Source organism: Notolepis coatsorum (assembly GCF_963971535.1).
Source record: "Notolepis coatsorum genome assembly, chromosome: 13".
In the NCBI taxonomy this organism is placed as follows: domain Eukaryota; kingdom Metazoa; phylum Chordata; class Actinopteri; order Aulopiformes; family Paralepididae; genus Notolepis; species Notolepis coatsorum.
In genome coordinates, this window is record NC_140177.1 from 32,154,760 (window position 1) to 32,215,707 (window position 60,948).

Consider the following 60,948-nt stretch of genomic DNA (forward strand, 5'->3'; position numbering starts at 1 on the left):
TACTATTATTGATTAGCAATACAGTGTGCGTTCAATCAGCCATTTTCACTGATCGATCACGTTGCGTTTTAAAACAATGTCCAATCCAGCTGTAATTTTTGGGGAATAGTATCCTACCGTCAGCCCATGTGATCGCCGGCAGCATTTCGTCAGTAGTCATCGGAATCTGGTAGATCGATATGTCCATTGGTTGATCATAAATCCCATTATTCCAGGCTGAAATCTGCGTTCGGTAACGGGATCAAAGATGGAGGGTGTTTGTTTGGGACAGAGGCTCATATGAAACGCCCACAGACAGTAAAAAAAATTTAAAAAATTCAATCGCCCTCAATGATACTGCAGTGGAGCGATGGCGCCCCTAAGCGGATCTGGCCGGTATTGCATGTTTTGAAAATCAAATATGCGGGTAGGTCCTGCAAGTCGATCGCGGACGTTAATAGCGTTATTAATATGGAATAAAACAATAACAACTTGCCACAAGTTAACTCGTGGCTCTGGTCCACAACGCATGGCACCGAAACACGAGTTAACTCGTGGCTGGTCCCTATAGTGTTAAAGGGCTGACATAAAACATATATATATATAAAATAGGACATACAGTAGGTAAATAAAAAGGTAATAGAAGCAGTTAGTGTACAATGATGAATCTGAGTTGTTGTTGTTGTTGTTGTTGTTGTTGTTGTTGTTGTGTGTGCCTCTGTATCCCTATATCTTCATGTGTTGTAATGTGCACCCCCGTCAGCTCTGGCAACTACAACAGATGCTGGGAGATGATTGACGACAACCCGTGGTGGATTATCAAAACGCCAATAGTGATAGCAATACTTGTGAGTCGCACTGACACTTTGGTGATTTGCATTGTGTTTACGACGCTGGACGGCAATGTGATTACATTTAGCGCTCCTTTTTATTTCCTCCCCCAGGTCAACTTCTTCCTCTTCATCTGTATAATGCGCATCCTGCGTCAGAAGATAAATTGCCCGGACATCGGGAGGAAGGAATCCAATCAGTACTCGTGAGTTTGTCCCGAATGTCAACTCATCTCTATTGTTGACTTGTGTTATGTGATTGGCCACAAGGTCACATCTAATCCGGTCACACACATACAAACTAATTATCTTCCTGTCGTTATGTTAATGCTTCATCTTGCACAGTGTAACACGTCGCTTCTCAGTTGTTGTCTAGTTGTGGGCTGAAACTGGACTAAATATGAACCCGCCCTTCACTTCCTCTTTTTCTTGTTTTATACACAGGAGATTGGCCAAATCCACGTTGCTGTTGATACCACTTTTCGGGATAAACTACATCATGTTTGCATTCATCCCTGAGCATATTCACCCTCAGTTGAGATTGGTCGTTGACCTTATTCTGGGGTCATTTCAGGTAAAGTTGCCATAAGTTGGATAACATGCATGGTCAAAGGTCAAAGGCAGCCTAATAAAATACAGTTACAATGCGCAGATTCTCTAAATGTCCCCTTACACACGGACAATTGATTGATTGATTGAAAAGTTTATTAACAGATTGCAGAATGGGTACAGTACAGTACAGCTCAATACATACAATTGTTAAGGGGATGCAGACCAGAGAAAGACTTTCGTCTTGTTTACATCAGGGTCCCCCATTTTCAATTCATCATAACATATATGACATACATGACATACAGATAGACAGTACTGCTACATCTATACATTTATGACATATCAGATTTGCAAATACAGTACTGTTTGTGATACAAAAGTGTCCAGAAAAGGAGTGTATATACATTTGGCGTAGAAACTGTACATTGGAGGAGGTTGGTTGGGTGGGGTGGGGTTGGGTGGGTTGGGTGAGGGCTGTACATTGGAGGTTGGGGGGGGGGGGGGTTGGGTAGGGGACACACACATTTTACACTGTACATTGGAATATTGACAAAGCCTTACTTGGTAATTTACTGTACAACTAGGTTAGGACATTTGTAGGGGCCAGTTTCGAATTGCAGTTTCACGTAGGTGTTTTTTGAGAGTGTTTTTGAAAGTGGGTAGTGATTCACATTCCTTTACAGCTTTAGGTAGGGCGTTCCACATTGATGTGGCATAATTGCGAAACGTGTTTAGTCCCTTGTTTGAGCCGAATCTGGGTTTTACATGATTTGTGGAGCTCCCTCTGGTGTTGTGATCGTGGTATTCATTGACCTTTGGGAAGTATTTTGACATGTACATGGGTACAAACACACTGACCGACAGACACACTGACCGCTCTCCAGTTATTAACATTAGCTTGCTAACGCTAGACGGTAATAGGAAGCATAGGAAGTGTGATAGGAAGCATATTGCATATTATGAAGGATTATAGGAAGCATAGGAAGGATGTTAGGAAACATAGGAAACATGTTAGTAAGCATAGGAAGGGTTATAGGAAACATGGGAAGCATGTTAGGAAGCATAGGAAGGGTGATAGGAAGCATAGGAGGGATGTTAGGAAGCATATGAAGGATGTTAGGAAGCATAGGAAGTATGTTAGCAAGCTTAGGATGGCTGATAGGAAGCATAGGAAGGATGATATGAAGCATGTTAGGAAACATACTCAACTCCTCGTCCAATCAACAGTCATCTCCCGCCTCGACTACTGCAACGCACTGCTTGCTGGCCTCCCGGCCACTGCCACCAAGCCTCTTCAACTCATTCAGAATGCAGCGGCCCGCCTGATCTCAAACCTACCGAAGTCGGCCCATGTCACCCCACTTCTTAGGGACCTGCACTGGCTCCCCATTGCTGCACGAATCCGCTTCAAGGCCCTCGACCTGGCATACCGTGTGGCAAAGGGAACCTCTCAATGGTCTCTAACTACACACCCTCAAGACCCCTATGCTCTGCATCTTCTGGCCGTCTCAGACCCACTCCTATCCGAGCTCCGGGAGGGTCATCAAGGAGAACCTGCCTTTTCTCAGTCCTTGCCCCACAATGGTGGAATGAACTACCCACCCCAGTTAGGACAGCCGAAACCCGTCCAATCATTCGCCGTCAACTAAAGACGCACTTCTTCAACCATTATCTAAAAAATTATAATAATAAATAAATACAAATAAAAAATCTAACCCTAACTAACCTTACTGTCATGCACTTAATGTGCACATGCACATGTCCTAATAAACTAACCTACACTGTAGCACTCAACACTTTGATGAACATTGTTACTGATAGAGTTGTGCCCTTCCTGATGACTTGTCGTACAGAACTTGTAAGTCGCTTTGGATAAAAGCGTCAGCTAAATGACTAAATGTAAATGTAAATGTACATAGGAAGGATGTTAGGAATCGTAGGAAGGATGTTAGGAAGCATAGGAATTTCAATTCACAATGATGGGAATTAATTAATGCATAAATGATTTTAATGCGTAGGTATATCAACAACAATAGGATCACTATGGCATTTCCATGTTGTAAACAGGGGCCAGAGCTGATTTCCTGAGGCTCTGAGCAGCGAACCTCTGTACTATTGCCCCCTTGTGTTCAAAAGGTGTAACTTTATACTGAATATGTATTTGAATGAATTAACTAAAATAAAATACTTGTTGTTGACCGATTAGAAAAATATTCCAGGATTCACATCCCTGTCCTAATGTCAGCCTGTGTGCCCGGTCATTCACCACTGCATTGTAGTTGGAGAGATTAGCTCCGGATAGACAGACATAGACAGACAGACAGACAGACAGACAGACAGACAGACAGACAGACAGACAGACAGACAGACAGACAGACAGACAGACAGACAGACAGACAGACAGACAGACAGACAGACAGACAGACACGCACACACACGCACGCACACACACACACACACACACACACACACACACACACACAAGCAACCAAACGCATATCACATCACTCTCAGGGCTCTACAGTGTGACTGATGACTTAAAGGACCATACCAGTCTAAATTTAGACTTTTGCCCCTATCTTTAAACAAATGTTTTAGCTGATATCAGCTAACCTTACTAAACGCCATTCAAACATTCATTCATTTTGCCATTGATGTGGAAAAGGGGTGTAAAATACTCCATGAGACTTGAAAGTTGTTCGAAGGTTGCTAGGCAGATGTACATGTAACTCAGCCTTCTAAAAATCACTATATGGTTTTTATTTCTGCTACACTCTTGTTATTAACTCCCGGGTGCTCCCGGTTTCTGTGCATATTCGAATAGCGTGTAGTAAAGTAATACAGTAACATTCTATTTTCACAATGAAAATTGACATATGCCTATATAACGACTTTCATGTTTCAGGGAGCATCGTTTTCAACCCTTTTCAACATCAATGGTGGTATGAAAGGTATAGGCTGAGACCTACCAGATTCAGATTCAAATTCAGATTCAGAGTTTTATTTGCCACATGGAAGCAATACAATCATAGAGTTTTCATACAAAATCATAAATACCATACCATGGGCAAAAGGAGCAGGAAGAAGAATAATTCTTATAGTTACCTGGGCCCTATTCCTAAACTAAACAAGTATTACTTGATGGTCGGTGTACAACCTAATTTACACAAAATAATCATTTATACCATATACAAAGAAACAAACAATCCACAGATTAAACAAGAACATTTTTTATAATAATAATAATAATAATAATAATAATAATAATAATAATAATAATAATAATAATAATAATAATAATAATAATAATAATAATAATAATAATAAAGAAGAAAAGAAAAAAAAGAAAAGATCTCACTATTCAGATCACATTTGACTTTCATACTGACTAAATATATTTTTTTATAATTATTTTTGAATTGACAAACACTATTACATCCCTTAAGCTCGCTATGTAGAGAATCCCACAACTTTACACCAATACACAGACGGGGACATTCTCTGGTACTGGAGAGAAGTCAACATTAGACCTGCATGGTCCCTTTACTGTCAGCAGCCCATTAAACCCTCTTGAACTCAACAGGTTGTCAATTTAAACAGAGAACGTGTCTTCCACCGCTGCCACGGCTTTCAAGTGTAGACGGGCGAGAGACAAGATTCTCCTCGTTTCAGTGTTTCTCCGCCTCTTCTAATCCTCCCTCCCGCTGCGCTGCGTTCTCATGCCTCCGCTTAATGTTTCATAACGTATTTCTGAGCAAAGATCAGAGGAAGTTGTCCTTCGTTGACGTGGAATAGATGTGACTAGATATTATTCACAGAGGCAGACAGCAGAGTCTTTGACTATAAGGATAGAGTTTACTGACAGAGTGACATGTTGCATGGAGAGATCTTGGTTACAGGCCGTATAGCCTAGATTTCTAAAGAATGGCGCGGCAGCAAAGTATCTATACAGAGAGAGTGGACAAAACAAGTGGAGCATTGTCATACATAATATCAATTATAGATATGATGTACAGAGATATCTGGATAATGACGTATACTTATGAGAAGGCTGTGTGCGTCCATATGTTTACGATGAATTGAAAATGGGGGACCCTGATGTAAACAAGACGAAAGTCTTTCTCTGGTCTGCATCCCCTTAACAATTGTATGTATTGAGCTGTACTGTACTGTACCCATTCTGCAATCTGTTAATAAAGTTTTCAATCAATCAATCAATGTGTTTACAAGTTGAAGGCTATGTGTAGAGAGAGAGAGTGAGAGAGGTGGGGGGCAGTGTGTGTAGATAGATATGTCTGAGAGTGATTGTATGTGCCTATATAGCGATTGTGTGTGTGTGTGTGTGTGTGTGTGTGTGTGTGTGTGTGTGTGTGTGTGTGTGTGTGTGTGTGTGTGTGTGTGTGTGTGTGTGTGAGTGATAGTAAGCAAGACAGAGTGAGAGTGTGTTAGAAAGAGAGTGAGAGAGAGAGAGCGAGAGAGAGAAAGAGAGTGACGTACGTTGGTAAATTCCCCTGGCCTTTGCGTTCTCGTACAGTTAACTAATTGAGACGCCTGGAGCGCCTGAATGAGAACCTTTTATGTCTCATTGTGGACTCAGCTTGCATCACTGACTGCAGGCAGGCATGTTTAACGGAGAGATGGAGATCTACTGTCCTAGTTTGTAACTGTTTTTAACTTGGCAACCCCCCCCCCCCCCCTTTCCCAGAGAAGTCTGTCTGCACACACATTTCAGCCTCTAGCCTGAAATTGATTGATTGCATTTGGTCACAAACATGATAATTTTTCAGACAGGAAAGTAGTTTTAACTATTCCCCAGTTGTTTGGTCCTGCTCTTTTTAAAGACATGAATGCCGTTGGGTATTAATCAAGATCTGTGTTCGTCACACACACATGCCAATGTGAGTAGGCGTAGTAGCTGCATGTTCCTTCCACTAGCCAGACTGTCTGTCAATAACAGATAAAGAGATAGTAAACTTTACATTATTTCATTCTCTCTCTATCTCTCTCTATCTCTCTCTCTCTCTCTCTCTCTCTCTCTCTCTCTTCAGGGTTTTCTTGTTGCGGTCTTGTACTGCTTTATGAACGGAGAGGTAAGGATACGCAGATACAAACACACATTCCTTTTAGACAGTCTGTGAACAGAATGTATCCCCTTTTCTACCCACCACAATCTTGCCTCCCATTCCTCTCATTCCCTTCCCTCATTCTTCCCATTTGTTTGTTCTCCCTGTCTCTCTCTCTCCTCCTCCTCCTCCTCCTCCTCATCGCTCCGTCGTATCGTTTGTTTGTTCTCCCTGTCTCTCTCTCTCCTCCTCCTCCTCCTCATCGCTCCGTCGTATCGTTTGTTTGTTCTCCTCGTCTCTCTCCTCCTCTTCCTAATCACTCTGTCGTCTTGTTTGTTTTCTCTCCTCATCTCTCTCCTCCTCCTCCTCGCCACCTTGTCGTCTCTTTTGTTTATCTCCTCATCTCTCTCCTCGTCGCTCTGTCGTCCTGTTTGTTTGTTCTCCTCCTCCACCTCCTCCTCCTCCTCCTCCTCACCTCTCTGTGGTCTCCGCTCCAGGTGCAGGTGGAGATTAAGCGCAAGTGGCGCAGGTGGATGCTGCAGCGGTTCCTGGGCGCGGACACCAAGTGCCAGCAGCCCTCCTCGAGTAGCCATGGCAACAACTTCAGCACCCAGATCACCCTGTTGACCAAGTGTAGCCCCACGACGCCCCGGCCGTCCGTCTGACCGGAGCACCTCCTCCACCTGACAGGAGCACCTCCTCATCCACCTGACAGGAGCACCTCCTTATCCACCTGACAGGAGCACCTCCTCCACCTGACCTCCACCTGACAGGAGCACCTCCTCCACCTGACCTCCACCTGACAGGAGCACCTCCTCCACCTGACCTCCACCTGACAGGAGCACCTCCTCCACTTGACCTCCTCCACCTGACCTCCTCCACCTGACAGGAGCACCTCCTCCACCTGACCTCCACCTGACAGGAGCACCTCCTCCTCCACCTGACAGGAGCACCTCCTCATCCACCTGACAGGAGCACCTCCTCCACCTGACCTCCACCTGACAGGAGCACCTCCTCCACCTGACCTCCACCTGACAGGAGCACCTCCTCCACTTGACCTCCTCCACCTGACAGGAGCACCTCCTCCACCTGACCTCCACCCGACAGGAGCACCTCCTCCACCTGACCTCCACCTGACAGGAGCACCTCCTCATCCACCTGACAGGAGCACCTCCTCATCCACCTGACAGGAGCACCTCCTCCACCTGACCTCCACCTGACAGGAGCACCTCCTCCACCTGACCTCCACCTGACAGGAGCACCTCCTCCACTTGACCTCCTCCACCTGACAGGAGCACCTCCTCCACCTGACCTCCACCCGACAGGAGCACCTCCTCCACCTGACCTCCACCTGACAGGAGCACCTCCTCATCCACCTGACAGGAGCACCTCCTCATCCACCTGACAGGAGCACCTCCTCCACCTGACAGGAGCACCTCCTCATCCACCTGACAGGAGCACCTCCTCATCCACCTGACAGGAGCACCTCCTCCTCCACCTGACAGGAGCACCTCCTCATCCACCTGACAGGAGCACCTCCTCCACCTGACCTCCACCCGACAAGAGCACCTCCTCCACCTGACCTCCACCCGACAGGAGCACCTCCTCCACCTGACAGGAGCACCTCCTCCTCCACCTGACAGGAGCACCTCCTCCACCTGACCTCCTCCACCTGACAGGAGCACCTCCTCCACCTGACAGGAGCACCTCCTCCACCTGACCTCCACCCGACAGGAGCACCTCCTCATCCACCTGACAGGAGCACCTCCTCATCCACCTGACAGGAGCACCTCCTCATCCACCTGACAGGAGCACCTCCTGCTCCACCTGACAGGAGCACCTCCTCATCCACCTGACAGGAGCACCTCCTCCTCCACCTGACAGGAGCACCTCCTCCACCTGACCTCCACCTGACAGGAGCACCTCCTCCACCTGACCTCCTCCACCTGACAGGAGCACCTCCTCCACCTGACAGGAGCACCTCCTCCACCTGACCTCCACCCGACAGGAGCACCTCCTCATCCACCTGACAGGAGCACCTCCTCATCCACCTGACAGGAGCACCTCCTGCTCCACCTGACAGGAGCACCTCCTCATCCACCTGACAGGAGCACCTCCTCATCCACCTGACAGGAGCACCTCCTCCACCTGACCTCCACCTGACAGGAGCACCTCCTCCACCTGACCTCCTCCACCTGACAGGAGCACCTCCTCATCCACCTGACAGGAGCACCTCCTCATCCACCTGACAGGAGCACCTCCTCATCCACCTGACAGGAGCACCTCCTCATCCACCTGACAGGAGCACCTCCTGCTCCACCTGACAGGAGCACCTCCTCCTCCACCTGACAGGAGCACCTCCTCATCCACCTGACAGGAGCATGTCCTCCTCCTCCTGACAGGAGCACCTCCTGCTCCACCTGAGACTTTGAACTGTAGAAAACCGCCCGAGCTGCGTTCATCTTCAAGGACGACCGTCAAGAGATAGAAAAGATAACACTTCCTGGTTCCACCTGGTTCTGGTTACGCCTCGGTTTCCGATAACCATTTCTGTTTGACTCACACTTTTCTGTTTTGTACCACTAGTAGTGTGGCTGGGCCTGTGATGTGAGTATGTGGCTCTCTTCAGACCAGCTCTCCCTCTCTGGGTTCAGACCAGCTCTCCCTCTCTTGGTTCAGACCAGCTCTCCCTCTCTTGGTTCAGACCAGCTCTTCCTGTCTTGGTTCAGACCAGCTCTTCCTGTCTTGGTTCAGACCAGCTCTTCCTGTCTTGGTTCAGACCAGCTCTTTCTCTCTTGGTTCAGACCAGCTCTTTCTCTCTTGGTTCAGACCAGCTCTTCCTGTCTTGGTTCAGACCAGCTCTCCCTCTCTGGGTTCAGACCAGCTCTCTCTCTCTTGGTTCAGACCAGCTCTTCCTCTCTGGGTTCAGACCAGCTCTTCCTCTCTTGGTTCAGACCAGCTCTTCCTGTATTGGTTCAGACCAGGTCTTCCTCTCTGGGTTCAGACCAGCTCTTCCTGTCTTGGTTCAGACCAGCTCTTCCTCTCTGGGTTCAGACCAGTTCTCTCTCTCTTGGTTCAGACCAGCTCTCTCTCTCTCTTGGTTCAGACCAGCTCTCTCTCTCTGGGTTCAGACCAGCTCTCCCTCTCTTGGTTCAGACCAGCTCTTCCTCTCTTGGTTCAGACCAGCTCTCTCTCTCTGGGTTCAGACCAGCTCTCCCTCTCTTGGTTCAGACCAGCTCTCCCTCTCTTGGTTCAGACCAGCTCTTCCTCTCTTGGTTCAGACCAGCTCTCTCCCTCTCTTGGTTCAGACCAGCTCTTTCTCTCTTGCTTCAGACCAGCTCTTTCTCTCTTGCTTCAGACCAGCTCTCTCTCTCTCTTGGTTCAGACCAGCTCTTTCTCTCTTGCTTCAGACCAGCTCTTTCTCTCTTGCTTCAGACCAGCTCTTTCTCTCTTGCTTCAGACCAGCTCTCCCTCTCTTGCTTCAGACCAGCTCTCCCTCTCTTGCTTCAGACCAGCTCTCTCCCTCTCTTGGTTCAGACCAGCTCTTCCTGTATTGGTTCAGACCAGCTCTTCCTCTCTGGGTTCAGACCAGCTCTTCCTGTCTTGGTTCAGACCAGCTCTTCCTGTCTTGGTTCAGACCACGCCAGCTCTCCCTCTGCTCCACACGTAGAGTAAGCAGGCGAGGTGAGCAAAACAAGAGCGCTGACGAAAGACGATGAAAATCAAACCCACATGTGTCGAATGCACTGGGTTGTTTATTGCCCATGTATCACACCGTGGGGAGAGGAGACGTCTTCACCAGCGGCACCATTTCATTTAGGTGACTCAGGAGGACATGTAACTCTTGGTCAACATTTTCCGTGTGATTCCAGGAAATGGACAGAGAGAGAGAGAGAGAGAGAGAGAGAGAGAGAGAGAGAGAGAGAGAGAGAGAGAGAGAGAGAGAGAGAGAGAGAGAGAGAGAGAGAGAGAGAGAGAGCTCAGGGGGAGAGAGATAGAGAGCTCAGGGGGAGAGAGCTCAGGGGAAGAGGGAGAGAGCTCAGGGGAAGAGAGATATAGAGCTCAGGGGAAGAGAGCTCAGGGGGAGAGAGAGAGAGAGCTCAGGGGTAGAGGGAGAGAGAGCTCAGGGGGAGAGAGAGAGAGAGAGCTCAGGGGTAGAGGGAGAGAGAGCTCAGGGGGAGAGAGAGAGCTCAGGGAGAGAAAGAGCTCAGGGGGAGAGAGAGAGAGCTCAGGGGTAGAGGGAGAGAGAGCTCGGGGGGAGAGAGAGAGCTCAGGGAGAGAAAGAGCTCAGGGGGAGAGAGATAGAGAGCTCAGGGGGAGAGAGAGAGCGCGCTCAGGGGGAGAGAGATAGAGAGCTCAGGGGGAGAGAGCTCAGGGGGAGAGAGAGAGAGAGCTCAGGGGAAAAACAAGACAGCAAAACAAGAGCGCTGACGAAAGACGATGAAAATCAAACCCACATGTGTCGAATGCACTGGGTTGTTTATTGCCCATGTATCACACCGTGGGGAGAGGAGACGTCTTCACCAGCGGCACCATTTCATTTAGGTGACTCAGGAGGACATGTAACTCTTGGTAAACATTTTCCGTGTGATTCCAGGAAATGGACAGAGAGAGAGAGAGAGAGAGAGAGAGAGAGAGAGAGAGAGAGAGAGAGAGAGAGAGAGAGAGAGCTCAGGGGGAGAGAGATAGAGAGCTCAGGGGGAGAGAGAGAGCGCGCTCAGGGGGAGAGAGATAGAGAGCTCAGGGGGAGAGAGCTCAGGGGGAGAGAGAGAGAGAGCTCAGGGGTAGAGGGAGAGAGAGCTCAGGGGAAGAGGGAGAGAGAGCTCAGGGGAAGAGAGATATAGAGCTCAGGGGAAGAGAGCTCAGGGGGAGAGAGAGAGAGAGCTCAGGGGTAGAGGGAGAGAGAGCTCGGGGGGAGAGAGAGAGCTCAGGGGGAGAGATAGAGAGAGCTCAGGGGGAGAGAGAGAGCGCGCTCAGGGGGAGAGAGATATAGAGCTCAGGGGGAGAGAGCTCAGGGGGAGAGAGAGAGAGCTCAGGGGTAGAGGGAGAGAGAGCTCAGGGGAAGAGGGAGAGAGAGCTCAGGGGAAGAGAGATATAGAGCTCAGGGGGAGAGAGCTCAGGGGGAGAGAGAGAGAGCTCAGGGGTAGAGGGAGAGAGCTCAGGGGGAGAGAGAGAGAGAGCTCAGGGGTAGAGGGAGAGAGAGCTCAGGGGGAGAGAGAGAGCTCAGGGAGAGAAAGAGCTCAGGGGGAGAGAGAGAGAGAGCTCAGGGGTAGAGGGAAAGAGAGCTCAGGGGGAGAGACAGAGCTCAGGGAGAGAAAGAGCTCAGGGGGAGAGAGATAGAGAGCTCAGGGGGAGAGAGAGCTCAGGGGGAGAAAGAGCTCAGGGGGAGAGAGATAGAGAGCTCAGGGGGAGAGAGAGCTCAGGGGGAGAGAGATAGAGAGCTCAGAGAGAGAGAGAGCTCAGAGAGAGAGAGCAGCATCCTATAAGAAACAATATGGTTATTAAAACGCTGTGTTTACCTGGCAGGGCTCACACCACTTAACCTAATGGAACTACCTTGCGCACAGCTAGGGGGCCGATGGCATTACCGGCTGGGCTGTGTGCTCATGTCTCCATCAGCAGCCACCGGAAAGGAGGAATCGCTCGTGAAACGAAACCATCTGGGTCCCTCAATACACTCAATACGTCAATATGATAGGAACATACATTTAGTGGAATTACCACTGGGACAGCATTCCAAAGGGGTGATAAAGCCTCCTGCTCATGAAATGTATCTCTCAAACTGCAGACGTGTCTATAGTTATGTCGCTCAGCGATCGCAACATTTTTTATATCTTCTAATAATTCAGAGGTATTCCATATTAGTCATCCAACTTTTCTTGAATTGAAAACCGGTGCGTGCGGTCACGCTCTGTTCATGTGATGGCATAGACGTCATTATTTGGGGTAGATGTAGTTACTGTAACCCTACTGTGTCTGATGTAATATGAATTCATCAAAGCTCAAAGAAGGAAGAAAGGAAATGCATGACGAATGTCACAGTGAGTCTGTCTCTGTTCAATGTTGTTTTCAAGACTTGCCATAGCTAAAGCCACCTTCTCTTCAGAATAAAAACAAAATGTATATATTTTTTATTGTTTACCAACAGTGATAGTGTCAGGTTTCACGTGGGAGTAATGTTTACCTCATGTTCCTTTCCCTGTGTACGTGTGCGTTTGAGTATTTGAAAGTACCTCTGCCTAAACATCACATAGTCATATAGACTATAAGATGAAGCTGTATATACTGTATATTTGATGGAGGAAAGGTTTGTTTAGTTTTTGTATATATTGTAATGGCCCACATCCACCGTTCTCAGGTGTCAAATGAATGTTTACAGTCTGCTCTGATACCTTCCTCCCTGGTGGCATTTGAATCATGCTCAGTGAAGTCCATTTGCATTACATGTATTTGATAAAGGAGAGTATATATTTCGATATAATGTCTTGTTTGTTGCTATGTAAATCCTATGTGTAAATATTGTGCCTGTTGTAAGGATTTTATCGGACAGAATGTCACATTAATACAAGCATTTGCATTGTGGACTGGCCTCTGTGGTATCTGCTTTGGTGAAAAACGAAAGTCAAATTATTATTCCAGTGAAAGAAATGTATTTGCACATAAGATCACACATCCAAACAGCTTTGCACATATTCATTTAGTTTGACAGTTATTGAGAGTAAATGAGTTTGAATACAGCCACTAGTGATATCATCAGGGACATTGAATCCTAATTACAGCGACATGAAATTATGTAATGAAAAAATAGCAATACCATGTCTGATAGGGACTGCTACCTTATCATTTAATTGAGCTAGACTTATGTTAATTAGATGATGTGTCAAATTAACTCATTGGCTGCCACGCTGTTTCCGGGATATGGCTATGTGCTGCCACGCATTAAACCAATGTAGTCGGTCACCTTGTTTGCAGGGCTATAACTATATTCTATATTATAGCTATGGATGCAATACTATGGCCCATTTGACATTGAGTATCGTTCAAGATGTGAAAAAGAAATAATTGTCCATACATTCCCGTTTTATACCGTGGTGAATATAAGTATGGTTTTAGATCGGTTTAGGGTAATTCCTGGGAGGCTAGTAATAGCCCGCGACGTGTATTATACTAAATCCATTGGCATTTCGTCCCAACACACGCTACAATAAAAAATTCAAATGCATATGATCTGTATTATGTTCCATCATGAATGCATGAAAGGGGGGGGGGTCGTTTCTGATTAATTGATTGTCACTAACGGCAGTTAGTACAACAACATACGCTGATCAGGGCGATGGCTATGAAAACAAGGCACAATCAAGCTGAAATTCACGTTAAATTGCACTTACCTGTGGCCGGTGGGATTCCAAAAAGAATATTCCAATTATTTGATTGCCATCTGGTAGATTATATGTCCATTTGGCCCACGACATAACCGACCACAGCATAATGAATCGGGGGTCCCGAAAACGATTCAATGCGATCGGGTGAAGCCCTAGGTTCAGGTTACTAGAAAAGTCTGCCCGGACCAATATAATCGACGCACAGCCCAATACACAGAGTTTCAAAGGATGTGCAATACTGGCCGCATCCGACCAGGCGGCGGTATTGGACTTTTGCGATCTCAGACTCACTCCCTCTGGTAACGCCAAGGTACCCAGATGAATAATGAATACAAATATTAAAAAAAAAATAATAAGGGGCGGTCAGGTGGCGTAGCGGAGATTGCGCTCGTCACCAATGCAACAGGCTGCGGTCTCGACTCCCGGAGTCAGCATTGCCTTGGCTTGGGCTGATCGCTATACTAACCCGTTTGGCTGGGTTAGGGGGAGGGAAGCCGTGGGTGGGAATCTGGCGTTGTGGACAGCGACGCCTACAGGTCAGGTCTGGGCGCTTGCTCAGCGGAGGCAGGACTTGATGAAAGCAGCGTGACCTCCCACGCGTTACACTTCACCAATGAGAGTCCTCGCTGCCAGGTGGAAAAAGAGTCACTGGCTGTCGCCGCGCGTATCGGAGGAAGCGTGCGGATGACTTCAGGGTTCCCTTGTGCCGACCAGTGGGAGAACATGCGCACAACAACCAGGTAGGGGAGGGGGGAATTGGCACAACGACTAAATTGGGACGGGGAGAAAACAGAGAAAAATCGGAGAAAGAGAGGATTAAAAAAAATTATAATAATAAATAAACGATCTAAACACGTATATATACGTGGTTGGTGTTCAACGGTTGTCTAGCAAACACGTATATATACGTGGACGGCGCTGAATGAGTTAAAATGTAACCCATTCATAAATGATGGGGCAGAAATGATTGACATGACAATGACATTTTAATAATCAACAATAATCAATCAATAGAACAGAATAACGCAGAATAATCTATAACGAGTCATCAGCACAAATAAATACATTTCAGAGCTACTGCAGATCGTCGACAACATGTATACACTTGCAATATGCACCCAGAGCCATATGAGGGGCCTGTCGCAGCCCCGCCTCCCTGCCATAACCAGCCACGACCAGGTTCCCTTTCTCAGAGCGACGGCTGGACACAGAGGCAGAGCAGACGGTGCTGAAGAGGTCACAGCTGTGCCACATTGGCACGACGTGGTTTCAATGTGTGATGTTGTTTTATCTGCTCAGGAAACCTGACACTTCCAGAAACCATTAGGGTAAAGTAAACACAAACAGGAAGCCTTACAAATTTCACTTCATCTACACTTAGAGGTGACACTTTTCTCATGCCTAAATTAAAAGCTATACTTACCGTAACAAGCAAGTTAGCCAGTAGCCTATTCGTTTTTTAACCACTGCCCAACGAGGGGAGAGATAAGATATTCATTCATTTATTGATCACCTTGGGGGAAATTCAGGCATCATAGCAGCTGGGGGGAGGGGAGGTACAGGTAGCCTACTGTATGACCATGGTAATAGTAGATGACATAATACAGGCAATAAAGTTATAGTACAGTAGAAAAGTAAAGAATAAGCAGTATAAACAATATAATTAACTCTAAATATATGCATCTGAGCAAGTAGGCAGTGTAATCAAAGGTGCAGATGAGGGTCTGTAGGCTATGCCCTATCAGTTATATTATACATTACAATAAATATATGGTTACAATAAACGCCTAAATATATATTATGAGTAAGTAAATTATATACAGTATACACAGGTGCAGTATACCTGCCGTGATATATGCGTTGCAGGCAGTCCGTGCAGGAGTTACGAAGCACATTTGCTTCACATTCAGATCGATTAGAAAACAATCAACGAGTTACTCGTCATTAATGTCCATTGAGTCATTAGGTGAGAGGGTTTAAGGTGCGTATTCGTCTCACTTCAGCGTGTCAGCAGTCGGCCGTATCAATTCTATTGATCTGTTCTGTGGCCTCGATTCGGTGGAAAGGAAGTTGTGTGAGAGAGAGGTGTTCTGGTTCCCATGGTGTCGCTTCACTTTTATTACATCAAGTCGTTGTCCCCTGCAGGACCTCTCCTCTGTCTCAGCGTCTCCGTGGCTACTGCTGCGATGGACGTGTGATGGAGTTACATCTTGTGCTGCAGTAGCACCAGATACCCTGAGAGAAAGGCCACACCAGGGTCCGTGGTATGAGGTTGTTTTGGAAGAGGGCCTAGTCCTGCCTTTGATCAGTGTATGAGGAAACAGTACATGGGGATTTCCTGTAGATGTTGATTAGAGAAGACTTTTGCAACCCTAGCCCAATTTTTTATTTAACCAATGATGTTGTCGATCGGTATAGAGTCCTTTCTAAATGGTAAATGCTAAATGGTGCATTTATATAGCGATTTTATCCAATGCGCTTTACAATTTGTTCCTCAAATTTGACCCAATCACTCACACACTCACACACCGGTGGTGGAGGTGACCATGCAAGGTGCCAACCTGTTCATCGGGAGCCATTAGCCTAGGGATTAAGTGTCTTGCTCAAGACACCGTTCCTCATACTGGCTCCGGATAGTTAGACACAAACCAGTAATAATAATAATAATAATAATAATAATAATAATAATAATAATAATAATAATAATAATAATAATAATAATAATAATAATAATAATAATAATAATAATAATAATAATAATAATAATAATAATACATCTATTTTATATAGTACTTTTCCAGATGCTCAAAGACTGGAATAGTCTTCCATAGAGAATAGACTAGTAGAATAGTCAGTGGGGTCGAGCTCCGAATCGATTTTGTGCGCCATGAAGTACATTTCAGTGAGCCTCACACAGGTTGTATCAATGAACTCAATGGTACACTGGTTGACGAAACATGGCTTGGTTTCAAAACCAAATTCTCAGCAATACTAAACGACATGGCCCCCCTAAGAACCACCAGGGTAAAAAATCGCGCTGAGCCGTGGATGCACTCCGAAATACTGGCCGCTATGAAAACCAGAGACAAAAAATGCTCTGAGTTTCGTAAAAGTCAGTCAAAGCTTACTAAAAGCACGAGCAGTGAACTCCAAGCCCACGTGACTGAACTCAAACTAGAAAGAAACAGACTAAGAAACGACGTAAACTCCATGATCAAAACTGCAAAAAAGAATTTCATCAATGACAAAACCGAGGAAAACAAAAACAAACCACGTGAACTTTGGAAATTACTCAATAATCAACTAGGATGCAGTAAAAAACTTAAAACCAGATTCTCAAACATAAACATAAAAACTGACAACACGCTCATCACAGACAAGCTGGATGTAGCCAATTACTTAAACATTTTCTTCACAAACATAGCCACAACACTGGTAAACAAACTACCCTCCCACTCAGGGCTTTATGGGGTAGAACACATAGTAGCTTTCTACAAAAACCTAGGGGTCCGCAAGGACGACTTCAAGCTGGAAATGGTAACAACAGATGAGGTACTCAATAAACTGAGCGCCCTCCAACCTAACAAGGCCACTGGCCATGACAACATCCCCTCCAAATTCCTCAGAGACTCAGCAGCCGCCATCACACCAATCATCACACACATAATAAACCTCTCCATAAAACAGGGACACGTCCCCAAGGACTTCAAAATTGCGAGGGTGACCCCTCTGCACAAAAAGGGCAGCAAATTAGACCCAGGCAACTACCGCCCTGTTTCTATTCTCACCTCCATCTCGAAAGTCATGGAAAAAATTGTCTACGAACAGGTCGAAAAGTACCTAGCGGAAAAAAATCTAATCTACGAATTCCAATCTGGCTTCAGAACATCCCACTCCACTGACACATGCCTTCTCTATTTGAATGACCACATCAAACAAGAGGTGGACGCAGGCAAATACTGCGGCATGGTCATGCTGGACCTACAAAAGGCCTTTGACACGGTCAATCACTCCATTCTGATTGACAAGCTAAAAGCAATTGGTTTTGATAGTCTATCAGTGAGCTGGATGCAATCCTACCTTGAGGGGAGGGAACAGATGGTGGAGGTAAACGGTACCCTATCCCCCCCCCTCACAGTGAGCTGTGGTGTTCCACAAGGAAGCATACTAGGACCGCTACTGTTCCTAATTTATGCAAATGACATGTCGTCAGCTTGTGACTGCAACTTGTTCCTGTTTGCGGACGACTCAGCCCTGCTGGTCTCTGACAAGAACAAGTTACAGGTTGAAAAAACCCTCAGCTCGGAACTAGGCAGAATCTGCATATGGCTCGCTGATAACAAACTATCATTACACATGGGCAAAACAGAGTCCATTCTCTTCGGTTCAAATAACAAACTCAGCAAGACCGACGGCTTCTCAGTTACAGTGGGTGACAATATTGTCACAAGGAAAGATGAAATTACCTACCTGGGGTCCATCCTAGAGGCTAATCTCTCCTGTGACAAAATGGCATCCAATGTAATAAAAAAAGTCAACCAACGAACTCGATTCTTGTACCGGATCTCCTCTCTGGTAAACAAGAACACCCTGAAGACTCTGGCAGGAGCACTCATTCAGGGGTACTACGACTATGCTTGCACCTCATGGTACCAAAGCACCTCAAAGGCGCTAAAAACAAAATTACAAACATCTCAAAACAAACTGGTCAGACTACTGCTTGACCTTACTCCTAGAACCCACCTCACCCCTGCCCACTTCGACAACCTAGGATGGCTTAGAGTAGACGACAGAGTACAACAACTTGCAATGGGCTTGGTCTACAAGATACACTACACGACCAAGGTACCCATGTACATGTCAAAATACTTCCCAAAGGTCAGTGAATACCACGATCACAACACCAGAGGGAGCTCCACAAATCATGTCAAACCCAGATTCGGCTCAAATAAGGGACTAAACACGTTTCGCAATTATGCCACATCAATGTGGAACGCCCTACCCAAAGCTGTAAAGGAATGTGGATCACTACCCACTTTCAAAACCTCTCTCAAGGGACACCTACGGGAGACTGCAATTCAACACTGGCCCCTGTAAATATCCTAACCCAATCATTCCAACCCCCTCCAATGTACAGTCATTTACCTAGTATGGTTTTGTCAATAGTTCAATGTACAATTGTGTTTGTTTGTACAGTGTCTCCTCCCCCCCCCCCCCTCAATGTACAGTGTTACTTGTTTATACAGTGTGCCCCCCGCCCCCCCCCCCCCCCCCCCCAACCACCTCCAATGTAAATTACCCAGTATGGTTGTCAATATCCCAATGTACCCAACCCCCCCCACCCAACCTCCAATGTACAGTTTCTACGTCAAATGTATATACTCCCTTTTCTTGACTCCTTCTGTATCACAAACAGTACTGTATTTGCAAATCTGGTATGTCATAAATGTATAGATGTAGCAGTACTGACTATCTGTATGTCATGTATGTCATATATGTCTATATGAATTGAAAATGGGGGACCCTGATGGAAACAAGACAAACGTCTTTCTCAGGTCTGCATCCCCTTAACAATTGTATGTATTGAGCCGTACTGTATTGTACCCATTCTGCAATCTGTTAAATAAAGTTTTCATTCATTCATTCATTCATGCAGAGCTAGTAGGAGGAACGGCATGGATTGTGCTGAGGACGGACTCTAACGGTCAACCTCATCATTGTTAACGAATAGGGCCAGGGTTCCTAAGATCTGAACTAACCCTTTATGTTTAATTGTGTTTTGGCTCCCCCTAGTGTTGTGCTGTATGATGTAATGAGGAAAGATGACCATCGGCAATAGTGTTGTATAACATTTACATTTACATTTAGTCATTTAGAAAAAACAAAAACTCAACATTAGTACCCAGCACTACATAACCATCAACCTCGTAAAAACACAATGAATATTTAGACTGGAGAGAAAAACAATAAACCATCATCTTTATTTCTGCCTCATATAAAGCAACCAAGTAATGAAGAAAAACAATTAGACAAATGAGAAACAAAATGAGAAATAATGTAACAAAAACAAAAATGATGTATACATAGTACTCAAATAAACATTTCCGGTTTTAATACAAGTTTTGTGTATTTTATTAACAACATGTTTCCCTACTGGAGGAGTCACCATAGACTTATAGAGGGAGTTCCTGTGTTTGTCTCCCCCTACTGCAAGAAATAGGACACAACAATAATTTCTGAATTCAAATAAACCAATCGAATGGATCTTTGACGTAGCTGGTTTGGCCCTATGAAAATAGAATCAACAGTAGTCTACACTTAGACATATATTCATATTTTAAGTCATATTTTAATGCTTCTTCATTAACGCTAAAGCTGCACTGTGTAGTTTTAGGGAAAGTTGAACTTCAGAAACGTGAAAATAGAATATAAAAAAAAGCTATTGTATATTTTCAAAGCTGAATAAATAAACTCAGAAGAAGATTGGGTCCCTGGAACACATGGTTGAAGCTAGAAATATACCTAGAACCTCACACTGCCTTAAAAAAGATTTAGTTTTGATTTATTGCAGGAATCTTTAAAATTATTGTTCAAAGACTAATTTCCCTCCAAAAAAATACACAGTGCAGCTTTAACTTCATGGCACAATTACATCTTGGTGAGACGTAGAGTGTTGAGACACACGGCTAGAATCGTCGCTCCCTCTGCATAGCTAATCTCTCGCAGAATTCCATTCCAAGACGTCTCTGGCTCGTCGTATCTGTGTGGGGGGGGGAAGAGTGCATCACTGTGTTAGAGGTGCACGGTGCCATGTCATACCAGGAAGCCATGTTGTTACAGAACCCCATAGATGCCTCTGTGACAGAAACTTGGCATTAAAGGGGAACACCACTCGATTTAGCTGGTGGTGGACTACCGGAGAGGCAGGAAGGGTCCCCCTTCTCCCATAATCCTCGGACGGGAGGAGGGAGAGATGGTGGAGTCCTACAAGTTCCGTGGAATTCACCTGAACAAAAGACTGGACTGGTCGGACAACACTGAGGCCCTTTACAGGAAGGGACAGAGCAGGCTGTTCTTCTTGAGGAGACTCAGGTCATTTGAAGTGTGCAACCGACTGCTGCTATCTTTCTACCAGTCGTTGTAGCCAGCGTCCTCTTTTTTTGCTGTGGTGTGCTGTGCTGGGGGGGGGGGGGGGGGGGCAACATCAGCTCGAGGGACTCCAGCAAGCTGAACAAGCTGGTGAAGAAGGCTAGCTCCGTAATGGGTGGTGAGCTGGATAATCTAGAGGTGGTGGCTGAGAGGAGGAAGATGAGGAAAAAGCTAGAAGCCATCCTGGAGAACCCCTCCCACCCCCTCCATGAGGAGCTAGCCAGAATGAAGAGCATGTTCAGCCAAAGACCCATCCCCCCGACACACCACAAACCGCCTGGGCCGGTCCTTTATACCGGCAGCTATCAGGCTATACAACAAAGGGCTCGGACGCTGCCAGGAGAACTATCTTTGTCAGAACTCGGGACATGAGAACTAGAGAATCATATCCATGTGCACTCACTGGACTATCTTGCATTTTGTACATTTGATTTTGTACTTTATATTGTATTTGTATTTATATTCGATACTGTATCTATAGTGTATAGATACTGGACTATAGGACTGTGAAGCTCTGTATTCATTCATTCATTCATCTTATCTTATCTTATTTTATCTTATCTTATCTTATCTTATCTTATTTCAGAATTTACTCATGTTAATCCTATGGTCTAAGTCCAGTTCAAATACAACACAAAGTGACTTTTAGAGGCGTTGTGAATGCACACAAAGTCATAGAAAGATACAGCTTTACTATAGACGCTTTCACTGGAATTGTGTTGCTAGGGAACCGATTGGACCCAAGTGTATTTCCTGTCAGTTATTGCGTCAGCAAACATTGCAACAGAGAATAAACTTGGGTCCTTTTGGAATGTTTATGTTGTCAAGGTGAAAGCGCCTGTAGACAGTGTGAACGTCAAATTTAGAAATGGTCCCGATTTTGTAAATGCCACCAATGCCACTGTTGAGACCAAACACACTAGCATGTCTTCACGCCAGTTCAAACCGACGCATGAGATTGACGTTCAAGTGTGTATCTGAACATACGGTAAGACAGTGACAAATTAAAAACTCTCTCCCAAATTCAGAAAAACAATGTGTAAAAGTCTAATTTGTGATGTCATCAGGTCTTAAAGGGGAACACCACTCAAATAGATTATTTCCATGACAGATAGTTCAATCAATATTTGTGAACATGAGCTACTCTCTCTCCCAAAGCCAGAAACCAGAGAAGTAAGAATCAAACTTGCGATGTCATCAAGTATAAAGTCTGGAGCTGCTCCACTGACAATGAATGGGAGACAGATTGTGTGGACCCACAGAACGTTTGTTTTGTTATTTATATCCAAACAAGCTTTATTCTATATTAGCGGTCTCAGTTCTGGAACAGGAAAAATGCACATATGAACTTCAGATGTTTATACTTGATGACATCACATGTTTTAGTGCTCTAGTTTTTGGATTTTGGAGAGAGTTGCTCATTTTCACTAATATTTTTGTACTGTCTTAGACCAGAGGAATAACAACAATTCTTAAATTGGGCATAGTTTCCCTTTAAGTCTGGAACTGTTCCATATACAATTAATTGGGAAAGATGTGGAAAAAAGAGCACCAAGAGGAATGTTGTGAATATATGGATATATGGTTCTGTTTCAGAATGAAGAACACTGCTATAAAATAAAACAAAAATATTTGGGGATAAAAACTCAACCCAACATTCTGTGGGTCCACAAGGTCAGGTTCCCTCTGTCAATGGAGCAGTTCCAGATTTTATACCTGATAACATCACATCAAGTTTGGTTATTACTTCTGTGGCTTCTGACTTTAGGAGAGAGTGGTTGTTGAGAGAGTAGCTCATGTTCACAGATTATTGAACTTTTCAAGGCCACGGAAATAACATATTTGAATTATGGTCTCTAATTTGTCGATAGAAAGTGTTAATTGTCAAAGTCTCTGCTGTTCTTTTTCACACATACTGACCACACACTGTCCAAAATTATAGGAATAACACTTGAATTAAGTTTTAGGGCGGGCATTTTCAGTAGCACTTATACATTATGGTATATAAATTATATGTAATAACGTAGAAATAACATAATTACATAATAACATAACTATTATTGCTAAAAGTAAGCAAGAAAGTACTCATCCATTATCACAAATAATGACTTGTCATTACCAGATCTCATTACCAGATCTCATTAACCTTTATTTAACCAACCATTACGAACAAATTCTTAATTACAATGGTGACCTGGCAAAAGGCACAGCTTTTTGAGGGATAGGGGCAGAACAAGATTGTAAGACAAACAGAGCGAAACAAACCAGCCCCAGCCGGCAGGCAGACACGGGTGCTAGTTTAGGAGCAGTTGCAAGTGTCAGTAGAAATGACCATGATAGTATCCTTGAAAGCTGATCTGAATTAAATTGTCCAGTTTAAAACTTTTTGTAAATTGTTCCAGTCTGACTGAAATCATGATTGACCAATTACTGATTGTGTTTTGGGGATTTTCAGCAGGATGAGATTTGTAGAACGGGTGTTGTAGACAACCAGGGGCGTAGCTGGGGGGGGGTAGCTTATATAAAAAAGCAGCCATAGCTTAGGATGATTCCAAGGGCCCAGCACTGAGGGGGGCCCCACATTTTTTTTTTTTTTTCTTTTTAACTAGACATCACTCTGGTGTATTATTGATGCTCTCATTGATACTATGTTTGTTTCTGAAGTGTGTGTGTGTGTGTGTGTGTGTGTGTGTGTGTGTGTGTGTGTGTGTGTGTGTGTGTGTGTGTGTGTGTGTGTGTGTGTGTGTGTGTGTGTGTGTGTGTGTGTGTGTGTGTGTGTGTGTGTGTGTGTGTGTGTGTGTGTGTGTGTGTGTGTGTGTGTGTGTGTGTGTGTGTGTGAGAGATATATATAGAGAGAGGGGGGGCATTGGTAGACTATTGCATTGGTCCATTCATTGAAGATGAACGCAATGCGACATCCTTTACTAGGCTCACCCACCAACAGTGCAGGTGCTGAACTGCTGATCCGAATGTATAGGTAAAAACAATATTATGCGTTTTCATAAATAAAAAAAATTGCCAAAAAAAATTCCGCTTTTCATTCTTGACATGGACCACACACATTGACAGTGTTGTGAAGAAGGCACGACAACGCCTCTACTTCCTCAGGCGCCTAAGGAAGTTCCAAGTCAGTCAGAAGATCCTTAAGAACTTCTACTCATGTACAATAGAGAGCATCTTGACTGGCAACATCACCTCCTGGTTTGGGAATAGCACTGCACAAGACCGAAGCAGACTACAAAGAGTGACATTCTTTCATGGGGCCCAGAATCTGGAGCTACACCCCTGTAGACAACAGGTGCACATTTCAACAAACTACAGAGGTAGGGGGTGACAGACCAAAGAGAGTTTTATAGATTTAACATAAACCAGTGTATTTCCCGACAGGTGTGTAAGGATGGCCAGTTTATAGAGGATTATAAAGTGCAATGGTGAGTTCTGGAAGGGGCATTTCTTTTGAGATTACCAGATCTCATTACCAGATCTTACCAGGTTATTTCTATGTTACAGTAGGCTAATTCGTTATCCTGTAATTTGTGTACCGTAATATGAAGCGCTACCCAACCGAAAAAAATTGAAACATGTAAAGGAACGGAGGTTAAAGAGGACAGTTGTAATTTCTTCGGAACCTCAGCCATGCTGATGATACTGTGGCCACCTATAGGCCGTAATGACCTATAGGCCGTAATGACCCAGAGGCCGTAATGACCCAGAGGCCGTAATGACCCAGAGGCCGTAATGACCCAGAGGCCGTAATGACCCAGAGGCCGTAATGACCCAGAGGCCGTAATGACCCAGAGGCCGTAATGACCCAGAGGTCGTAATGACCCAGAGGCTGTAATGACCCAGAGGCCGTAATGACCCAGAGGCCGTAATGACCCAGAGGCTGTAATGACCCAGAGGCCGTAATCACCCATAGGCCGTAATGACCCAGAGGCCGTAATGACCCAGAGGCCGTAATGACCCAGAGGCCGTAATGACCCAGAGGCCGTAATGACCCAGAGGCCGTAATGACCCAGAGGCCGTAATGACCCAGAGGCCGTAATGACCCAGAGGCTGTAATGACCCAGAGGCTGTAATGACCCAGAGGCCGTAATGACCCAGAGGCCGTAATGACCCAGAGGCCGTAATGACCCAGAGGCCGTAATGACCCAGAGGCCGTAATGACCCAGAGGCCGTAATGACTAGGGGTGGGAATCACCAGTTTCATCACGATACGATACGATATTGATTCTTTGGACAACTATACGATATTTGCCGATATCACAAAGTCTGCCACGATACGATACGATTAGATTCAGGTGCCTGCGATCGATATGAGGCGATATTATGTGCCCATTTAACACAATCAGTCACATTTAGATCAACAAAAAAAAGGCTACGGAAATATCAATTGATGTTTTTATTTTTGAGCTCTTCCAGACATTTAAATGAAAAACAATCTATTGTTTTTAATACAAATAGACCTCCTGTTCACTTTTTATATATTGAGCTTTAAACTTTAAGTAAAATGTTTTGGAACTCACAACACGCAAGCTAAAACCCCTTCAATTTGCATATCGCCCCAACAGGTCCACGGAGGACGCCATAGCCCATGTGCTGCACACAGCAGCATCACACCTGGACAAGAGGCAGGGGAACTATGTGAGAATGCTGTTCATCGACTACAGCTCAGCATTCAATATCATAGTCCCCTCCAAACTCATAGCCAAGCTCAGGGACCTGGGCTTGAACTATGACCTCTGCCAGTGGGTCTTGGACTTCCTGACGGGCAGACCCCAGGTGGTAAGAGCAGGCAACTGCACCTCCTCATCCATCACGCTCAACATAGGGGCCCCCCAGGGCTGTGTTCTGAGCCCCCTCCTCTACTCCCTGTACACACATGACTGCGTGGCACAGCGGAACAACAACACAATCATCAAATTTGCTGATGACACAGTAGTGGTGGGCCTGATCTCTGCCAACGACGAGAGGGCCTACCTGGAAGAGGTAGAGAATCTGGCACAGTGGTGTCAGGAGAACTGCCTCTCCCTGAACGTCAGCAAAACAAAAGAGATGATTGTGGACTTCAGGAGGTCGGGGGTCAAGGACTACACCCCCCTCAGCATCGACGGGGCACCGGTTGAGAGAGTGAACAGTTTCAAGTACCTCGGAGCCCACATATCCGAGGACTTGACATGGACCACACACATTGACAGTGTTGTGAAGAAGGCACGACAACGCCTCTACTTCCTCAGGCGCCTAAGGAAGTTCCAAGTCAGTCAGAAGATCCTTAGGAACTTCTACTCATGTACAATAGAGAGCATCCTGACTGGCAACATCACCTCCTGGTTTGGGAATAGCACTGCACAAGACCGTAGCAGACTAGAGGCTAATCTTTCCTGTGACAAAATGGCATCCAATGTAATAAAAAAAGTCAACCAACGAACGCGATTCTTGTACCGGATCTCCTCTCTGGTAAACAAGAATACCCTGAAGACTCTAGCAGGAGCACTCATTCAAGGGTACTACGACTATGCTTGCACCTCATGGTACCAAAGCACCTCAAAGGCACTAAAAAACAAATTACAAACATCTCAAAACAAGCTAGTCAGACTACTACTTGACCTGACTCCTAGAACCCACCTCACCTCAACATAGGGGCCCCCCAGGGCTGTGTTCTGAGTCCCCTCCTCTACTCCCTGTACACACACGACTGTGTGGCTCAGCGGAGTAGCAATACAATCATCAAATTTGCTGACGACACAGTGGTGGTGGGCCTGATCTCTGCCAACGACGAGAGGGCCTACCTGGAAGAGGTCAAGGTCTTGGCGGGATGGTGCCAGGAAAACAGCCTCTCCCTGAACGTCAGCAAAACAAAGGAGATGATTGTGGACTTCAGGAGGTCGGGGGTCAAGGACTACAGCCCCCTCAGCATCGACGGGGCACCGGTTGAGAGAGTCAACAGCTTTAAGTACCTCAGAGCCTACATATCCGAGGACTTGACATGGACCACACACATTGACAGTGTTGTGAAGAAGGCACGACAACGCCTCTACTTCCTCAGGCGCCTAAGGAAGTTCCAAGTCAGTCAGAAGATCCTTAAGAACTTCTACTTATGTACAATAGAGAGCATCTTGACTGGCAACATCACCTCCTGGTTTGGGAATAGCACTGCACAAGACCGAAGCAGACTACAAAGAGTGACACGTTCAGCCGAACGCACAATTGGAGGGGGGCTCCCCACCCTCCAGAACATTTACAACAAGCGTTGCAAGGGCAAGGCTAAGAGAATCATTAAAGACTCCAGTCACCCGAACAACTGCCTCTTTGAACTGCTGCGGTCAGGCAAGCGATACCGGAGTCTCAAGGCGAGCACAGAAAGACTCAGAAGAAGCTTCTATCCCCAGGCCATCAGGCTGCTAAACGAACAATGAACACTACACAACAACAACCACCAAACGCACATAGCACACACATCCACACGCACACACTCACTTTAAACAAACACACTGTAGCACCCACTCCACACACTTTATAGCACACACCCACTTTAAACAAACACACTGTAGCACCCACTCCCCACACTTTATATTTATTGATGAAGGATTGCACTACAACTCGTACACCTTACTGTAAATTGTACCTAAATTGTACCTCATCCCATTTCTGCTTTGCACTATATAGTACTGTACATTAGTACACTGCATAGTATTGTATATTATATGGTAACTCAGAACATTGTACATATGTCTATACCGAACACTGTGACCTCATTTTCTTCTTCTAAATTACATGCTATACTATGTTATTTGATACTATCTTGTCTAGCACAGTCTCTGGAGCGTAACAGTAAGAAGCATTTTGTATGAAAGTATTCTGTACTTCTGTATGACAACTATTAAAGAAACTTGAAACTTGAACTTGAACTCACCCCTGCCCACTTTGACAACCTAGGATGGCTTAGAGTAGACGACAGAGTACAGCAACTTGCAATGGGCCTGGTCTACAAGATACACTACGTGACCAAGGTACCCATGTACATGTCAAAATACTTCCCAAAGGTCAGTGAATACCATGATCACAACACCAGAGGGAGCTCCACAAATCATGTAAAACCCAGATTCGGCTCAAACAAGGGACTAAACACGTTTCGCAATTATGCCACATCAATGTGGAACGCCCTACCTAAAGCTGTAAAGGAATGTGAATCACTACCCACTTTCAAAAACACTCTCAAAAAACACCTACGTGAGACTGCAATTCGAAACTGGCCCCTACAAATGTCCTAACCTAGTTGTACAGTAAATGACCAAGTAAGGCTTTGTCAGTATTCCAATGTACAGTGTAAAATGTGTGTGTGTCCCCTACCCAACCCCCCCCCCCCCCCACCTCCAATGTACAGCCCTCACCCAACCCACCCAACCCCACCCCACCCATCCAACCTCCTCCAATGTACAGTTTCTACGCCAAATGTATATCCACTCCTTTTCTGGACACTTTTGTATCACAAACAGTACTGTATTTGCAAATCTGATATGTCATAAATGTATAGATGTAGCAGTACTGTCTATCTGTATGTCATGTATGTCATATATGTTATGATGAATTGAAAATGGGGGACCCTGGACGAAAGTCTTTCTCTGGTCTGCATCCCCTTAACAATTGTATGTATTGAGCTGTACTGTACTGTACCCATTCTGCAATCTGTTAATAAACTTTTCAATCAATCAATCAAAACAAAGAGTGACACGTTCAGCCGAACGCACAATTGGAGGGGGGCTTCCCACCCTCCAGAACATTTACAACAAGCGGTGCAGGGGGAAGGCTAAGAGAATTATTAAGGACTCGAGCCACCCGAACAACTGCCTCTTTGAACTGCTGCGGTCAGGCAAGCGATACCGGAGTCTTAAGGCGAGCACAGAAAGACTCAGAAGAAGCTTCTATCCACAGGCCATCAGGCTGCTAAACGAACAATAAACACTATGCAACAACCATCAAATGCACACAGCACACACACCCACACGCACACACTCACTTAAACAAACAACACACTGCAGCACCCACTCTCCACACTTTAGATCACACAAACACACTTTATATTTATTGATAAAGGATTTGCACTACAACTCGTACACCTACTGTAAATTGTACCTAAATTGCACCCCATCCCATTTCTGCCTTGCACTATATAGTATTGTATATTAGTACACTGCATAGTATTGTATATTATACAACGGCATGCAAATTTCTCGATTCTGATTGGCCATTTACACGTCTTTATTGGCAACAATCCACGGTCCTGGGCTCAGGACCCGCCCACAACCGAATCACATATCACTCCCCGGCTCACTCCGGGAGAAAACAAGATCGCGGACAACAAATGGTTATGTTGAAAGCACCATAACGACTAAATATGAAGCGATTCTGTCAAGGGGAATGTGTTAGTCCTTTAAACAATGTTGGATGATGTAATTGATGGGTCTTGAGTCAATCTAGAACAAAAGAAAAATCGCGGATTGATTGATTGATTAATTGATTGATTTAAATTTCTTCCTTCCTACTTTCTACTGACTGCAGCGTTCTCTCTCACACTGTCCGACGCTGGCGTACCCACAAATACACACACACACATACACACACACACACACACACACACATACACACACACACGCACGCACACACACACACACACTGTGACACACACACACACACACACACACGCACACACACACACACACACTCCTGTCTGCAACAGCGGGGGAGTCAGACTGAGAGAGAAGCAGCGCTGTTTTAAGTGAGCATGGTCTATTGAATTGATTGATTGGTTGATTGCTAATTTTATTACTGTACCCCTGGTTTTCAACTGGTTAAGTTTAGGCTAAAAGAAATAAATAAAAAAATAGGGCGAAGAAAACGTTTTTTCCTATAGGGCAAAGAAAACGTTTTAATTTGTTTTACCTACTTTATATAGAAGCATCTAAGAATGAAGTTCTATGGAAAGTAGGTCTGCATTCCCTTAACAATTGTGTGTATTGAGCCGTACTGTATTGTACCCATTCTGCATCTGGTAATAACATTTTCAATCAATCATTCCAATAATACACAGTTGGATGTGTTAGTTGGTTGGATGCACTTCAAGCTGCTTCCACATGAGGCAACTTCTCTCAATCATTCCAATAATACACAGTTGGATGTGTTAGTTTGGTTGGATGCACTTCAAGCTGCTTCCACATGGAGGCAACTTGTCTTTTTTGTAGTTGTGGGAACTACTTTTTCTGGCGGATGGTTTTTTCAATAAATCTTCGATTAATGTGTGTTTATTGTATAGAAATAAGGTTGGATGAATCTGGCAGTTGTATAAAAGCTTTACACCACTTGTAGTCGTGATTTGTGACCAATAAACCATGCCTAGGGGGGTCTAACGACCACCCCTAGGCATGGTTTATTGGTCACAAACCACTCCTGCGCGTGATGTAATGCTTAATTATATGGTAACTCAGTTACGTCTATTCTGCATCGAACATTGTACATATGTCTATACTGAACACTGTGACCTCATTTTTTTTTACTTCTAATTTACATGCTATACTATGTTATTTTATTTCATACTTATCTTGTCTTGCACAGTCTCTGGAGCGTAACAGTAAGAAGCATTTTGTATAAAAGTATTCTGTACTTCTGTATGACAACTATTAAAGAAACTTGAAACTTGAAAAACTTCCTCTCCCAAACTTCCTACAATTGTTTTATGTTGCATGATGATCATGAATACATATATTATGTATTCATGTTTAAATATCAACATTATCTGTCCATCCTCAGTAACACACACACACACACACACACACACACACACACACACACACAGAATGCCCCTCGCCCAGTCCCCCACAGAAAGGTAGACTGCCCCCACCCCTGCTCCTTCCCAAGTCCTCTCTCCTCTCCTCTCACGGTTAGCTGCTTAGCTTAGTTAGCTCACGCTAACGCAACGTTAATTTCAGTATTTAACGCGATGTGGGCATAAAGGAATGGCGAGGATGGAAAGCATGTTAGATGCATTTAACCCCTTGTGGGGGAAAAAACAACAGGCACTTATTTCGGGCAAAATAGGCGGACTCTGAAGCAATACTATCTAACGTTAACACACGCTGCGCTACTGTTGTTGCAGCCAGCCGGGCGGCTTATAGCTTATCCGCAACAGTAAGTTACTTCCGGGGTAGGCCTGATTGGCCCCGACAGGCACGTGACGCGCAACTTTCTCTGCCGCGCGGCACGCTCCGCGGAGCCGAGCGGCAGAGCTTGCGGAATTACGTAACCGTCCAAATACGCCATGACTTTCATTCGGCGCTTCAGCTCACCTGGCAGAGCAGCGGTCCTGCGATCCTGCGGTCTGTTGTTGGTGAGTTCGAATCCCATCAAATCTTTTTTTTTAACGTGATTTTTTTTTTAACGTGTATTCTTTCGCCGGTTAAGGTTAGGCATGGTTAAGGTTAAGGTTAAGGTTAGGCATTGTTTCGGAGTTGGTTAAGGTTAGAACGGTTAAGTTTAGGCGCTGTTAAGGAGCTGGTTAAGGTTAGAGTTTGTCTTAGAGAATGGCAATATTCTTTCTATGGTTAAGGTTAGGCATGGTTAAGGTTAAGGTTAAGGTTAGGCATTGTTTCGGAGTTGGTTAAGGTTAGAACGGTTAAGTTTAGGCGCTGTTAAGGAGCTGGTTAAGGTTAGAGTTTGTGTTAGAGAATGGCAATAGACAGCCTATTTCCGCGCGACAGCTCTCAGCAGCCTCGTTGCGCGTCCTGAGTTTGCCGCGTCACGTGCCTGTCGGGGCCAATCAGGCCTACCCCGGAAGTCACTTACTGTTGCGGAACAGTTACAGGCAGCCAGGCGGATATGCTCACGAGGGGATTTTCAAAATAAGAGTATCGCAATATGAATCGATCTTTTTACGTTGCATCGATCCTATTTGATTATTGATAATAGATCGATATATCGATCTGGATCGATGTATCGTCCCACCCCTAGTAATGACCCAGAGGCCGTAATGACCCAGAGGCCATAATGACCCAGAGGCCGTAATGACCCAGAGGCCGTAATGACCCAGAGGCCATGACCCAGAGGCCGTAATGACCCAGAGGCCGTAATGACCCAGAGGCCGTAATGACCCAGAGGCCGTAATGACCCAGAGGCCGTAATGACCCAGTGCAGCATGACTCACCTCCAGATGTCGTTCATCTCTGTGGGGACGGGCTTCTCACTCGTCTCACTGGGCATCATGGCAAAGCCCCCCACGGCGTACAGGAAACCTCCCATGGAGATCATACTGAGGGAGCTACGCTCCTGAGGGAACTCTGTGAACTCAGACCATCTGAAGAGAGAGAGAGAGAGAGAGAGAGAGAGAGAGAGAGAGAGAGAGAGAGAGAGAGAGAGAGAGAGAGAGAGAGAGAGAGAGAGAGAGAGAGAGAGAGAGAGAGAGAGAGAAGAAAGAGAGACACAGAAAGAGGAAGATAGAGAGACACAGAAAGAGGAAGATAGAGAGAAAGAGAGACACAGAAGGAGAAAGAGAGAGAGCGAAAGAGATGGGAAGAGAGAGAAAGAGTGTGAGAGAGAGCAAGAGAGAGAGAAATAGAGAGATAGAAAGAGAGAGATAGAAAGAGAGAGAGATATAAAGAGAGAGAGAACAAGAGAGAGATAGAGAGAGAGAACAAGAGAGAGCGAGAGAGAGAGACAGCTGATTACGATGAGGTACAATAGTAGCACCTGTTTCTTCTAAACGACGTTACTATTCAGGGCCCCATGAGTCATATATCATTTAATGTCTGAGAACAATGTAGGCTACACCTGACCTAGTTCCATGAAGAAAACAAGTCACGTCTTACTTGTTGGCAGCGATGTCATAGACCTCCACGCTGCTCGTGAGGCCAGCGTCCGTGACCCCCGTCGCCACGTAGATCTGCTCGCTGTGGACGGTGACGCCGAACAGCGAACGGGCCGTCTTCATGGGAGCCAGGTCCTTCCACTCGAACTTGGTGGGATTGTATACGCACATCCTCCTCAAGCACTTTCTGAGAGGGGACACGGCGAGACGTTATAGTGAGACATATAGGGAGACAGAGTTCCAGTCGAGGACTCTGACGCATGAAGAAGGCAGCCCCGCCAGACGCGGGCCGTAAACAGTTGTGATTAAACGGAGAGCGATGTATAATGAATGCTTGGGGAATATCTCAAGGGCCACATACTTGCTCTCTGACTTCCCGCCTATGACATACACGAGGCCCTTGTGCGATATGGTCCCGTGGCCGTACACCGCGTAGGGCAGCGGGTCCGACTCTCCCCACTTGAATGACCTGTGCGAATAAGAGAGAATAATGACATTGTGAGTAATACCTCTGTGCTGTTGATTTACTACTCTCTGCAAAACACTAAGGGCTGATGTCGATGAATTGGTCAGTTTGGTCTTAGTCAACAAAGACATTTCTTCCATGCTGAATGAGCTAAGCACGTCTTCAATAAGCACGATAAGCACGTCTAAGCACCTGATTTAAAGGTGCTGCAAGTGGAATTTTCTTATTAAAATAACAATGGCCGAAGAACAAAACCTCCTATATGAAAAATTCACATTTTTGAAGTGTTGTTTTCATGTTGCTTTCTTGCAGAATGGTATTTTTTAAGGATACCCAATACAATACACTGTTTTTGGACTATATTACTACATTATATGTTAACAATACCGACCAGGTATTAGTACCTCGCCATGTGCAGATGGGCGGTTTCCCCCCACTTTCCTTTAATGCAGATAGGAGTTTTTGTTCTTCGATCATCGATAAGTGGTCTACATGGTTCAAAGAATAGCTCTACATTCTGACAGCCATCGCACGATACACTGAGTGTCAGGTCAGTAACATGGGTCTCCCAGTCCCTTCACTCTGCAGCAAACACAAGATACATTTTCTGGTATCGTGTTCCCACTTTATCCAATCAGGACCAAACACTCTATATCAGCGATGGCTGTCGGAATGTAGAGCTATTTAACACTTGTTTTAACAAAAGAATACCACTTACAGCTAATTTAAATAGTTTCCTCTGTGTTATTGTATGTGGGAAAGTCAAGTTTTACAGATTTGTCGATGAAATCAACTAATCGATTAGTCGACAAAGTCCTAGACCTAGACTATTAGTCAACTGAGAATTTCTTTCTAGTCGAGGACAGTCAGCCCTAGTATTCACTTTTGCCATGTGTGCAAAAATGAACTCATTCAATACGAATGGATCATGAAGAGTAAGAGTTCAAATAGCACGTTTGACGCCTGTACTGTACTTACTGTCTGTCGTAGATCATGACTGAATCTAGAACATGCTCTCCTTCCTTCAGCTGCTTGCCACCCACAACAAAGATGGAGTTATCTGCTTCGGTCAGTCCAAACAGACAACGGGGGTTGGGTAGCGAGGGCATCCCTAGCCATTCAGAACTGACTGGGTCAAACTGGGATAAAAAAATAAAAAAGAGGATTGAAATCAGGCGAATATTTAGATTTTAAATGAAACGTGCATGTAGTACTGTGGATAAAGTGAATTGCAAACACTCTCTCTTGTTCTCTCTCTCTCTCTTGTTCTCTCTCTCTCTCTTGTTCTCTGTCTCTCTCTCTTTATATATCTCTCTCTCTTGTTCTCTCTCTCTATATATATCTCTCTCCATCTATCTCTCTTTCTCTTTCTGTGTTTCTCTTTCTCTCTCTCTCTTTCTCTCTCTCTCTCTCTTTCTGTGTGTTGTCTCTCTCGCACTCTCTTGTTCTCTCACTCTTTGGGTCTCTCTCTCTCTCTTTCTGTGTGTGTTGTCTCTCTCACGCTCTCTTGTTCTCTCACTCTTTGGGTCTCTCTCTCTCTTTCTGTGTGTGTTGTCTCTCTCGCACTCTCTTGTTCTCTCTCTCTCTTTCTGTCTCTCTTTCTATTTCTCTTCCATCTTTGAATGTCTGCGAGGGGGGAGGTGGTCTCAGTTTATCCTGCAGTATGTTATGCTGGGGGTGATGATGATGAGGATCATGATGAGATACCTGTAGGAAATAAGAACTGAACGGCTCGTCTTTGTCCTCCTCGTTGTAGAGCAGACCTCCGGCCACAAACACCTGGTTCTGCTTGGTCACCACGCTGCAGTGGTTCTTGGGAATCTCCGTGGATTCCGAGACCACAAAACACTCGTTCCCCACCGGGTCGTACGCCACGCTTCCCGTGTCACTGATCATAACTATGAGGTCCGTCTCAAACATTCCAAAGCGAGGGTTGTCATTGAGGATACCCGGAAGCAAACCCTCCTCCTCCTCGTTCTCCTCCTCGTCCTCCTCGCCCTCCGCTCCACCGGCTGCCCCCTCCGCCCTGGGCTTCTTGGGCTTCGGCAGCTGTCCTTTGTGGGCATCCTTGATGAGATCGAGCTCCTTCTTCAGCCCGGGGCTGGACTGGATGTGCTGGTGGCCCTCCACCTTCTCTGCGAAGTAACTCCTGGGTATCAGTCGGAACCGGACACAGTGCAACAGCTCCGGAAGTTCCTTCATTCGCTCCTTCTTGTCGTAGTCGATCCATTCCATCAGAGACTCGAACACCACCTCCTCCCGGTCCACATTGAGGGCGTCCGAGGTGATGATGGCGGCCAGGTCTCCCGCGCCGAGCAGGAAGAAGTCCTGATCCCTGATGACGACTTGGTAGCGTTCGCAGATGAACTCCCTGGCGGCTAGGGCGAGCCTGGGGCAGTCCAGCAGCAGCCCCAGCCTGTAGATAGCCACGCAGTTGCCCAGCACCAGCTTCTCCTTAAGGTAGGACACGCATACGGAGAAAATGGAGGGGATCTGGTACATGTTAGCCACCATAAAAATATCCTGAACGTTCTGCTCCGTCAGGTTAATGTCAGATGTGTACAGGTAGCGTAGAATCATCCCCATGACACCCGGCTCCACGTCTTTAAGTGTGATCTCACGCTTCTTGCTCTCCTCCAGGTCGGACAGAAACATAGCCTTGAAGAAGGGGCTGCTAGCAGCTAGCACCAGCCGGTGACAGGGGAATTCCTTGTCCTGGATCTTGAGGACGCAGTCCACAAACTTCTCGTTCTCCAGGAGGTCGCAGAGCCCATCCTGAAGCAGGCTTTGTTGGTACATTCGCGGCTGCTTCTCCGGGTCTATGGACAGGGCAGCCATTTTGTCTTGTTAGGCCTGGTTAGGTTTCCAGCGAGGGAGAGGCTTGTGAGAGGGGTGCCCTGTTTGCTCCCCACCACAGAACAGGACTGCCTGTATCCACAGTGCTACGAAGAGAGAGAGCTGTGGCTAGTCGGCACTGGTGGTAGGCTGGCTGCTGCAGCTGTCTCTGGCTGTCAGTCAGTCTGTAGGTCTGAGGGTATTTATAGACAGGGTCTTCACAAAGATGAGGAATCCATTTTGGTGGATGACCCACACACTCCTGCACTGGGCAGTGACAGTCCCCCGCCAACAGCTGACAGAGAACTCCAAGGAGGTGCCTCACCATGTTAAATCCACCACAACCTATCACCAGCTGGGCAGGCAGGGGCGAAAGATCCAGTCTTTTCCCTCTCCTTCCATTCTCTGTTCTCACTAATCTGATACTGATCTGGATAGGCGTAAATTACATACATAAGCACTTGTTAACTAAACTGGCCACCATCTTGCTATAGCCTATCCAGGCTCTAACAGGTCAGTGCTAAAATAATAGGAGGTTTGATTGATTGATTGAAAATTGTATTAACAGATTGCAGAATGCACAATACAGTACAGCTCAATACACACAATTGTTAAGGGGATGCAGACCAGAGAAAGACTTTTGTCTTGTTTACATCAGGGTCCCCCATTTTCAATTAATCATAACATATATGACATACATGACATACAGGTAGACAGTACTGTTACATTTAGACATTTATTATGACATACCAGAGTACAAAAAAAGAGAGTATATACATTTGAGGGGGAAGAAACTGTACATTGGAGGAGGTGGGGTGGGGGAACTGTACATTGGAGGTGGTTGGGTGGGTGGGGTGGGGGGGGGGGGTCTCGAAGACTAACGACTCCCGGGCATGTTGTTACGTAATCAGCATTCCTTTCACATCCGAATTAGGCATAATCTCTCAATTTCCAAATCACATCCTTTAAATATACAATGGCATCATGTAATTTATTTAAATCTATGTATATCTTATTTGAGAAGTTTAAAAATAGGGTCATGCTAATTTTCAATACAAAGTTTTTGTAAATAAATTTTTGTTAAGTTTAGTTTAGTTAAGTGTTTAATTAAGAAATATGTCTTTAGCATTTGTGTATAGACCATGGTGTCTAGATCCCACCACCAGGAAGGACCTTCCCTGTGAGCTGTTAAAAAGGTAAGAGACAACTTTTTGGGTGAAAATTATTATTAAGCCATTATGTTTTGGCCAACAAGTAACAACCAACAATTCACAAGAAGTGTCTAGATCTGTCCTTGGCTATGACATTTAGGTCAGGGATGAGCAACGTTTAGGTGAAAACGATGACAGGTTAGGTTACAGCCTCTCAGCTTGGCCGACATGACGAGCCACTTCCAGGTCACAGCCGGTCCCTCCTGGCCGTGGGATCTAGGAATATTTTCTAGACGCCCTCATGCGTCACGGAGCAGAGTTTTGAAGTAGAACAAGGCCACCTTGTGGTGACAGATGAGGATTACGTCTGACTAGTTTACAATCAGAACAACCCATTCTCTCTGTGCCCTTGATCATCCTCGTTGAATTTCTATCTAACTAAATATTTGAAGAGTATAAGTGAGTATTTTCATTGTCCTGGTTACCTAGTTGAAACTGGTGTTACTAGTGTATTATGTACTCTACTGCGGTGCTGCGGTGCAAGGGTGTATGTTCATGTACAACAACAACAACTCGAGACATTTCAGTTTTCTTTTTTATTCTTTCATGTTTGCGTAACAAACCAGAACAGAAACGTCACGTCTGGGTGTAGAAGAAGCAACGCGTTAATTCAAATCAAACGATTGAAATGAAATACAGTGAAATAGAAACCTCTCAGATAGGAGCCTGAAGAAGAAACATAATGGAACTCAGGAGTGTTTTTAACAGTGTCTGTTACATGGAGGACAAACAGCAGATGTTGGTGACAGGCAGAAGACTGTCCCCAATGTTCCCTGCTGGGTCTGTTTGACTTCCATAGTGAGGCCCTCTGTCTCAGTGTGACATGTTTCCAGCCTGGAGCATGTGATTGGGCGAGGGGAGGGGGAGGGGGGGTAGGAAAGATACTGTAAATGTCACACTTAATCCGTAGAGATAATGATAGTGGGGGGTAAAGCAGCCATGCTTCAGGGTGGACAGGCCTCAGTGTTCTGGCTGGATTCCATTCGGCGGAGAATATAAATAGAGGTTAATCCATTCTACATCGACTTCAGAGTAAACTTTCCGATACAGTGTGAGTGATTCACATTTCTGCTTAGTGAGACTACGACAAAATACGGTGCAATGGCCTGCAAACAAAATGGAGGACCACGGTCCCCACTATACGGGTGGCACCTTGTTCAAGTTAAAAGGGGTTAAAGGTCATGGTGTTTAGGGTCTGTGTCTAAGGCAAACTGAGACCCTGTCAACTTAATGCAAACAAAACAAAAAAGTTATGCACTGCCTCAGGTCCTTTTTTTTGGTACATTAGAAAATTAAAACAAGAGGCAAAATCTAACAGAACATAGACCTTCTGTTACAATACAGTGTCTTCGTCAATATATTAACTATATCATCTGAAAATATTTGGCATGCCTATCATCTATCAAACGATCTTTTGTTTAGGATAAAATACAATACAAAATGCACCACTGGTGTGTTTGTGCCAAGGGACGTGTGGGTGATTATCTGCAGCAAGTGCACTTTAGGACGTTTCACAGTTCAAAACATTGCCTTGTTTTTCTGACAAACAGAAGCCAAAATACAGGCTACCGCGAACATTGTTGTCGCTGATTGGCTGATACAGTCTTGTAATCGGTACAGTTCGGGAGGACCGAGGATGGAAAGATGTCAAGGGGGGGAAGGGGGGGTTAGGCGGTTGTGGGTAAAGGTCTATAAAGCCTCCTCTCCTCTTCGATTTACTCTTCCTTCTCCTTGATGGCTTCTGCTGCCTTGGCCGCTTCTGCCTCCTCCTGAAGGGCTTGCTTCCTCTCCTGCTCCTTCACCAGCTGGACGCCGCAGTAGGTCACGAGTAGCACCGACAGGGTGGACATGGGGAAACCTAGCGGAGAGGGAGGAAGAGGAGGAGGAGCAGGAGGAAACACAAGATAAAGAGGAGCGTGAGGAAGAAAAACTAATCATGTAAAGAAGATATTACTTAAGAACTATAGTTTATTCTGTGTTCTAGTCAAGTCAAAGCACCTCAAAGGCGCTAAAAACAAGATTACAAACATCACAAAACAAACTGGTCAGACTACTACTTGACCTTACCCCAGTGGCGAATCCTTATGGAAGCCAACGGAAGCCATGCCTCCCTATAAATTCATATCAAATATGAAATATGAAAAAAAAATATATATATATATAATTCTTTTTTAATATAGTTTACATTCTTTTTCATCTGTGCATCTGTGTTATATATATATATATATTTTTTTTTTAAATGTCTCCCTCTTCTCCTTCTCACTCCCTCTAACACACTGTCAGACTGTGCTCACTGCAGCTAGTATAGGAGAGAGGCAGTGGGTAGGTCTCTTTCTCCAGGCTTCCAGCATTATAGAGTCCAAATCCGATCCTAGCCAATCAGATTCGAGCTGACTGCCACACCCTAAAAGTTTAAAACGGAGCTGGGAGGAAAACACTCAGCATATTTTCCCCCCTGGAGGCGGGGCACTCAGAAGTTCACGTTTCCACCTGACTACCTAACGTGACATCCCATTAGTAGTATAAAACTGTCTGGCGTCACTCAGTCTAGTAGTCTACTACAAACATGTCTGAACATCATCCCCTCGCGGAATTGATTGAAAATGTTATTAACAGAGCGGGCACGTTCGAATCCTCTATTAGTGTATCTAACATTTAGCACTTTAATAGCAACTTATTTTCGCCGGCGGGACATTTACTGAGGACCAGCAGAGCACACCACTGTGGATATTATGATTTAACAAATCTATCTGGCAAGAGGAGGACCACATTATTGACCAGGTAAGCACTGAGCAGCCTGACTGACTAACTAACGTTATCAGGCAAGCTTGTATACCCTTTCATGACTGCAATGCAAGCCAGGGGCTGGAATACGCAGTCACTTATTCCTCCGTAGTAGCCAGGTTAATGTGCACCATCAAGCACTGCTTAAAAGCTAGCGGTGGGTCCAAAATATATCGGATATAAATGTCAAAGGTACCCAGCGTTCCATTAGGGTTTCACACACAGATGCGGCGGGGTTTGAAAGCTCGGCGTTGCTAATAAACATTTTAAATCATTTTTATAAACGAGTAAAACTGAGGCTGAAATGGCTGCTTCCGCATTTTACAGTAGGAGCGCTCTGATGGCTGGGCGCGCCGCGCAACAGACACGTGAATGAATGAATGAATGAATGAATGAAAACTTTATTTAACAGATTGCAGAATGGGTACAATACAGTACGGCTCAATACACACAATGCAGACCAGAGAAATACGTTTGTCTTGTCACGTTTGTCTAATAGACAGTCATATTCTCTCCCGGCCATATGTATATTTCTCTCCCACCCACCCACCCCCTCCTAATGTACAGTCCCCTCCCCATCATATGTATATACTCTGTCAGGATCTATGGGTAACAGTACTGTATATTTGATGTCATGATGTCTTGTATGTCATAAATGTCACTATGAATTGAAAATGGGGGACCCTGATGTAAACAAGACAAACGTCTTTCTCTGGTCTGCATCCCCTTATACAATTGTGTGTATTGAGCCGTACTGTATTGTACCCATTCTGCAATCTGTTAAGAAAGTTTGACTGGCCGCCGAGCCATACTGTAGTGTACATGGTGACTGCTTGACTTAAAAAAAAAAATATATATATATATATATATATATATATATTAATAAAAATATTTAATAATTTCTTTTTAATAATTTTTTTTGGCTTCACCTGTTATTTTACCCACGCGACGCCACTGCCTTACCCCTAGAACCCACCTCACCCCTGCCCACTTTGACAACCTAGGATGGCTTAGAGTAGACGACAGAGTACAGCAACTTGCAATGGGCCTGGTCTACAAGATACACTATACGACTAAGGTAACCATGTACATGTCAAAATACTTCCCAAAGGTCAGTGAATACCACGACCACAACACCAGAGGAAGCTCAACAAATCATGTTAAACCCAGATTCGGCTCAAACAAGGGACTAAACACGTTTCGCAATTATGCCACATCAATGTGGAACGCCCTACCCAAAGCTGTAAAGGAATGTGAATCCCTACCCACATTCAAAACCGCTCTTAAAGAGCACCTACGGGAGGCTGCAATTCGAAACTGGCCACCGTAAATGTCCAAACCCCCCACCCCCACCCCCTCCAAATAGACAGTCTCCTCCCCACCGCATGTATATATTCTCTCCCACCCACCCACCCCCTCCAAATGTAGTCTCCTCACCACCGTATGTATATTTCTCTCCCACCCACCCACCCCCTCCTAATGTACAGTCCCCTCCCCATCATATGTATATACTCTGTCAGGATCTATGGGTAACAGTACTGTATATTTGAATACCGTATATGTCACAAATGTATCAGTACTAAATACCTGTATGTCCCTATGCCATAAATGTCATGTATGTTGATTATGTCATAAATGTCAATATGAATTGAAAATGGGGGACCCTGATGTAAACAAGACAAACGTCTTTCTCTGTTCTGCATCCCCTTAATTGAACACTTTGCCGCCCAACCACGAGTTAACTCGTGTTTCGATTCCACCCGTTGAGGACCAGAGCCACGAGTTAACTCGTGGCAAGTTGTTATTGTTTTATTCCATATTAATAAAGGTATTAACGTCCCCGATCGACTTGCAGGATCTACCCGCATATTTGATTTCCGAAACATGCAATACCGGCCAGATCCTCTTAGGGGCGCCATCATTGAGGCCGAATGGGAATTTTATTTTTTTTATTGTCTATGTGCATTTCATATGAGCCTGGATCCCAGCCGAACTTCCTCCATCTTTGATCACATTGCCGAACGCAGATTTCAGCCTGGAATAATGGGATTTATGATCAGCCAATGGACATATCGATCTACCAGATTCTGATGAATAATGATGAAATGCTGCCGGCGATCACATGGCCTGACGGTAGGATACTATTCACCCAAATTACAGCCGGATTGGACATTGTTGTAACACGCAAGCGATCGATCAGTTGAATGTGGCTACTTGAACGCACACTGTATTGCTAATCAATAATATTAATCGGCGTCCCCCGCTGCCCCTATTTCATCCATAGATGCTCTGTAATAGTACGGATGCTAAGCAGTTTGTTTTATTTCATTTGTATATATACAACAGAAATGGCGTTTGATATAACGTGACTAGCCTTTAGCCTCATATCTAGCTTCCCAGAAAAAAGACGAGACGAAAACTGCGATAAAGCTTATATTCACGACGCTATAAAATGACAACCAACCGATGGATTTTTATTTTCTTTAAGCCATTATGAAGGCACGGTTTATGCACTCAAGTGACAATGAGAATGGACAGATAGCAATACTATAAAGTATATATATAGTTGTTAGCAAGTACATCGGTTTGTTGACAAACCCTGGTCGTCCAGAACCATATTACACTGCAAACCGTGGTCGCCAATGTGTTAACACTTTGGCGACCGCTGGGATGCGTCTAATATAGTGCTTGAGGACCAGGGTTTGTCAACAGACCGGTGTCTTTTTGTACAGCTATATCTATACTTTATAGTATTGCTATCTGTCCATTCTCATTGTCAATTGAGTTCATAAACCGTCCCTTCAAAATGGCTTAAAGAAAAAAAAATGCATCAATAGGTTGTCATTTTATAGCGCCGTGAATATAAGCTTTATCGCAGATTTTGTCTCATATATTTTCTGGAAAGCTAGTTATTGAGCTAATAACTGCTAACGTTATATTCAACGGCATTTCCGTTTTATATATGCTAAAGAAATAACATATGATCCGGGCTGTCCCAGAGCATGTATGCATGAAAGGGGGGGGGGGGGGGGGGGGGCGGGGGACGTCGTTTAGTATTATTGATTACCAATAACAGTGTCCGTGTAACTAGCCACATTCACTGATCTGCTGCTTGCGTTTCACAGCAAGCTCCGATCCGGCTGTAATTTAGGTGAAAAAGGTCTTACTGTGAGCCCGTGGGATACCCCCCAGCATTTCCCCGTTATCGATCGGCATCTGGTAGATCGATATGTCCATTGGCTGATAAATCCCATTATTCCATGGTGAAATCTGCGATTCGAAACGTGATCCACAGTACATTGTGCTGGTTCAGGATCCGGCTACAATGATACTCCATTGGAAGAAAAAAAAAGTTTTACATTCGCTCACAGGGCATACTGCAGTGGAGCGATGGCGCCCCTAAGAGGATCTGGCCGGTATTGCATGTTCTCGATTCCACAGACGAGGGTAGATCTGCAGAGCCGGTCGGGGATCTTGAGCCGGTTATTAAAATGGAATAACAGCAATAACAAATGCCACGGCTATATACGTGCCTCTGGTCCACAACGCATGGCACCGAAACCCGTATATATACGTGGCTGGTCCCCATTGTGTTAACAATTGTGTGTATTGAGCCGTACTGTATTGTACCCATTCTGCAATCTGTTAAATAAAGTTTTCATTCATTCATTCAAGTACACTTACAAGAAACGTATCATGGTACTGTAGTTTGATGGTCACTTTTTTTTTTACCATGCACATTTACATTTATACATTTAGTCATTTAGCTGACGCTTTTATCCAAAGCGACTTACAAGTTCTGTACGACAAGTCATCAGGAAGGGCACAACTCTATCAGCTGAGTAACAATGTTCATAAAGTGTTGAGTGCTACAGTGTAGATTAGTCTATTAGGACAAGTGCATGACAGTAAGGTTAGTTAGGGTTAGATTATTTATTTTTTATTCAGATAATGGTTGAAGAAGTGCGTCTTAATCGACGGCGAAAGATTGGAACGGGTTTCGGCTGTCCTAACTGGGGTGGGTAGTTCATTCCACCATTGTGGGGCAAGGACTGAGAATAGGCGACTTCTCTTGGATGACCCTCCCGGAGCTTGGATAGGAGTAGGTCTGAGGCGGCCATGTCAATCATGATAGTGATGGTATTTCCATGATACTTTTTTGTGAAGCCGTGTTCATTTGGAGATAATCCTAATCAGTACTTGAATACTTTTGCAGAGTACAACTCTTTTACTTTTACTTGATAATGTCACTTGAATAACAGTATTTCTACATATTTCTGTACTCTTTTCACCTCTGATGACCCGTGGATGATACGAGAACACGGGAGGATGAACCCTTACATGTTTTAGTTGCCAATAAATCTGCATAGCTGGGAACCAAGCCTGACACATCAGCACCCAAGCAACGCTACATATGCTAACCCGGAAGCTAACTTGCGTAGTATTCCATGGGTCTGACCCAACAACAGAAAACCATAATCGCTCAATTCTTCCTGTGGCCACTACCTTGACAATTCCTCACCTCTGATAAGCAGTCTTTTGGTCACGAGTTGAGCAAACTCCACGCTGTTGAGGGCCAGAACGTTGAAGATGATGATCATCCAGAAGTTGGCGGCATTGAACAGACCCCTGATCCTGCGTCCCATGGCTTCACCCAGAAGACCCTGGGAGACAGACGAGACGGAAGGACATCCTCAGGGACCTGACCAGTGATGTGGTGAAGGGTAAACCCACTGAAACTCAGTTCACCCACCTTTTACCCACCTTTATAAACTGATTATTGGTGTTACCCAACTTTTATTATCACTGCATCACTGAACCTGACACACAATGATACTTAGCATAGTGGACTATACTGTATATATACTGTGTAACTATCCGGTATTGTTGGTTGAAACTGTTCTCTCTCGCTCTTGAATGATTTTTTATTTTGGTCTTTTTTTTACAAAGCAAAGAGTACATACATACAATATGTACAGTAGTAGGAAATGTATAAAAAAAATTATTAAAAAAGAAAAACCACCGAAAAGGTGTAGGCTGAAGCCGAGGCTTATATTGCCTACCCTTCTTACATTTCATTATTTAAAAAGAAAACTGTTTCAGAACATAATTTAGCAAAAACAAAAGGTTACGGAAAAAGGTTATACAGTAATATACAAAACGTATATATATATATATATATATATATATATATATATATATATATATATATATATATATTCACAGTCGTAATATACAGTTATATGATAATAAAATATAATTAGGATCATAATAAAGTTTGATATCCATTCACAAAACATTCGCATTGGTCTTTAGCATTAGTATTTTGGACGTGGCTCACCTCGACGGTGGAGAATGGAGGGTAGGAGAAGAGCTTGGCCACCCACAGCTCAAAGTTGAGGCCGAAGCAGTTGAAGAAGGCCCAGATGTACACCACTTCACAGGGACCCAGCCACAGGGTGGTGACCATGAAGGTGCAGATGGTCGCCAGGAGCTCCTTGAAGATCTTGTCGTGATCCCCGCCGATGTAGTCGTACACGTACCTGCCGGTCGACATGACAGCAGCGTTGGAATCTAACTGTAGTGTGGTAGTGAAAGGGTTAACCTTCTGTAGTGTGGTGGCGAAAGGGTTAACCTTCTGTAGTGTGGTAGTGAAAGAGCTCGCAGTCTGTAGTGTGGTAGTGAAAGGGTTAACATTCTGTAGTGTGGTTGTGAAAGGGTTAACCTTCTGTAGTGTGGTAGTGAAATGGTTAACCTTCTGTAGTGTGGTAGTGAAAGGGTTAACCTTCTGTAGTGTGGTTGTGAAAGGGTTAACCATTTGGTAGTGTGGTAGTGAAAGGGTTAACCTTCTGTAGTGTGGTTGTGAAAGGGTTAACCATTTGGTAGTGTGGTAGTGAAAGGGTTCATTCAAATTTAAATTCAGCTGTGACTGACTGATAATACTGTATGTCTGAAGTCATTTAGAATTAGAGATAATATGTCTGAAGATTAGATTAGATTCAAATGTATTGTCATTATACAGCACAAGTACAGTACAACGAAAATACTGTACATTTGGCATCCAACCACAGTGCAAATGTAACAGTAAAGTGCAATAGTAATATACAACGTAAAGGTGATTAAACACTCACCTGCATATCCAGTCATTGATGCCCCTGTCGAAGTGCCTAAAAAAAACAAAGATAACAATTTGTGTAAATCTTATTAAAACATTGTAAGGTTATGTGTAACAAAATTGTGATCTCGTCATCAGATACTACCGTATGCCCATACACTCTTGCATATGTATATATATTTGCCTAGTTTATACTACAGTAGCTTCATCTTTTGTTTACTTTTACTTCATCAACTGTATAGTAGTATATAGTAGCACACTTACAGAGTCTGTAACAAGCATTCCACTGCACACTGTGGCCTACTTGTACGACTAATAAGAGTATGTGACAAATATACTTTGATATGATTCGATTTGATGTTCACCCTCTAATCCAATGTACTGCTCCTAGTTTCAGCTGTCGGGCTGATGCCGGACCCACATCCTTGCGAGTCCTCGTTGACACTTACGTTTCAGAGAAGACATACAGCATGGTGATACATTTGGGAGGCTGAGGAGGATCCAGGTGGTCCAGTTTAGACACAGTGTTGATGATGCCAAACATGACGGCCGCTTTCACCCAGTCGTACACCAGGTTGGAGTAGGCCAGACCAGCTACAGGGAGATAGAGATACAGAAAGATATGAGGGTTGTTGTTTATTTTTTGTTTTAGATAAGATAAGATATGATATGATAAGATAAAATAAGATATGATATGATAAGATAGTGGCTCGAGAGGTAGAGCAGTCGGACTCGTCTGGCAATCCGGAGGTTCCCGGTTCGATTCCCGCTCCTCCCGGGCAGCATGTCGATGTGTCCTTGAGCAAGACACTTAACCCCTAATTGCTCCCGATGAGCAGGTTGGCACCTTGCATGGTTGCCTCCGCCGTCGGTGTGTGAGTGTGTGAGTGAATGTGTGAGTGAATGGGTAAAATGTGAGTAACAAATTGTAAAGCGCTTTGGATAGAAATCGCTATATAAAAAAGCAGCCATTTACCATTTACCATACGATAAGATATTCCTTTATTGATCCCCTCCCCCATGATCATAGCATCATGGGGGAGGGGGAGGGGAGGTACAGGTATGGGCAGGGAAATAGTAGAAAGACATAAATATAGGCAATAAAATTTGATCTGAATATAAAATAATGCAAAGCACCTCTATGACTGGCAATGTCACTAACTCACTCGCTCTCTCGTTCATTCATTCATTCATTCATTCATTCACACTTAGCCACCATGCGACAGATGTGTGGCGCACAGGTGTGGCACTTTGCGTAAGACCGGTTCAATCTATGCCAGAATGCTTTGCATCATTGTTTTCGTATATCTTTTCAAACGTGACAGTAAAAAAAAAAAATGCATGCTTGATGACGCTTTGACTCGAGCGCAAACTCACTGACCCAGGGACCAGTCGGACAGCTGCTTCACCAGCTTCATGTCGTTGGGGATGGTCAAGATGTACAGGTAGTGGAAGAAGACGTCCACCACCAAAACAACTCCCAGGTTCCACACGGCCTGGGTGGTGATGTTCCACATCTCTCGCTCCTTGCGTGTCAGGTTTGCGTTGGTGGTCTGTGGATTGTACCCGAGTCATAGTGTGTGAGAAGATGTGTCCGGAACACGGCAACATTCCTACATTGTAGGACATTTTGCTTACTGTCTTCTCTCCAGAGTCAGAGAAGAAGATATATACCGATTTCCTCTCTAGAAAGCTATCCGGCTGCACATTAGCCTAGCTTAGCACGATGAATGGAAGCAGATGCGTGGCGGCCGGGTAACCTAGACATTGGCCAACTAACACCTTTCCCGCAGTTTTAGCTAGGCTAGCCACTACACATCCGCATCCATTCATTATGCTAAGCTAGGCTAGCATGCAGCTGGATAGCTCTCTACTGAACACAGAGGAAATTGGTATCTTGTCTGACTCTGGAGAAGATGGTAAGTGAATTTCCCATAATTTTGGCGTTCCTTTACGTTTCAAGGCCTTATAAATAAAGGTACACCAGTGCATGGATGGACAGAGATGGCCAAGGAACTGTGGAATACAGTGTGAGATGAGGAGAGCCTTAGAGATTTACAGCCTCACTTCACTCTCAGAGGACCATTCAATCCATTTTAAAGGGGCACTCCACAAAGGAAATAGCTGATTTATTATACACATAATCTCACACAATTATTAGTTAGTTATTGAGAGTTGAGTTTGAATATGTCCTCCAGTAATGTCATGGGAGGACACTGAATCATTGTGTTGTGTTAAATCACAGCCCAATGAAATGACTAGATCCAGTTTTTTGGCCGTCATGGTTAAAAAAAACTTTAAATCAATTAAATAAGCATGGTACTGATTGTGTGTGTCTTGGGGGCTCACCTGAGCGTGGTACTGATTGTGTGTGTCTTCTTGGGGAGCTCATCTGAGCGTGGTACTGATTGTGCGTGTGTTCTCACCTGAGCGTGGTAATGATTGTGCGTGTGTTCTCACCTGAGCGTGGTACTGATTCTGCGTGTGTTCTCACCTGGGCGTGGTACTGATTCTGCGTGTGTTCTCACCTGGGCGTGGTACTGATTCTGCGTGTGTTCTCACCTGGGCGTGGTACTGATTCTGCGTGTGTTCTCACCTGGGCGTGGTACTGATTCTGCGTGTCTTCTAATCTGAGCGTGGTACTGATTCTGCGTGTGTTCTCACCTGGGCGTGGTACTTGTCGAACGTCATGATGGGTCCAAAGAAGAAGAAGGGGAGGTAGAAGTTGTACTTGATGAGGTCACAGAAGGAGTAGTTGCCGTCCTTCTTGTCACAGTTCTCCAGGGCGAAGCTCAGGCAGCGCATGATGGTGAAGCCACATCCACCGTAGAACAGGATGTCTTGCAGGTCAAAGGAACCCGTCACCATGGCTTCCTAAAAGGAGGACGCAGAGTTATTCTGAGCGTCCCACATCAAATCACTTTATGTCTCCTGTGACATAGTCTATGATTAGCGTGGTGGCAAGTTTAGCATACGTATTAGCCCTTTCACTACCACACTACAAAGGGTTAACCATTTCACTACCACACTACAAAGGGTTAACCCTTTCACTACCACACTACAAAGGGTTAACCCTTTCACTACATCAGGGGCGCCTGCTCTGTCGAAGCTTTTAAATCCCTGCTTAAGACTCATCTTTTCTCTCTCTCCTTCAACCTACCCTGATCTCACCTGGTCGGGGACTGACCTTTAGATTAATCTGTGTAGTTTAGTTATGGTACAGGGTACTACATGGTACCACTGGGTAGTTTACTACAGGGTAGTTTAGTTAGGGTACAGGGTACTACATGGTACTACATGGTACTACATGGTACTACATGGCACTACAGGGTACTACATGGCTCTACATGGCTCTACGTGGCACTACATGGCACTACAGGGTACCACAGGGCACTACAGGGTACTACATGACACTACAGGGTACTACAGGGTACTACAGGGTACTACAGGGTACTACATGGCACTACAGGGTACTATAGGGTACTACATGGCACTACGGGGTACTACATGGTACTACATGGCACTACAGGGTACTACATGTCTGCTCCTTTGCAGCACCACAAACATGGGAACTCTCTAACTCTTCCCCCCCCCCCCCCCCCCCCCCCCCCCCCCTCCCCCTTCTCTCTGAGTGCCCGTCTCCTGGCGCTGACTAAGGTGATGGATGCCTCGGGGTCTTGGCCAAGATTGTAGTGACTGCTCTACATGCACCTCCGAGGCCTTTTCAAAATGTACAGTTGCTATTGCATGCACTCATCTGTGTTCCACTACACACATGAGTGCATGCTTACCAACTGTCCGTCTGCAACACTAATGAGTGCATGCTTACCAACTGTCCGTCTGCAACACTACTATCACCAACATCTAAGAAGGGAGATCCCCCCTTGAATGGCCCTTCTAAGGTTTCTCTCCTCCACACTGCCTGTGGAGCTTTTTTCCCTATTGTTAGGTTTTAGTGAGTTTTTCCTTACCTTCGCGTGGGGTATGTCTGGGAGTGCTTGCATTCTTTCATTTATTTGCATTCATCTAAAAATGTTTGGACCTTATGGTGTTCTTGTTCTGTTCTTGACTTATTGTTATGTTTTCTTCTTGACTTGTTTAAAGAAGATCTGTACGGCCCATGGGGACATTAACGTGTGTTGTCGGGCCCTATAAATAAATTTGATTTGATTTGATTTACCACACTACAAAGGGTTAACCCTTTCACTACCACACTACAAAGGGTTAACCCTTTAACTACCACACTACAAAGGGTTAACCCTTTCACTACCACACTACAAAGGGATAACCCTTTCACTACCACTCTACAGAAGGTTAACCCCTTCACTACCACACTAGACGGTTAACCCTTTCACTACCATACTACAAAGGGTTAACCCTTTCACTACCACACTACAGACGGTTAACCCTTTCACTACCACACTACAGACGGTAACCAAGATCAAACTGGGTATAAAATATATAAATTAGTACTACTGAGTATAGTCATATTGGACTGCACGGTAAGGGGAAGTGTGATACAGCATCAGAATTCATTATATCCTTGAAAGTACAGTGAATGGATCCACCCTGACTGTTGATTGTTTATAACGCAATAAATCAAATCGTTTCCATTCCAATCTTTTAAAATTCGCCATGAACATTCATTACCTCTACAGGGAGAACACTATTGATTTTGGTGACCCCATGACCTTTCCCCTAGAGCCACCGGTCAGGCCAAGCTTTAAATTTACAAACGAACATATATTTACTGATCTGTTACTCATGGTCGTATTTGGCCTCAAGGTGGCACTGTTCTCACAAAACTAACAACGTGAACTACTCCTCAAGGGCTCCTTTGATCATGATGGACATTTAAATGTGCAGTCCCATTGTGATATACTACGGATGTTATGATTTATTTATTGTGTCAAATAACCCTCACTTGATTCTCACTACACTTCTTGTGTATTCTATGCACATTTTATGATTATTGTCTATTTTATACTCATTTTATATCTGCACTTTATGCATTGCTTTTATTTAGTAAATTCTCTGCTCATTTTATTCCTATGTCTATTTTATGTCTACATTACTGCTGTGAAGCACTTTGGGCTGCAATTCCTGCTATACAAATAAAGTATTGTTGTTATTATTATTATTATTATTATTATTATTATTATTATTATTATTATTATTATTATTATTATTATTATTATTATTATACTGGCCATATATCCTCCCAGGCCTATTACAGACAACAACTCACCTGCCAGGAGTTAAAGGGCTCCAGCTTAATGGAGGCCAGAGAGACGAGGCCTGCGATGAAACACAGCCATTTCCTCTTGACCAGGGCAACGCTGTAGAGCACCACGCAGTGAGACAGGACCAGGGCCATGTAGGTCCAGCCCATCGTGACCAGGACGGCCATGGCGCCATACACACCAAAGATTAAGGATCTGTGCTGTAGGTCAGGACGGGCCAAGGTTATTGCAATGTTACAACGCTGGAATTAAGTTAGTAATAAACACTTCATAATATATAAGATATATTATGCAGATCATTCGAATATTCAATGTGTATCATTGATTTCAATGAAATTATATGATGCAGGTTATGAGATTCACAAGTTAATTCATGTTACCTTACATCCATCAATACCAATCTTCATTGCAAGCATGAAACAAAACAAGAAACACATTTAAAGCATATTGAATTGTATTAAATATGTCAGAATTACTGGAAGAAATCATTGGTTAAAGTCATTTAGCAAATCATTTAGCAAAATAGATCATCCAAATCAATAGATTATCTCTCAACTCGTGCATAAAAAAAGTGTTAGGACTAGCCTAGGGCTGGACAATATTGACCAAAATAAATACACAAACATTAACATTTAGTCATTTAGCTGACGCTTTTATCCAAAGCGACTTACAAGTTCTGTACGACAAGTCATCAGGAAGGGTACAACTCTATCAGCTGAGTAACAATGTTCATCAAAGTGTTGCGTGTTACAGTGTAGGTTAGTTTATTAGGACAAGTGCATGACAGTAAGGTTAGTTAGGGTTAGATTTTTAATTCTTTTTTATTATTATTATTTCAGATAATGGTTGAAGAAGTGCGTCTTTAGTTGACGGCAAAAGATTGGACGGGTTTCGGCTGTCCTAACTGGGGTGGGTAGTTCATTCCACTATTGTGGGGCAAGGACTGAGAATAGGCGACTTCTCTTTGATGACCCTCCCGGAGCTTGGATAGGAGTAGGTCTGAGGCGGCCAGAAGATGCAGAGCGTAGGGGGCTTAAGATTTGCTCTGTTTGAATATAATGAAAGATTGTCATTGAGCGGTTAGGTGGCCGAGCGGAGATTGCGTTCGTCACCAGCCCCGGAGCTGTGAGCTGGATTCGCCTGTTCGAATCCAGCTCACAGCTCCGGGGTTGTCACCAGCTTGGCTGGCCGTCTGCACTAATACAATTGGCTGTATTAGAGGGTGGGAGAAGCTGGCGGGTGGGTCCGGGTCGTTGTAAACAGCGACTCCTACAGTTCGGTCGGGGCGCCTGCTAAGCGCGGATAGGACTCGAGGGGGATAGTGTGGTCCTCCCACACGCTACGCCCTCTCGATGAGAATCCGCGCTGCCAGGTGAAAAGAAGCGGTGATTGGCTGGACGTGTGTCGGAGGAAGCACGTGGTAGCCTCCACTCTCCCAGATGATCTGACTGTGGGGGGTAAGTGCGCAGCGACCAGGAAGGGACTGGGAATTGGCATACGACTAACATTGGGATGGGAGAAAATCGGAGGAAAATGGAGGGGGAAAAAGACCAATAAAAAAAAATAAAAAATAAAGATTGTCATTGAAACACAAAACACGGGCGCCCAAGTGGCGAACCACGTAACGCACTGCGTCGCGGCACGGCTGACCCGGGTTCGATTTCCCGGACCCGGCGTTCTTTGCCGAATGTCTTCTCTACCGGACTGCCCGGTAGTAAAAACCAATAAAAATCTACCAAAAACATAATTAAAAATAAATAAATAAACACAAACCACTGTGTATCAAAAAGACATTGTGACATGAACTCTGACTTTTATTATTTCAAAAGGGGAAAATTGCTGCAATTCACAATTTGAAGATTATAGTATTCAGTAATGCAAATTTTACTTTTATTTTATAGTAATTGAGCAGCCCTAGTTAGGCCTATTGGTGACATCAATATTACTACAGTAGTACTGCTGAAATAACACTGAGCTACAACATAATGTAGACATCACACTATACAGGGGCGACAATGGCTCAGGAGATAGAGCAGTCGTCTGGTAATCCGGAGGTTCCCGGTTCGATTCCCACTCCTCCCAGTCAGCGTGTCGAAATGTCCTTGAACAAGACTTAACCCCTAACTGCTCCCGATGAGCAGGTTGGCACCTTGCATGGTTGCCTCTGCCGTCGGTGTGTGAATGTGTGAGTGAATGGGTAAAATGTGAGGAACAAATTGTAAAGCGCTTTGGATAAAAGCTGCTATATAAATGCAGCCATTTACTATACATCAAACAGGGCAGGGCTGGCCAATGTAGGGCCTGTGGGCCAAATTCAGCCCCCCGCAACATTATATTTGGCCCTCCAAAGGGTTCCAGAGAAGGATTAACTTGTAAATAATTTTAATTAATAATTTTTGTCTTCTTTGATGCAATTTAACTATAATTTGAGGAGGGATTCATTCATGTTTCAGCCCTTGGACCTCCATGTCAAAAAGTTTGGCCACGCCTAGTTTAGAATGAGCGAAACATGCATTGCACACACACACACACACACACACACACACACACACACACGTAAATAGGCCTACACATTCACACACATGCAAACACACACACAAACAGACACACACCTTGGAAGATAGCACGGTACAAATCTTGGCAAAGATCACATGACCAGTGAGGGCGAACAGGATGTGATTGCGGAATGTCGAGAACCACATCACCCATTCGAAGTCGGCAACATCCTATGATATTGGGGAATGCATTAGTGAGAACAGCACTTGTGAGAACAACATAATGATTCTTGAACGGCTTCATCATTATTATTTCATCAAGCACTCAGTGTATAGGCTACAGAAAATTATGTACTGTACTTGGGAACCAAAATGTAATAATAATAATCTAATAATACTCTATTATTCTATAATAATAATAATAATAATAATAATAATAATAATAATAATAATAATAATAATAATAATAATAATAATAATAATAATAATAATAATATAATGTAATAATAATATATTCATATATTATACAAACACCACAAACAAGCCACTTGCCATTTTCCGGCCAAAATAATGCCATCCTGGTTTCACGCTCTGTTTGAAGGCCTTCCTGTTTACATTATCTGAACAGAGGAAAGAAGAGTTTTACAGAATAAGTGACATATCATGTATTATCTACAGGTTATAGAGTCTAAGTTCCACTGGTGATGGGAAGGCTATAGTTCTGCAGATCCATGGGTTCCGAAGCATATAGGCTTTAGAAAGCCATTTATTTTGTGTATGTCCAACTGTAAACATTTCCCCCACCTCTCTGCAGATTGATTCATTAAACAGGTTTAGTTTAAGTGCTGATATATCCACAGATAGTCGGGTTGGGTGTTGGAAACAGCACATTGGACAAATCCATATGTTATGTAATATACTTATCACAAAGCTTTCATTTTCACAATCACAGTTGCTACTACAATCATAAAACCCTTCATATATTTCAGGAGATTGTGTTACAGCACAGGTTCAATGAGTGGGTTGTAAATAAACTCTTGTAGAAGGAAAGCAACACAGGCCCTAGATAATGATGGAAATGATTTAGGCAGGTTCACGGCCGATGGCACAACCCCCCCACAGGTCCCCCCTGTATGGCCATGTAGAGGAATACCAGGATCTAAGAGACGTCAGTCAGGGAAAGCTTCTTATTTCTGGGAAAATAGCCAAACTTCTATTAACCGTGACCGTGTGCAATACCGCTGTAGCATGCAGACTACAGACTTGTGTTTCAGGAAATGACCAAAGAGCAGCCTTAACTGACCATTTCAGAATACAGACCGACTTTTATTTGACCCTGCTCTTGTTGTTGCCGGGTTACGAATGGGGACTGCAGGGGTGAAGTCAAATAGAAAGTCTTTAGTTAAAGTGACACATGGTTTTGTGGCGCACCGTGCCATGTACGGGCGACCAGATTACATAACCCGCCATTCAGTCCATTCAAATGAGGCTGGTATGTGGCCTTTTGCAGTCAAAATGCATGTAAAGTATAGGCAAGATCCCAACAGCTGGATCGGATGAGAGGAATAGGGTTAGTGAGCTAGATATAAGCTTAGACCATCTAGAATATTCTGCCACTGACCACAGAAATATCTCCATCCTAATCATGAAAAGAATTAGCCATTAAGTAGACCAGTTATATTTAGCTCTCATAATGAAATATTCAGGAATTATTTGGGGAAGGGGGGGGGGTCTCCCCCTTGGTCCTAAATCATATTACATATTAGTGGTTCTTAATCATATTACATTGCATATTTAGCATAGCAGCAAGGTAAGACATGACATGTTAATTAAATAGGGGGCTTTTTTGCCCACATGAGTGTGTGTGTGTGTGTGTGTGGGGGGGGGGGGGACATCAAAACCCTTGTTTAGAGAGACAATCTCTCACATCATGGTGAAAGTTATCATGATCTCTTGGTCTATTAACAAGTTATTTTCCATAGCCATCTCTTGCCCCGGTTTGCCCTCGTCAATTTCCTTCCGTGATGCAGGTAGTTTGGGTGATTATGGCCTACTGCTTGAAGCAGGTTTCTTTTTCACATTATACAGTACGTTACTACACTTTATATCATATTGTGACATCTATACTCACCGCTCGAGGCGTCAAATATCCAGCTCCCTGCCCACAGCACGGCCATGCCGAGGACAGCTGTGTAGAGGTACAGCTCATATCTGTGGAGGGCAGCCTTGATCCCCATGTTGACTCTCTCTCTCTTTCTCTCTTTCTCTCCTTCTCTTGTTCCCTCTCTCTCTCTCTCTCTCTCTCTCTCTCTCTCTAGCACCACACTGGAACCCTAGAGGGATGGAGGGCAATCCGGCATCCAATATTAGATCTGACTGTGAATGAACACAAATAGTATGGGGATTAGACACTAAATAGACACATGCTTGAAACCCAAACAAACCTGACATTTCTTGGGACAGTGAAAGTCCAATAAGGTGTTTAATTTAAATGGTAGAATATACAGTATATAGTTTCTTGACACCTATATTCTAAGATAAGATAAGATAATCCTTTATTGATCCCCTTGGGGAAATTTGGGAACACCATTCTCATGGTGTTAGTGTTAGTATTAATTAAAATAGTGTCAGTTGTTTTCTCCAGAAAATGCTGATGCTGCCTGTACAGTTGGTCGTTTTAAACAGCCTGTGTAAAAATCTAAACTAATCATCCAGGTCAATCCATGTAGCTATTACTTTTTTTCTATTAACTCAATCAGCGCCACGGGTCTAGCCCATCTTTGTTCCTACTGCGCCACCGCTCTAAGAGAAAGGGATGCGTGGCGGTGTTTGCAGGGCTATATCTATATTCTATATTATAGCTATGGATACAATACTATGGCTCATTTGACATCAACTATCCATCGTTCAATATGTGAAAAAGATTAATATTTTTCATGTATACGTTTGCGTGTTATACCGTGGTGAATATAAGTATAGTTTCAGAGTGATCCTGGCTAATTCCAGAAAACGGCGCTATAATGCAGGACCTCTTTAGAGTGTCTTTATTCGGCATGCAACGACACAATGGAGCAATTATGGAGCAAAATTATGGAGCAATACGTGAATTTTACTAAAAGCGTTGGCGTTGCTCGCCTGGACATGCTACTATTTCCAAATCAAATGTATATAATAGGTATTATGTTTCATCATGAATGCATGAAAGGGGGGGATGTCGTTTTTTGATCGTCACCAACGGCATACGTTTTGGAGTACGTTACACATGGTCGTTGCGATCGATGTGAAATCATGGTTGGATCAAAGCAGGATTGTCATATAGTCCTTACCTTCACTAGGAGGTACCCCACCGGGTGTTAAAAAAAGGTTTCGAAGGGTGGGCGATACTGCCACCTAGCAGAATGCGGCCGGTATTGCACTCTAGCGATCTCAGAGTGATTCCCTATGGTAACCCCAGGTCCGTGTGAGAGAAATGAATAGAAATATCGAATAAAAGAAATAACGATGAAAACCTGACTATACATGGTGCTGAACGGTTGGCGAGTTAACCCGCCTATCCTCGGGTCTGGCGCTGATTGAGTTAATAGCAATAACATGGCTTTGTTTAAAGGGTCAATATTCAATATTTAAAGGGTCAATATTCATGATATTATGGGGGGGAAATACTTTGTTTTCAAAAAGAGACACAGCACATAACGATAGGCTGGCTATTTACTTGTACTGATAGCATTACAGGCTCATACTGCTCATGGCATTGCATTCAGCTCGGCTTACTTGGAATGTCCGGACTCCGTTTTTAAATAATCTGTGACATGTCCGTTAGAAAAGTATTTTGCTCTATTGATAAGGAATCAAATTAATTATGTACACGTTTACACAGATTATCGTGTAAGTATCATGTTTAGATCCAATGTTCTTTTACAATGATAGCCTAAAATAACGTTTAACATGAAATGTCCCAATGCAGGCATATGTTAAGATAAGATAAGATAAGATATTCCTTTATTGATCCCCTTGGGGAGATTCAGGCATCATAGCAGCATGGGGGAGGGGGGTACAGGTACATGGTAATAGTAGAAGACATACAGGTAATACAATTATAGTACAGTAGAAAGGTAAAAAATAAATAAATAAAAAATAGGCAGTGTAAACAATATAGCAATATAAATTAACTCTGAATAGTATACGCATATGAGCAAGTAGGCACTGGCAGTGTAATCAAGGTGCCGATGGTCATGACTGTCTTTCATGGGCTGCAGACATGCAAGTGACTTTTAAATAGGACGAGCTCCCCGGAATCAGCACCGTCAGCTGCGCAACCCTACCTCCCCTTCCTATTATAGCCCTTGCAGTTGCTCCCTTCCAGCCGGGCAGCTGCGCTGCTATGTGATCTGTCAGGGGGACTGGGGGACTCGACGCAGAGCAGAATTAGCACTGCCCAGAAGAATCACCAAGAATGGTGCATTGGACACAAACACAAAACACCTTATATTCGATAGACATGCACTTGTTGTTGGTTCCCTGTGTGCTGTGTGTATGTGTGTGTGTGTGTGTGTGTGTGTGTGGGGGGGGGGGGGGGGGGTACATTTACTTTTGCCGCAATGTAAGATGAAGTTATGGGAGTTGGACCAAACAAGCCCCCAATGGCCGGTCTTGCCAATATGTTGTCATGGTAGCCTTGGGAGGGCCCCGGCTGAGTGCCTTGCATACAAATTAGGCCTTAATTTATTATTATTATTATTGTTATGTTGTCTTGTTGTCCGACGACGCGATTCTACTTCGATTGAGACAAATAAATAGCTGTATAATTAAGTTTTTAATGCTTTGAAATAGTTGCGGCTCTTAAAAACACAGCGGGTTGCAAATAAAGGGGGAAAAGAACACTTGTTTCACTAACCTCGTATCGGTTTCACACGGTCCCTGTCAGGATGAACTCCTCCAAATGCCAAAAAAAAAAGTCAAAAAAATAGGGGGTGGGGTGGTAATTGCAGGTTTCTAATTCATCTATCTTGCTTAGAGAGGGCTTGCCGGTGCTGGAGCCTGTGTGATCGCCAGCCGCAGCCGGTAAGGATGTTGCAAACTCAAGCGAAAGGAGGGGGTGCAGCCCGTGGTGGGATATATTTATCTTTCAGAACTCCACCGTCGCAGTGGGAGGAGGGGGGGGGGGTCCAATGTATGTCCGTCAAACGGTGGCGAACGACACCGGGGAGAAGCAAAACCTCCATCGACACAATGCCTTTAGGCATCTGCAGTGCAGCAATAGAGCTCAGATTTCAGGATACTACGCCTTTGACATTGTTCTTCAGCCTATGTGTTCAGTTTTTGAATATCGTATATAGCATGTCACAAATGTAACAAACAGTACTAAATACCGGTATGTCATGTATGTCCCTATGCCATAAATGTCATGTATGTTGTGTATGTCATAAATGTCACTATGAATTGAAAATGTGGGACCCTGATGTAAACAAGACAAACGTCTTTCTCTGGTTGCATTATTGAGCCGTATTGTACCCATTCTGCAATCTGTTAAATAAAGTTTTCATTCATTCATTCAGTCTACTTATTTGTGTTATGTCGCATTTTGTATGCTAATTATACAATAAGATAAATAAGCCTGCCTACTACATGGGAGACTTCAGGTATCTATAGGTTACTTTCTATTATTAGGCTACTTGCGTTTAGCCTACTTACAGCATAATTAGTATATAATACTAACATTCCGATACAAAAGTTAATGACACTGGCTAAAAAGAAATTAAGAAAGTGGGGGAGATTTTGGAATGAGTGTGAACATGTGTTTGTGTGGGTTTAGCCTATTATTGCCACCTTCTATTTCAAAACAACGCTGCAGCGAGCCTGCGACCATAACTACCCCAGTGTCCAATAGTACCCAGCTGCAGCCGTTCAGTCGTAATGACAGACACCTTATGACCATGATTCCATCATTTGACTGGATGCACGACATGCGAAGACCCCTTTCACTCATTCCCACTAGATGGCGCACGTGGTCTTTAAAGGGATTCGCCGCAGGCCAGGGGATTTGGTGAAAATGTTTTCTACAAGTTTTAAAATGTAGCTTAAAACCTCTAGGAGAAATTTGGGGATATTCCGAATTCGGAAAACATTTTCACTACATGACGAGGGGAAAAAAAATCATGTTTAAACTCACCATTATTTCAAATAACTGTTTGTGTCTATTTATTACAAACATATAGCACCCTACCTCATTCCTGCATGTTTGTACTTTATTGTTTGCATTTTGTACTTTAGTTTGTATATTGTATATTTTGTATAGTGTTTGGTCTTTATTCTTTTAACTTTTTTGTACTGTATGAAGCACAATCTCAGGGGGCTCATACACAGAACCAAGCATGTCAACGTAATGTACATTATACGTGACAAATAAAAACAAAACTTGAAAACCTGTAGTGCATCTATAACTAACTTTGTATTCGCTATGCCCGATATTCTTTTTACTTTTTTTTACTGTATGAAGCACAATCTCAGGGGCTCATACACATAACAAAGCATGTCACTGTAATGTTTAAATGTGACCAATAAAAACAAAACTTGAAAACCTGTAGAGCATCTATAACTAACTTTGTATTCGCTATACCCGATATTCTTTTTACTTTTTTTTTACTGTATGTAGCACACTCTCAGGGGCTACACAGAACCAAGCATGTCAATGTAATGTACATTATATGTGACAAATAAAAACAAAACTTGAAAACCTGTAGTGCATCTATAACTAACTTTGTATTCGCTATGCCCGATATTCTTTTAACTTTTTTTTTTACTGTATGAAGCACAATCTCAGGGGCTCATACACAGAACCAAGCATGTCAATGTAATGTACATTATATGTGACAAATAAAAACAAAACTTGAAAACCTGTAGTGCATCTATAACTAACTTTGTATTCGCTATGCCCGATATTCTTTTTACTTTTTTTTACTGTATGAAGCACAATCTCATGGGGCTCATAAC

At 44.2% G+C, this 60,948-nt stretch overlaps 3 protein-coding genes across 4 annotated transcripts in view; 1 reads left to right on the forward strand and 2 right to left on the reverse strand.

Annotated features, from left to right (window-relative positions):
• LOC311239315 (vasoactive intestinal polypeptide receptor-like) overlaps window positions 1-7,089 on the forward strand; it is a gene marked incomplete at both ends in the record, with an annotated part of 76,323 nt that extends 69,234 nt beyond the window's left edge. Inside the window, 5 exons of the mRNA XM_084327620.1 lie at window positions 761-827; window positions 924-1,015; window positions 1,254-1,383; window positions 6,410-6,451; window positions 6,922-7,089. Coding sequence (XP_084183746.1) covers window positions 761-827; window positions 924-1,015; window positions 1,254-1,383; window positions 6,410-6,451; window positions 6,922-7,089 — 499 coding nt within the window. The remainder of the gene's footprint in view (window positions 1-760; window positions 828-923; window positions 1,016-1,253; window positions 1,384-6,409; window positions 6,452-6,921) is intronic.
• A 13,226-nt stretch (window positions 7,090-20,315) lies between these two features.
• LOC311238778 (kelch-like protein 40a) lies at window positions 20,316-36,113 on the reverse strand (the record flags this gene model as incomplete). Its single annotated transcript, XM_084326966.1, has 6 exons — window positions 20,316-20,566; window positions 32,150-32,299; window positions 32,811-32,996; window positions 33,171-33,278; window positions 34,254-34,414; window positions 34,983-36,113. The coding sequence occupies 6 exons, from the start codon at window positions 36,111-36,113 to the stop codon at window positions 20,455-20,457; spliced, it is 1,848 nt and encodes a 615-aa protein (XP_084183092.1). The 3' UTR covers window positions 20,316-20,454.
• Window positions 36,114-37,838: 1,725 nt separating this feature from the next.
• hhatla (hedgehog acyltransferase like, a) lies at window positions 37,839-58,947 on the reverse strand. Of its 2 annotated transcripts, XM_084326969.1 has the most exons (13): window positions 58,853-58,947; window positions 56,090-56,334; window positions 54,511-54,578; window positions 54,076-54,189; window positions 51,844-51,864; window positions 51,469-51,663; window positions 48,885-49,094; window positions 47,602-47,773; window positions 46,670-46,814; window positions 46,237-46,272; window positions 45,447-45,648; window positions 44,628-44,769; window positions 37,839-39,179 (listed from the first exon to the last, which is right to left on the reverse strand). In XM_084326969.1, the coding sequence occupies exons 2-13, from the start codon at window positions 56,193-56,195 to the stop codon at window positions 39,037-39,039; spliced, it is 1,554 nt and encodes a 517-aa protein (XP_084183095.1). In that variant the 5' UTR covers window positions 56,196-56,334; window positions 58,853-58,947; the 3' UTR covers window positions 37,839-39,036. The 2 variants fall into 2 exon arrangements, with proteins under 2 accessions (XP_084183095.1, XP_084183096.1); XM_084326970.1 differs by lacking the exon at window positions 51,844-51,864.
• Window positions 58,948-60,948: the final 2,001 nt, after the last annotated feature.

Excerpts from the sequence above, each read along its gene's own strand:
- hhatla (XM_084326969.1), bottom strand. The coding sequence starts at position 56,195 with ATGGGGATCAAGGCTGCCCTCCACAGATATGAGCTGTACCTCTACACA. Across the intron at positions 54,190-54,510 it reads ATTATTTTGGCCGGAAAATG|GATGTTGCCGACTTCGAATG; the intron begins GCAAGTGGCTTG and ends CCAATATCATAG. Across the intron at positions 47,774-48,884 it reads TCGACAAGTACCACGCCCAG|ACCACCAACGCAAACCTGAC; the intron begins GTGAGAACACAC and ends TACAATCCACAG.